This window comes from Cupressus sempervirens, chromosome 7, assembly GCF_028749045.1.
Source record: "Cupressus sempervirens isolate cs-2001-9-10 chromosome 7, ASM2874904v1, whole genome shotgun sequence".
In the NCBI taxonomy this organism is placed as follows: Eukaryota; Viridiplantae; Streptophyta; class Pinopsida; order Cupressales; family Cupressaceae; genus Cupressus; species Cupressus sempervirens.
This window is the reverse complement of record NC_143124.1, coordinates 525,441,729-525,513,817: the sequence shown is the minus strand read 5'-3', so window position 1 is coordinate 525,513,817 and position 72,089 is coordinate 525,441,729. Positions and strand designations below refer to the sequence as shown.

At 33.3% G+C, this 72,089-nt stretch overlaps 2 pseudogenes; both read right to left on the bottom strand.

Moving 5' to 3' along the window:
- Positions 1–13,125: 13,125 nt before the first annotated feature.
- On the bottom strand, positions 13,126–50,243 carry LOC149547835 (disease resistance protein UNI-like; annotated as a pseudogene).
- On the bottom strand, positions 50,148–51,816 carry LOC149547834 (protein ASPARTIC PROTEASE IN GUARD CELL 2 pseudogene; annotated as a pseudogene).
- Positions 51,817–72,089: the final 20,273 nt, after the last annotated feature.

The window sequence follows — 72,089 nt, the reverse complement described above, 5'->3', positions numbered from 1 at the left end:
TCCAACAACCGGATCATCCATGACCAAGTGCTCTGCAACATTCAAGTCACCACCAGCATCAACTAGATCATCCATGACCAAATGCTCTACAGTCTCCATGTCAGACTCAACCAATTGATCATGAAAACCAACCTCTGTCCCAACATCAACAACATTAGGAATATCTTCAGCAACAACCTCTAGTTGCTCTATAGGTTTTGCATCAGACTCCACAAACTGATCAGCAAAACCAACCTCTTCCACCTCAACCTTACGATGTCATCTTCTCACGAACCTCCTTAACTTGATTAGCCAATCTATCATCCAACCGAGAAATCATCTTAGAAAAATGCCTCTCCACTATATCATGGATTTTTGCAATCATCTTAGGGTCCAATCCTCTTGGAGCCATCTCCCAAGATCTTCGTAAACCCTCTACAAAAAATCCTTCCTACACTCCTTGTGACAATCTTGAATTGTTTGCAAGTCAGATCGCAACTTGCCACCTCACATGAACAATTAGGAACCACATCACAAGTCTAGGACAATGGATTTGCAATCCACTAGCTCTCCACGATCATGCCTCAACAAGTCCAGTCTTCCATCTCTGCATCCATCAATCCATCTGCATGTCCTCCCAAGGTCCTAGTGCAAGCTGCCTCAGCTTCGGCGATCTGTCTACACGCTCAGGAACTCCCACTCTAATAAACTTCAACCAACCAAGGTCCTAGTACAAATTGCCTCACACTTTGATGATCTGCTTGTACACTCAGGAACTCCTGCTTTGATAAACTTCACCCAACCAAGGTCCTGGTACAAACTGCCTCATACTTCGGTGATCTGCTTTTACACTCAGGAACTCCTGCTCTGATAAACTTCACCCAACCAAGGTCCTGGTACAAACTGCCTCATACTTCAGCGATCTGCTTGTACACTCAGGAACTCCTGCTCTGATACCACTTGATGAAGGTACGCTCTGATACCACTTGATAGAGGGCCACACCACCCTTACCCACTCACAATCAAGAAAGCAACAATATAGAGACCAAGAGAAATAAAAAAATGCTTCACAAGAAATTTTATTATACTTGAAAATCCAATTACAATAACATTTTTGCAAGATCTCTCAAGATCCAATCCAAACCCAAGCTAGTCCAAATCCACACTCTGGTAGAAACCTCTGAGATCTCAACTTGTGCTCGTAAGCCACCAAGCAATCTCCTTGTTTCTAAACCATAGTCACTAGCTCTTCTCACAAGCTCTATCCAAGATCCAAGTGTAAATTGCCTCACATTTGGCGCTCTGTCTACACTCACAACTCCACCACAATCTTGCTGTAAACTGCCTCACATTCGGCGCTCTGTCCACAGAGTCAGGAAAACTCACTCTTCACTTCCTCCTTCTCTTTCACACCTTGAAGCCTTCCAAGCTTCCCAAGCTTCACCTTCCACAACTTTCACCTTTCCAAGCTTTCCTTCCAAAGCTTCTACTTCCCAATCTTCTCCTTCTCAAGCTTCCACTTCTCAAGCTCCTTCTTGAGCTTCTCCTTGAGCTTGCACTCCTCGAGCTTCTTCTTGAGCTTCTACTCCTCAAGCTTCCCCTTGAGCTTGATTAGAAATGCTCATATGCCTTGCTTAAATACTTACCACCCCATGCATGACTTATCCGCAAGCTTCTAAAATTCTTCCACAACCTTCTACAACTTCCAAAACTTTCTACAATATTCATAACTTTCTAGAATTCTTCCCACACACCTCGATAAATGGAATGACAACCATTTATTTTTTATTTTTTCTATTATGCCACCTATGCACCTCAAAAATAAAAATCCTCTTTTCCTTTCTTTTCTCCTTTTTCCCCCTTTTTTATTTTTTTATTATTTCTCCTCTAATTTTTGTCACTTTCTCTCTCCTCCACAAAATTTTTTTTATTTTTTATTTTTTGAAAAATAATTTTTCCATGCAAGATGCTCCTGCATCATCTAATTTTTGTCACTTTCTCTCTCCAATTTTTTTTTTTTTTTTTTTAAATTTTAATTTTTCCATGCAAGATGCTCTTGCATCAGACTCCCCCGGTAGATAGAAAAGTGTGTCCCACACTTTGATGCCAAAAAGAAAGATCTACAACCAAACACTAGAATCTCAACCATCCAATCAACATGCTCACTCCCAAGAATAAATTGCACATAATGCTTCATTAGCAAACTCCCATTCACATGAACAACTAGTGAGTCCATACCAACAATAATAAACTCCATATCAACAGCCACATGTAGATCTCCATCAACACATGCCAAACTATCAACACTAGCAACCTCATTGCTCACAACAAGATGCTCTGCAAGATATAAGTCACCACCAACAACAACTGGATCATCCATGACTGAGTGCTCCACAATCTCCATGTCAGACTCAACCAACTGATCATGAAAAGCAATCTCCATCCCAACATCAATAAAGTTAGGAATATCCTTAGCAACAACCTCTATTTTCTCTACAGGTTCTGCATCAGGCTCCACAAATTGATTAGCAAAACCAACTTCTTCCACCTCAACCTTGCGATGCCATCTTCTCTCTCAAATATCCTTAACTTGATTAGCCAAGCTAGCTTCAAGCCAAGTAGACATCTTAAAAAAATTCCTCTCCACTATATCATCGAGTTTTGCAATCATCTTAGGGTCCAATTATCTTGGAGCCATCTTCCAAGATCTTCGTAAAGCCTCTGCAACAAATCATTCCCATGCTCCTTGTGACAACCTTGAATTGTTTGCAAGTCAGATTGCAACCTACCACCTCGCATGAACAATCAAGAACCATATCACAAGCTCAAGACCACAGATCTGTAATCCACATGCTCTCTACAATCATGCCTCAACAAGTCCAGTCTTCCATCTCTACATCCATCAACTCATCTGCAAGCCCTCGGATCTAGACCAACTCAGATCTACTTCTTTAACCCAAGTCCTAGTGCAAACTGCCTCGGCTTCAGCAATCTGTTTACATGCTCAAGAACTCCCACATGATAAACTTTTCCCAACCAAGGTCCCGATACAAACTGCCACACACTTTGGTGATTTTCTTGTACACTCAGGAACTTTCGCTTTGATAAACTTCACCCAACCAAGGTTCTAGTACAAACTGCCTCACACTTCGATGATCTACTTGTACACTTAAGAAATCCTACTCTGATAAAATTCACCCAACCAAAGTTTTGGTACAAACTACCTGACACTTTGGCGATCTGCTTGTACACTCAGGAACTCCTGCTTTGATACCACTTGATGAAGGGCCACACCACCCTTACCAACTCATAACCAAAAATGCAACAATATGGAGACAAGAGATGACAAAATGATTCCCAAGCAATTTTATTATACTTGAAAATCCAATAGCAATTACAATAACATTTCTACAAGATCTCTCAAGTTCCAATCCAAATCCAAGCTAGTCTAGATCCACACTCTAGTAGAAAACTCTGAGATCTCAACTTGTGCTCACAAGCCACCAAGCAACCTCCTTGTTTCTAAATTGCAGTCACTAGCTCTTCTCCAACTTTATCCAAGATCCAAGTGTAAAATACCTCACATTCGACGCTCTATCTACACACTCCCAACTCCATCACAATCTTGCTATAAACTGCCTCACATTCGGCGATCTCTCCATAGACTCAGGAAAACTCACTTCTCACTTCCTTCTTCTCTCCAAGCTTCTACCAAGAAGAGATCACCCTTGAAGCTTTACCTTCCCAAGCTTCACCTTCCACAGCTTTCACACTTTGAAGCTTTCACCTTCCAAAGCTTTCCTTCTAGCTTCTACTTCTCGAGCTTGATTAGAAATGCTCATATGCCTTTGCATGACTTATCCACAACCTTCTAGGATTTCACCTACACAATATTCATAACCTTCTACAACTTCCATAACCTTCTACAATATCCACAACTTTCTACAATATCCATAACTTTCTAGAATTCCACCAACACACCTTGATAAATGGAATGACAACCATTTTTTTTTAAAAAAATTACTTTTCTAGTTTATGCCACCTATGCACCTCGAAAATAAAAATTCCTCCTTTTTTTCTTTTTCTCCTTTTTCCCTTTTTTTAAAAATTTATTTATTTCCTCTAATTTTTGTCACTTTCTCTCTCCTCCAATTTTTTTTTTTTTAAATTTTCCTATGCGAGATACTCCTACATCAAAAAGCTTTGCAGATTATTGGACAAGCTCTAGATGACTCAATTCTTAGAAAAATTAAGCTGGCTATTACAACCAAACAAGCTTGGGACATTCTTGAGACTGTATATCAAGGTATAAGGAAGGTAAAGATTGTTCAATTACAAGCACTTAGAAGAGAATTTGAAAATTTATAAATGAAGGATTCAGATTTTGTAGACCAATTTTAAATTTGTGTTATGAATGTGGTTAATCAAGTAAGGATGAATGGTGATGAGCTTACTGATCAGGAAGTTGTAGAGAAGATTTTAAGAAGTTTGCATCCTAAATTTGATAATATTGTGGTTACAGTTGAAGAATCTAAGGATTTAATAGCATTATCCATAGATGAGGTGTTTGGAACTTTGCATAACCATGAAGATATGTTGAAGAAGTGTAGAGAATGCATCCAAAACACAAATGCCATTTGGTAGAGGTAGAGGAAGAGGAAGAGGCAAATATAATTTTCAAAAAGAAGAAAGAAAGAGTCCAAATCTAGGAGGAAGGAGAAATCAATACTTCAAATCAAGGGGTAGCTGAAAGAAGGGATGAATTTGATTAAGGTTATTAGTAAACCTTGTCACTGACATTTGTGATAGATGAGGTAAGAAGAAATCATTGGTAAAGGATTTAGCCAATTGTTGACAAGATGTTTGTAGAAAGTAAAGGCCATAGCCTTGGAAGACACATATGGATATGCATTTCATCTTGGGATAGGTGTTGTAGCCTGGACATCAAAGAAGCAACTTGTAGTAATTCTCTCATCAACTGAAGCTGAGTATGTAGCAAGAACAATAGCAGCATGTCAAGTAGTGTGGATACGAAAGATTTTGAAAGACTTGATGCAAGCTCAAGATGGACCTACTACAATCTATTGTGCCAAAAAATCTGCTATTACACTTTCGAAGAACCATGTGCTTCACAAGAGGGAAAAGCATATTGACACAAGGTATCACTTCATTAGAGAGGAGAAATTAATCTATGACATTGCAAATTAAAGGAGCAACTTATAGATATCTTCACCAAGGCTTTAAGGAACAATTTGAGATTGTGAGAGGACCATTGGGAACTATAAATATTAATGATGTAGATAGTAGAAATTAGGGGGGAGTGTTAGAAATATTAATTTCTACTTAGAATTAATTGTCTCTCATTAGATGTTTCTAGATTATTAGGTTTAGGTTGTGTTAGCTGAAGTATTTTCTAGAAGTTTGTGTTAGCTATAGTATTTTCTAGAAGTTTGTAGATATTTTGTCTTGTTGGCTAATGCTAGATTTCTCTAGAATATTATACACTTGCCTATGAAAAGGCACTATGTATTTATTTGATATCGTAGTGAATGGAATACAATATATTTTTATTGTGCTACAACACATTGTGTTTTTTATGTTTTGATTTTCTTATGCCTCTGCCCAACCAACACGATTGGCTTCAGGTTATATTTTAAATCTTTAAACAAGTCATATCACCAATGTCTCACTCTCTCAATTGTTTCTTGGCAAAATAATTTTGTTATGCTAGTTTTTATTATTATTTAATTTGTACTATATAATATTTGTATAGTATTTTATATTGACAAAGGTGGGCAGAGTCATTAAATGATATTTAATAATAAGATGCTAGTTTGAGAACTCCATAGGGAAAGAACTAGCAAGAAAACTCTATTTTATTGTTTAGTTACAATAGAAGCAATTGAGTACAAGGTCCAAGTATAGAGAATAAATCAGACCTTGTCAGGCTACCAAAATCACTCAAAGAATCATAAAGAATAGAGTGGAAGCACTCTAAATTCAAAGTGATACAAATCTTTGAGTTAAGCCAAACCATGGGAAGGATTATGAAGACAAGAATTTCCCAAAGCTGTCATAATGTCTCAACTAGGAAAAAAAACTAACAATACTTCTTGCTGCAAACATTCAACTAGCCAATTGAAGCCAAAGAGGCCCGAAAGTCAGCATCACCATATCAACAACTTACCAACACAGCCAAATGGATATATAGAAATATATGCAAAATCATCTATGTTTTTCTATATTTAGGTTGAAGGAGTAGATACTGACACAATCACACCAAATTTGAGAGATAATTTGGAAGTTTTTTGTATGCAATCCTAAAATTCAGCAATTTTTTGGCGATGCAAGCATTAATAATAAGAGAATCACCCTCAATAAGCACTTTTGTAAAACCACCCAGTTTTTCCAAAGTAACTCCTTCTACCAATGCTTGTGCTTCAACAACATTATTTGTATCTGATGGTAGTGGACAAGTTTTGACCACCAACAATCACCCATCATGATCACTAATGCAAATCTTGATCCCAGACTAACCTGGGTTATAACTTTACAAAAGCCACATTCAGGAGGAATCCATTTGATAGTTGCTCTATCAACTAACCTTGGTCATTAAGGATTAGGAACCGTATTAATTGGAATATCTAACCATTTCCATGATCTCAACATTTTTCCATCCCAAGGAAAAAAATATTGATTGCATCTATTGTTAAGCAAATTTGCATTCACTATCTCCACAATATTTACCTCAAGTTGACCTTGAACTTGGCTCAAAGAAGAAGTTTCGTGTCTGAAAATGCATCGGTTGCGCTCCCACCATAATGCCCATGTAACAACCACATGGGCACAATTCCAAATGCTATGAAACAAGGATTTTTGAAACAAAACAAGCTATGATTGAAAGAGAGTCCATAAGGTTTTAGGAAGTAGCATATAGTAGCTAAGTTTTGAAATAACAAATTGTGAACATTGTGAGGCAAAGGAATAGTTTAACAAGAGGTGATCAACTACAAAGAATACAATTGAAAGGTTGTGTTATTCTGAGCATGGCCAATTTATCATTCGTAAGAATACACTTCCTAAGTGCTAACCAAGCAAAACACCCAACTTTAGGTAGCACAACATTGTTCCAACACATGGAGAAAGCTCTAGACATTGTTCCAATTTGAAAACTCTTAGTATTGTTAGTTTTCCATTTATATATTATTTTATAATTGATTAACATCATTAATAACAATTTGAAATTTGAAATTTGACATTGTCAAATAAAAAATTAAAGTCTTTTATGCCTATAAGACAAGTTAGAAATCTTTAATACGTACCAAGATCTAAATATATCTCAGAGAAGAGACAATAAATCCCGTGCACAAGTCGATAAAGTCATTGGAAATTAGAGTATCTGTGTGCTTCATTGGCATTATGTATCAGGTCTACATTAGCTTATGGTTTTTCTAGATTGCTGACTTTTCTTCTTTTCTAAGAGCTCTTTTTAAACCATTATTCCTTCATGTATAACTTATTTTCTCAATATTTTTTTGAATTAAAAAATAAATTAAATATATTTAAATGTACAAAAGACTGAGAATTTTGTCTGGATCGTAAGTTTAGATCTACACTAAAAATCAAACCTTAAAATAGAGTTTCATAGAGGGGAATCTAAATTTTAAATGGGCAGTCTTAAACTATTAGGCTTTTATTTCCTAATAAATTTATTTTGTTCATAAGACCTCTTATTCCTTTAAAATAAAAGCTCCCAATAGAACTGCAGTTAGGGCGAGGCCTACTTTCTGGACCCTTTCTGAACTTAAACATTTTTAATTGATAATACTTAATAAATACCCGAGTTTAGAAAAGATTAGCTGCGAATGTGTAGTTTTCGAGTTCATTGCTGCGTTTTTCATAAAAGATCTATTGCGTTTTTCAAAGGTAAGAAAGAATCTGCACGCAAATGAAGAATTTAGTATCTTCTTTAGAAGATGTGTTGCCTCATTGGCTTGAAATAACACAGCTCCCGTGGTTTCAGTGGAGTTATGCAATCTGGCAAGTTGTGCGCAGCAACCCATTAACTCTTCTTATCTTATCATTTTTGCCTTTTCGCCTAATGCAGTTATACAAGAAAATATATGTGGTTGTTGTGGGTGATACTGGAGGATATAATATGGCAATTAATGATATGATGCCTTTTTATCTAAAGTAAAAAAATCTAGAGCTTATTGTAAAGATAGGATTTTGGCTCAAAGTAAGACACCGTAATTTTTATTACATAACACATCAAAATACTCTCACTAAGCTTGCAAAATGCCAGTAACTGTCTGGTAATGACAAAATCTTGTACCAATAATAGGGTCAGTCGCAGTTGGCAAGATGTTGTTACAAACAAAGGCGTATGAAAAGGTATTTTCAAAGAATTTCCATTGCAGCAAAGTCAGTGATTATGTATTCCCAACATGGTTTGACGATGTTGAGTTGAGCAGTAAGTTTTGGTTAGCTTTTAGTACCATTCCTTTGTTGCTTCAGGCTAACAATTATCAAAGGCTCTCAACCTTAGTCAGTCTCTTCATTATTGTATTAGATCTCAATAGGAAGTGGTTGTACGATCATTACGACCGCATTTTTGAGAAAATTGTCAAATATGTTAAGCTTCATGTCTTCAAGGAAAGATATGCCTTATACAACTTTTGTTCAGCATTTAGCGTTCGGTGGAAATACAGTGACACGAGTAAGAGACATGCTTATGTAGCAGAAGCAGGTGAGAAAATGACATTAAGGTGGTACAGTAAACTGGAATCAGAAAATGACATAGAGTTTACTAATTGGACGACGCACTAGGCAGATCCTGATGATGAACATGTATGCATGGAGATAGAGAACGACATGGCTCATTGCTTCCTAAAGAAATATCAAGATAACCTCGCGGAGGTCATTTTGAAAGGAGATATTTATGTACCTTAAAAACACCATACATAATCATGTCTAGATAAAGAAATGCTATTCTGCTGTGCTTTCTCTTTCTATTTTATATGCCTAAGTTTCAGATCAAAATAAGCACAAAGACCTAAGTGTGTTTAAAGCTTTGCCGATTTCTCCTCTTTGTAATGGTAATGAGTAATTTAGGTTTCTACCCTCTTCCAGTTTAATTGTGGTTGACCGTCTCATGTTTTCTGTCAACTGTTATAAATAAATAAAGGCTCGCTTTATATGAAGACTACTGTCAACATGGCAATGATGTAATTTAGGTTTCCATGTTTCTTGTAGTCGAAGTGGAATTGGAGGTCTCTTGTTCGCTGTAGATTTTTGAAAGTTAAGATTCACTTTTATATGAGACTAGCGTTAAATGGCAATCATGAAATTAAAAGTTCCCACGTCTCTTAAATAAGATTCGTCTATATATTCAGCTATCTGAAGAAGGTTTACCAAATTCGTTTCCATCTTGTTTCATGTTTTTTATTTCTAATTTTAAATAGCTTCGGTAGAAATTAAACACCAATTATGTCAATGTGTCATAAATCGCAGTTTTACTTTGTGTTGAGTGATACAAAGGAGTTATGTACTCCAATGACTTTATAATTAATATTCGTATCATTGAGAATTAATAATTATAAAATTGGTAGAAAGGATAAATTTGAGTTCTGTTTATATGTCATTTTGTAAGAATTTTTTTATAAATTTTTTAGTATGTATATAATATATATATTCACTTCAAAAAATGATATATAAACATTAAAGAGAGATAGAAATAGAAATTACATGCAAATATATCTAACATCAAAAAATAATAAAGCTAAAGTGCACAAAAGAGAAAAGAAGACACAAAGATTTAACCTTGTTCACCCAATCACTAGGACCTGAGGTACATCCACCAACAATGAGTCAAATATTCTTATTTTCTAGTGATTACAACATGATTACAATCTCCAATCCCTTACAACTACCACCACAAGAAGCTACTAACTCATTGTGCATATTATGAAACCTTTAACCCTAAAATAGTAGATAAAATAACACCAACGTAGGCAAGCATGTTGAGTGTATTGTACATTTTCTTGATCAATCACCACAAGCTAACATAAAATATTGTCTCTAATAAAAGTTTTATTTTCTCTGGATTTGTAATTGTTCAATAGTGAATTCTTTGGGGGGTAACAATGGATAAGAAATGATTATGGAAGTAATGAAAAATATTTGATTATAGAGAATAAACGCAAGAAAACATATAGAATGGATGTTATATTCATCATTATTTCTTTTGGAATTTATATTTTTTATGTTGCCAAAGTTTAGGAAAATACAAAACAAGAGGATATAGAGGGCATCTTTAGGAAACCTCAAATACCAAACACAAGAAGAGAGGAAAATGACAACACCTGATTGATTGTATGAAGGTGTTACCAAAAGATTTAGAGACTAACAAATATTCACTGTGTCTTTGGCAATAATTTTTAAAAACTCATTGATGATACATAATTGAAACCTCATAGGAGTGAAAAGTCCATTTGTTTATTCCTAGCTCATATTAACTGAGATAGTAGCTAAGTATAGCTGTAATGAGTAAAAAAAAATATAGTTGCGCTATGAAAATGATTGTCATTCAATTTGAGTTCCACTAGTCATAATGGAGAACATAAAAGAATTTAAAGAAAAGATTGATGGAAAATGTTGAAAGAGAAATTGTGAAGTAGGAAGTGACAAAATAGAAATACTTTTACTAGATATTGGAATATATGAAACAAAATAAGTCTATTATGCTCAAATCTATAACTTTATTACTTGAATTTTAAGTTTGATTTCATGTGTATGCCTTGATATAACAATCCCTACATCTCTTTAGTCAAATACTTTTGGCTCCAATTTTAGGTATTCTATTAGATTTAATACCCTTATATTAAGCATTAGGGTTACAATCTTCTCTATTCTTGAGAATACCCCATCTTTTCAAAATCCTTTCACTCCAACCACATTCTCATTAGATCTATGTACATCTATTTATATGTTCTTAACTAAATATGTGTGTAATGACCCCATCTTTAAGCCTTCATGTTCTCCAAAGTCTAAGTGGAGCATAAGAGGACATTAAATTAATTTCTTATAAAGTCATTAAATAAATTTAAATTAAAAATTAAAAGGTGACTTTATATTTAATTAATTATTGTATTGCAAGGGAGAAGCTAGAGTGTGTATTAATTATAGGAAAGGCGGAAGCCTCTAGTAATTTAATTTTCTAGAAGCACAATTAATTATTGTATTCCAAGGGAGGAGTTTTTAGAGAGTACATTAATTATTGGAAGGGGGAAGCTTCTAGCAGTTCCAATTAATTAATATTTTAGTTTCTTCTAGAAGGGTGAAGGGAAAGGATAAATAGGGGTGAAAGTTTCAATGTTGATCATCGGATTTTTGTGAATGACATTTGATAAGAGCTTGGATGTGTGAATCACATATCTTTCTTGGCAATAGAGGACGTTCATCCTCTCTTGTAACATTCTAGACGTCACTCCCTTGGGGTTTGGTGTTTGGAATATATTGCTTTGTACTTGATTTCATCATTTTGAGAATTAATTTAATTTCAGCATCGGTTCAATCTTTAGTTTGCATAAAAAAATTATTTCGACTATTGTTTCAATTTTTGGATATTCCAAGGTGCCCATTACAATGTGCAATGCATGGTTTAAAAAAATTCATTATCAACTCCATCAATTCATTGTTTAGCTTCTAGAATGTGTTTTTTTTGTTTTTTTTACCATGTAACTCTCTCATATAATCTTTAGGTGAATGTGCCACTGCTACAAATTTATTCCCCAAATAAATAATGTACTATCATTTGATTTTAGCATAAAGTAGGCAACTTTATGTTGTAAATGTTGAAAGCAGTGCTTGAGATAGAACAAAATGTGACTCGTGCATTCTTTTATATTTTGAATTTTGGGCAAACAAATGATGTGGGGTTTAATACAACATGTCCAATGCCCTGCCAGGAAAAATGGAGGTAGTTACTAGAATTGCGGAGTGAATTCAATCAATATAAAAGAGTTGTGCCATTTCAAATTAAAAATTTAGATAATTGATTATTGGTGTATTGGTAAAGTTGGGATCAAGTTTTCTTGGGTGTAAGACTCTCATGTCATAAAGGAGGTGGGTATTGTGTTCCTAACAAAACGCCCTTAGCTAAAGAGTTTTGTTTACAACAAGTTTACAAAGATTCTTTACAAGTTATAAGAAATCAAACTAGTGTGATTTTCTCAACATAATGAAAGAGCTCTGTATTAATTGCACTTTAGAGTGAGTTACAAATGAAAGAATGAGTCCTTATAAAAGGATGAATAAAACTCTATATGAAAATCTTGTCACAAGATTAAAGTAGCATGCACAAGTGTCACAATCATTTTGAATGGGATACCTTAAATTATTGTTGTTTAGATTAATAAAATAAAATAAAAAGTCACTTAATTATAATAAAAGTAAACAAACAAACTAATAAATTAATTAAATAATTAGATGTTATCTGAATTACTGAAATAGTATTAAATATTATTCTATATGAATAATAAAAATATATAGAGAAATGCATACTTAGAGAAATAAAATACAAAGTTATGAAATAACAATAAGAATAGAATATTAGGAAATAATCATAGATATTCATTCAACTTGATGTAACCAACTTTCAATCAATAATTCATACCATTTTAAAAAAAATTCTTAAACACGAAGCTAAGCATTATGAATATGAGATATGAGTGTAAGAGAAATCTCATATGATCTAAAGAGACGATGATGATGTAGGAGCATCCCCGTAATCTTATATAATCTAAATACATCTTAGTTTACTTTTCTCTTTTATTTGGATGATTTCAATTAACAGTTTCTCACATTCCTTCACAACTATAAATATATACGTTCTTCGTTAAGCTTAAATTTTTAAATTTATTAATATTACACTATTACAACTCATGCTGAGTTAGTTTCCAAACTAAGTATGCTTTTAAACCACCGAGTTTGCTTCCCATTGATAACAGTCCAGAAATGTTGCAATAGTACGAGAGTACGAAGCGATAATAAAATAAAATATAAGGCCATATATACGTACCGAGTAATTGGCTTCAGCAAAACTCATCTCGCATTCACAGAAGTCTCCTCCACTTTATGCAGAAATTAAATATGGAAATTCATCCACATTTCTTTCACGAATCTGTCCCACCGATATTTACCACCCATCCTCGTCCTTATCTCCGTTAAGCGTTTTTGACCGCCATACTCACTGATAATCTCCACGCCTTTAATACGGAGCTGTTCTGCAACCTCTCAATCTTGTCCTCCTTCTGCCATCCTTTGCGACACCTTGGTGGAACTGTAAAATTGTATCTGTTGCAGGTGTTGCAGGTTGAAGAAGCGTTGGTGCAACATGTCTACGCGGGGGCAAACTACAACACCCAACATTTTCAGCTTTGGCATTGCTCCCTCTGCCAACACGGGTAACCTCTCCAGCGCTTACATTTTCTCTATCGAAAATCTCTCCAGTTCAGGGAATGACTCCGCCTCCCCAAATTCGTGGGGTAAATCCTTCATTTCCTATGACCCACCAATATCTAACCTTCTCAATCTGGGAGGCTGGTGCCATGGACTACTCAAAAGTCGAAGCTTGTCGCATCCAGAGAGTATGAGACAACCTAGGTGTTCAAATTCAGAAAGCCCGGGCGGAGTTTCTACCAAATCTCTGCAACTTATGAAGAGGGTTTTCATCTTCCTCGTTGCAGTCATGTCATCCGGCAGCGCAGTCATTTTGGTGAGGGTGATCACAAGGGTTTTCATTTCTATCATTCTGCCCAACGTTCCGTGTTCGAGTCTCGCTCTGGCATCTTCTACTCCCAGCCATTTCAGTTGCGTTAGGGATTGGAGATCCTTAAAGCAATCCGCTTTTTTGTTGGTGATGTAGGGTTTCAGCTGTTCCTTTAATCTTCCCTGTCCTTACCTACTCCAACTACTTTATTTATTATTGTCTTTTCATCGAGAGTTTTAGATCTCTTATTTTAAACTATACTTCTAGATTATTAGGTTTAGGTTTAGGGTTTGTTTCAAAGATTGAGTCAGCTGTAATACTTTTCTAGAAGTCTTTAGATGTTTTGTCTTCTCGGCTAATAGTAGATTTCTCTAGAATATTGTATGCTTTCTTATAAAAAGCAATATGTACTCATTTGAGATTATGGGGGAATGAAATATAATATAGTTTATTGTGCAGTAGCACATCATGTTTTTCTGTGTGTTGTTATTTTTTTGTTCTCTGCCCATCCATCAAATTGGTATCAGAGCTGTAGAAAATCTGAGCATTGTTTTATGGGCAGATGTCATTGTGGGTGAAGGGCAAATGAAAGCAAAAAGATCTAAGGAGGAGATCATAGTTGCTATGTGAGGAAGGAAGAGAAAGGGTTTGTAGTTGTTACAAGTCAGAAAGTTTTACTGTTAAATCATGTCAAGAACTAATGGAAGTATTTCACAGCCACAAATTCCAACTTTTAATGAAAAAAATTATGATTATTGGAGCATCAAAATGAAAACATTTTTTCATTCTCAAGATGTTTGGGATTTAGTTGAAAGTGGGTTCCCTGAACCAGTAGACCAGCAGACATATCAAGCTCTTTCACAAGCTGAAAAAGATTTATTAAAGGAAAATAGGAAAAAGGATGCTAAGGCATTGTTCTTTATTCAGCAGGTAGTGGAGGAAGCAATATTTCCAAAGGTATCTGCTGCCACAAGCTCAAAGCAAGCATGAGACAACTTGTAATCAGAATACCAGGGCACAGGAAAGGTAAAAACTTCAAAGTTACAACATCTTAAAAGAGATTTTAAAAATTTACAAATGAAAGATTCAGATTCAATAGACTCATTCTTCACTCAAACAATGGGGATAGTAAATCAAATTAGATCATATGGAGAAACCCTTGGGGATCAACAAGTTGTAGAGAAAACACTTACAAGTCTACCAAATAAGTTTGATTCAAGAGTTGTAGTCATTCAAGAATCTAAGGATCTCTCCTTGCTATCAATAGATGAGTTAATGGGTTCTCTCTTATTACATGAACAAAGGTTGAATCATTCAGGAACGTCATCATTAGAGAATGCTTTCAAGACTCAATTTTCATTTGAAAGAACAAGAGGAAGATCAGATTATAGCAGAGGTAGAGGACGTTTTACACAAAGAGGAAGAAGAGAAAATCCACAGTTTGAGAGTAGAAGGCCAGCATCAAGCTCACAAACCAATTTCACATCAATAAGAGGAAGGGGGAGCAACCATCATCAAGGAGAAAGGTATGACAAATCTAACATTCAATGTCATTATTGTAATAAATTTGGACATTTTGCATCTGAGTGTAGAAAAAGACAATATGACATGAATAGGCAGAAGACACATTTTACAAATGAAAGTCAACCCAACACTAGTGAGAAAAACACCATCTTGATAACATGCAATGTTGCATAAGAAAGTTCTAAAGAAGTATGGTTCTTAAATAGTGGTTTAGTAACCATATGAGTGGGTCTAAGGAGATATTCTCAACAATAGATGAATCAGTAAAATCAAAGGTTAAGTTGGGGAATGATCATCAAATCTCAGTCATGGGAAAAGGGTCAATTAGCATAAGAACTAAGGAAGGTGAAGAAAAGGGAATTCCTGATGTATATTATGTTCTTGGATTGCAACACAATCTCATAAGCATTGGACAACTAGTACAAAAGGGATATAGAATACACTTTGAAAATGGTGAATGTGTGATTCTAGATAAAAGACTAAGCAATAAGCTGATTGCAAAAGTTGAAATGACACAAAATAGAATGTTCCCACTTAAAATTCAAAGTGAATTATTCTTAGAGCCAAATGAATTGCAAAAAGTAGCTGAATGTGCATTCAAATTTTTACACAAAAATGAATCTTGGCTATGGCATTTAAGGTTTGGTCATTTAAACTTTAAAGGATTACACCTATTATATAAGAAATGAATGGTCTATGGGTTTCCATCAATAGAGTCACTTAAGATAACATGTGAGAGTTGTTTTTTTGCAAAGCAACATAGAGAAAAAATTTCAATTGGAAAGTCTTATAGAACAAAACATCCACTTGAGATAGTCCATTTAGATTATTGTGGGCCAATGCAAACACCATCCTTAAGCAGAAAACTTTATTTCTTGACATTTATTGATGATTTTAGCAAAAAAATTTGAGTTTATTTTGTGAAGTATAAATTAGATGTATTTGCTATCCTTAAAGAATTCAAGGAAAAAGTTGAGAAAGAAAGTGGATACTCTATTAAAACATTAAGAATCGATCAAGATGGAGAATACATATCAAATGATTTTTAATTTTTTGCAAAGAAAATGGCATTGAAAACAATTTATAGCAAGGTACACTCCACAACAAAATTGAGTAGTAGAAAGAAAAAATAGAACAATTATGGAGATGACAAGGAGTATGTTAAAGGAGAAACATTTGCCAAATGAGTATTGGGTTGAAGCAGTTGCATGTTCAGCATACATACTAAATAGATGTCCAGAAAAAGCAGTAATAAATAAAACACTATAAGAAGCTTGGAGCAAAAGGAAGCACAATATGGCACGTTTGAGAATATTTGGTTGTGTGGCATACTCATTGGTACCTCAAGAAGTGAGACAAAAATTGGATGATAGAGGAGAGAAGTGCATATTTGTGGGATATAGTGAACAATCCAAGGCATATAGGCTATACAATCCTATCACAAAGAAGTTAATAATAAGTCACGATGTTGAGTTTGTAGAAGAAGAAGCATGGGATGGTAGCTTGGATAAGTCAACTACAGTTGCAGCTAGTATTCCACAAGAAAATGAAGAAAATGAAACTCAAGATGTGCATTGTACAACACAAATTTTTTTTCCTAAAACACCTACAAGAGTGCCTACCACTCAAAACATTACTACTCTAGCAAGAACTAACAATAGTGAATCATCTAATCCAACACTTGCATCATTAAGATCAAGGTCTATAAATACTTCAAGTAAGACACAAAGTCTTAGAGACATATATGATGAATTACAAGAGGCTGAAAATGATAATTTATGTATTAATTTTGCACTCTTAGCACATGTTGATCCAATTTATTTTGAAGAAGCTATTAAAGATGACAAATGGACTTCAGCCATGGATGAAAAAATTTAGTCAATAGAAAAGAATGATACTTGGGACTTAGTAGATTTTCCTAAAGGCAAGGATGCGATTGGAATTAAGTGGGTATACAAAGAAAAATATAATGTTGATGGAAAAGTAGAGAAACACAAGGTAAGACTAGTAGCCAAAGGCTTCACAAAACAACCGGGTATAGACTACAATGAGACATTTGCACCTGTGGCAAGATTAGACACTGTTAGAATGATTTTATCCATTGCAGCTCAAAATAATTGGAAGGTTTATCAAATGGATGTGAAATCAACATTCTTGAATGACATTTTAGAAGAAGAAGTATATATAAAACAACTACTAGGATATAAAATTTTGGGAAAAGAACATAAGGTATACAAGTTGAAGAAGGCACTATATGGCTTGAAGCAAGCTCCTAGAGCTTGATACAGTTGAATAGACTCTTATTTTGTGAATAATGGTTTTAGTAAGTGTGGCTATGAACCAAATTTTTTATGTCAAAGTGAACAATGAAGGAGAAATATTGATAGTTTTCTTATATGTAGATGATTTGATATTCACTAGTAATACGTCAATTAACAATTTCAAGGCAGCCATGAAAAATGAATTTGATATGACTGATTTGAGACTCATGAGATATTTTCTTGGTATACAAGTAAATCAAAATGATCAAGGAATTTTCATTTGTCAAAGTATGCTACTGATTTGTTGAAAAGATTTAAAATGACAAATGTGAATTCAGCCCCTACACCATTTGCATTAGGTATAAAACTTAGCAAGAATGATGAAAGTCCTAATGTAGACACAACTTTATTCAAAAGATTAGTTGGTAGCCTTTTATATTTGACAGCTACAAGACGAGATATCATGTATAGAGTTAGTCTCATTTCTAAATTCATGGACAAACCAAAAGAAACTCATTGAAAAGTTGGAAAGAGGATTTTGAGGTATATAGCTAGAACAAAGAACTTTGGGATCTTATATGCACATTCAAATCATTACAAGCTGATTGGTTATACAGATAGTGATTGGGCAGGTAGCTTTGATGATAAAAGAAGCACTTCAGGACATATCTTTCACCTAGGATTAAGAGCTATTTCTTGGGCATCAAAAAAGCAACCAATTGTGACATTATCATCAGCTGAAGCAGAATATGTTGCAGCAACATCAGTAGCCTGTCAAAGATTTGAAGCATCCACAAGAAGAACCTACAAGATTATATTGTGATAATAATTCTGTAATTTTTTAATCAAAAAATCATGTCTTTCATCAACGTAGTAAACATATAGATATAAGATATCATTATATTTGTGAATTAGTGAACAATGGTGACATATGTCTTAAGTTTTGTAGGTCCAAAGAACAACTAGCAGACATTTTCACAAAGCTTCTTGCAAAGAATGTCTTTGAACATCTTCGAAAAAGTATTGGTATTGTAGACATACATGGTAGTGAAGATTAAGGGGGAGTGTTGATGATGTAGGCTTTCAACTATCCTTTTAATCTTCCTTGCCCTTGCCTACTCCGACTACTTTATTTATTGTTGTCTTCTCATTGAGAGTTCTAAATCTCTCATTTTAAACTATACTTCTAGATTATTAGGTTTAGGTTTAGGGTTTGTTTCAAAGGTTGAGTCAGCTGTAATACTTTTCCAGAAGTCTGTAGATGTTTTGTCTTCTTGGCTAATAGTAGATTTCTCTAGAATATTATATGCTTTCTTATAAAAAGCAATATGTACTCATTTGAGATTATGGGAGAATGAAATATAATATAGTTTATTGTGCAACAGCACATCATGTTGTTCTGTGTGTTTGTTATTTTTTTGTCTTCTGCCCATCCATCATCTTTTAGGTGCTCTGAAGCAGAGCTTGGACTACATCTGAATCCCGTTTGGTTCCCAGGCTTGCCAACTTCCTTCGGTTTGCAAGTACTGTAGAGACGTAAGTTTTGAAATAGCAGAGGGAAGAGACTACAGATGCTGACAGTGGCTCAAGTCCAAGTACCTTAAACTGACAAGGTTGTCGATCCGAGAGGGCAAACATTCCAGTTGATTGCAGATGGAAAGATCCAGTATCTCAAGTTTCCTCAGCTTGGTGAAGCTTTCAGGCAATTTCTTAATCGGCAGTCGGGCTAACCACAAGCAAATGGGTCATTTCATGCATCCAAAGGTGGAAGGAAGCTCCTGGATTGATGTTCCTCCAAGGTCTAAAACTTGAACCCAGGTCATTGTGGCCATGGTGCGCGAAGGAAATTTCGTGATGTTCTTGTTCTCGCCTATCAGTATGAAAAGGACTTGCCCACCCTGGAATGAATCTAGAACAGACGAAAAATTGTTCTCTATCAATGAAATCCTACTGATCTGCCGGTGCCCCTTGCATTCATCTTCTGGAAAAAACTCCAGATTTCTCCCGACCCTTACAAATAATTCTCTTCTTTCTCCGCAATTTGCAGTGCTAAATCATGCAGCACATCGTGCATTGAACAGATCATGACCTACCCGTCAGCATCCATTAAGAGATCAATCTAAAAGCGCATTCACTTGACTCCACCCGAATTCCACGGGGTCGTAACCTTGTCGATTGGTAGCATTAACTAGTCCTTCCCCGATCCACAAAGTAATGAGATCCTCCACATACAAATCTTCATCTTCCTTAAATGCGCCTATGTAAAGAGAGCATAGTTGTGGATGAGGATCGTACCTGGCCAGAGCATCATAGCTCAACCTCAAGCGATTATAAAGCTTTTCTTGTACATCAGGGTTAAGCCTGTCCGCATTCTGTAGCATCACCTCCCATTTGATCGGATCCCTAACACTTGCCATGGTGGCCGCTATGACTTTAATGGCAAGCGGAAGCCCATCACATTCCCTGAAAACTGCCCTTGTCGTTTCTTCCACCGGCATCGCCGACACCTAGTTCTTGTTATATGTGAATGCATGAGTCAAAAATAGTGCCCAACTTTGATCCTCAGAAAGGCCACTCAAGCCGATTGTATTCTCAACATTTACTCCTAAATTTACCAGCACTTTTCTATCCCTGGCGCTTACCACCAGTTTGCAGCTTTCGACCGTTTCAACAGGCATGCCCAACTCCTCCAACAAACTATTGCTATTGTTTTCCCAAACATTATCCAGGAATAGTATAAACCTCCTGCTTTTTAGCTTTTCATAGATCCATAGCCGCCCATACTCACTCTGGCTACATCTTTCATCGAAGGGCTGATTAATTTGCACGCCAATTTGCCTTCCGAGACTATGGCCATGCGCTAGAAGAGAAGGGTTGTGTGAGACAGTGAGCCAAAGCACCAGATCCTACTTAAAGCTATCCTACACCTGTTCACTGTTGAGCACAGTTTTCAAAAGCAGAGTTTTGCCAGCTCCGCCCATGGCAACCACACCCAGGAAAGTTAACCCTTGCCCTTCATCTAGTGTTATTTTCATTTGCAGCTTAGAAAAAGTGTCATCTTGTCCCACAATAAGGTGCTCGTTCACTTGCTGTAGCCTCTGTATCATCAAGTCTTTGTTCAATACAGTGGATTCCCTAACTGAGCTCCTCATTGCTGGCGAGCGTGGTTGTTACGCCAATCAGCGCAGCCTGCTTCAGATGCTTCTCAATGTCTGCAATGACATGATGTATCTTCAAGCTCGTTCGATAGCGTGATATCACCTCATAAGTCGGCAATTCTATGCAACATTGCTTTGCAACCTCGATAGCCTATCTAACAAGCGAATCGAGCTTATTCAACCAGTCGTTCACAGGGGGAGGCCATAGTACTGTCTATGCTTCATGATTCACAATTTGGCTGAGCTTTAGATGCATCTGATATCTCTGGATGGCCGTGTTAAGAGGATCAACATCATTCAGATACTCTCAAAGCTTGTGAAGTTCTTTCTTGCAAAAAACAACAAGCTTCATGAGCTCAGTCAACTCTTTTAAAGCTACAGTTATCCCAACGCCTATCAAACCTGAGACGAATCCAAGGTCACTGATGCCGATCAGATTCTCTATTTCTCAGGGTTTAAAACATAATTGTAGTGAAATGAAGCCTCACCCTACTTTCAGGCCTTTTAATGTTATGGTATGCCTATCTATACAAGCGTAGCTTGTTGACAACCGAAACGGCTACGCAGCAACTAGTTTGCACTTTTTTGCATTAGAAAAAAAATTTAAATATTGTAAAAAAACTGTCCTCTAGTTCTCAAATTAATTCTAGAATGCAAACAATTGGTCACTTCAATTGCATTTTAGTTGCTGCGTAGACAGCGCCGTTGACAACATGGAGGGCTGATAGTCGTTCATCTTGTAACGAAGAACGAGGTAAAGAGACCTACAAAATAGTCGTCCATCTTGTGGGAAAAGGATGCTCCCATACCTAACAAAAGTACCACTTTATCATTTTGTACAAATTGAATGTCGAATGGATTTGAAATTTTTTGTGTTTGTTTCAAAATTGACAAAAAAAAGAATTAGAATACCAAACTTCAAGTTTTTCTTCAAAATTAGATTATCAAACTTCCCACTAGCAATTGGGAATTGAAAACGAAAACCTAGTTACACTTTTTGAGGAGTGTAAAAGAATTAGATTGGACTAATCTTTGGAGTTTGCCTGCAACTCCAAGCTTTGAATTATTGTACTATAACATTGTTTACCTAGATCTATGTTGGAGCAGAAATCACAAGCATGCCCTCCAGGATTTTAATTCATTAAGGTTTATAAAGGATGAGTAGTATTGCATTTACTTCTTTTTGTAAATTTCATGAGAGTGTCGATCTCGATTGACAATGTTTTTAAAAATTAATAAGTTTTTCCAGGTTTTTTCTATCAAATTGCCAAACTTTTATAATTTCATGATCTTGGATAGATATTATATTGCAACTAGACCCTTATTAAAATTTCTAAGGGTTTTGAGAGTCCTAGTAGCAGGGTGGGGAAGAATGTCTCATATCCTTTCATAAGTTTATCTAATTTAATTGCTTATTTTCAATGTGATTGCATGATCTACTAATGTGTGACCATATGCTCCACTATGATGCTAAAGATTGCTTTCATCATTGCCTGCAAAAAACCCTAGATGGATGCTACATGAATTTCTATTTTACCATTGCTAGATGTATTTCTTTTTTATCACACAATTAAACTTGTTATTTTCATTCTATTTATGTCTTTGATTCCAGATTTAAGCCCGTGAAATTAGAAATTGCTCAAAGCACATTATTAGGAATGAAGTAGACAAATCAGGAAGAAAAAGACCTGAAAATGACAAAGATGTGAATCTCTAAGAGATATACTATCCAATTCTAAATTTAAACTATTTCATGTAAATGATGTTAAAGATTTGATTCTACATTTAGGCCATTGCATCTAAATGATGTTATGGATCTTATTTTTTATTTTTTTTTCAAACCATTGCATGATTATGTGTTCAAACTATTGCCTGATTCTATGTTCAAATTATTGCATTATTCTGTGTTCTAATTCCAATTTTAATTAGAGGAGTTCCAAATGCATACAAATGTATCTTCCCACTCATCTTTTGAGTGAAACAAATGGTTCAAATAAAATCTCAAAAATAGGATGCAAATTTGCAAAACCTTGATTTGGTTAAGTCGAGAATCATAAAAATCTTGATTTTTATGATTCCACGAACCAAACAGACCCTTAGCTCTTTAAGCTCTTAATCCTAACTTCACCCTCCCCTTCTAAAATTTTATTTATCCAATAAAAAAAGGAAATGAATCTAACATCATTTTTTTTTTTGGGTTTCCAGGAAAGCAAAAAAAATGAAAGTCAAAAAAAGGGAAAAGTCAAAGCATCTAGGAAAAAATAATTTATCTCAATTAATAAACTGGATAAAAATACCAAGCATAAAGTAGCTAACACAGGCACTATGGAAAGATATGCTTTTATATCTTGCATTGTTCGCAAGTTCTCCTTCTCAAGAATGATAGATATATCATATGGTCAACTACACCTGTAGTTTATGACTATCTGTAAACAAATACTTGTATTTGGAAAAAAATCCTTTTTTTTTACAATATGATATGATAATAATAACTATGTAATAGTAAGTAATCAAGTACTGTCAATAAATAGACATCTTCTACATTATATCTTATGTATATATAGTCTATTCACGTGCAAAGGTAGATAAATGTGGAAAACAAAACTCAATATTTTTAATATAAAATATTGAATAAAAAATACTCATGATTAAAAGGGATGTAGCACAACTTGGTAGCGCGTTTGCTTTGGGTACAAAATGTTGCAGGTTCAAATCCTGTCATCCCTACCCTTTTCTTAATCCTAAATCTTCCATAAAAAAGTAAAAAGTCAAGTGATAGTTATTTAATTCAATGAAACACCAAAATAATCTTTTCTTTCAAGAAAAAATAAATAAGAAAAAACACTCTTAGTTTAGTTTGGTAGAACATAGGTCTCCAAAACTTGATGTCATAGGTTCAAATCCTACAGAGTGTGATCCTATTTTTTTTTTCTTTCTTTTGATCGATCTTCTTGTCACTTTGACTGAAAAGGCTAATGGAATATGATCCCTTAGAATCAGTAGGAGACCCATTCATAATATGGTTCTAAATCAAATATCCAATTTATCACCATGTTGGTACTGTAAATATGTAGTTACAAATAATCTAGCCAAAGCTATAGGAATTAGACCTAACACAATTTCGAATAACAAAACTTCAATCATATTTTTTTATTATGAAAAAGAATAGGTAAGTGTTAGTAGCTAATCTACATAGTACCTCAAATTGACTTGGAATCTCAATTCCTATTGAGGTTATTTTCTATTTCAAATAAGTTCTATATTGCTTAACACAATGAATAAGGCTGAGGTGAAAATAAAAAAAAAACTAATAAAAAACCAAAATAACTAATTATAGTAAGCATGGAAGGATTCAATAAAAAAAGACATTGATTGATAAATATTTTTGTCAGGCAATTACCTCAATTCATTCTTTAGGAGTGGAAAAAATAGTTTGAATAAATAGATACAAAGTTAGCATTGAATATCTAATAATGATGTTATCAACAAACATAGAGGGAATATACAATAAAAAGATATTCTATTATAAAAAAAGTAAAAATGAAATCCTCACTTGTAAATAAAATAAATACTAATTGTGTAGTAATTTAATTAATGATCCTACTCCTTTTATATATTAAGTAAAATTATATTGCTATGTTAGAAGCAGGCTAGCTATACTTAGTATACTTCAAATATACCCTTGGTGTCATATTGACAATCAAGCAAGGATTGTAGAAAATATCAGCTGTTTTCCATTTCTTGATCTCATTCTTTCATGGGATCAATTTACCTTTGATTTTAGAATAATATAGGGAGCTTAGCATATCTGGGAATACGAGAGAATGCACTTTTGCTGACATTATTACTAGTATTCGATATTGGGTTATCCATAGCATTACTATACCTTCTTTATTCATTACAGGTTGGTTATTTGTTAGTACGGGTTTAGCTTATGATGTATTCAGGAGTCCTCGGCCAAAGGAGTATTTCACAAAAAATTGACAAGAGGTTCCATTAGTAATTGACTGTTTCGATTCATTAGAGAAACTTGATGAATTTACTAGATCTCGATCTTTTTAGGAGGTATTAGTGACTATAGATAGAAGCTATCCAATTTCACCATATAAAATTAGCAAAATATGACTTATAATTTATAAGTTCTATATACACAAAGTTACCCTGGGTAGCTACTCAACTTTTCCCTATGTATGCCAATTCACAATGGCGAACATCATATTTCAACTAACTTTAGGAAGTGCCAAATTATTTCACATGGTTGAACTACTTAGCCAGAGTCATTGGAGCCTATTAGGGCCAACTTAACTACAAAATGGGTCTATATGGATTATGAGGTCAACACATTATCACATCTTGAGATGGTGAATAATGGAAGAAGTGAATTTTTTAAATGATGGATTTTAAACTTGAAAACAAGTGTGTTAGTACGGTTAATAGATGAAATTAAATGTCCAAAGATATTGATCATGAGACCAACTTACGAGTTCATAAAAATAATAACTCATCACACTTATTCTAGGTTTTATTGAGCTTGATTTTGAAGTTTATTGTCCAATGCCTTGAAGCCTAGTGGTCACCCATGTTGATTGCACTCTCTATCACATGATATAAAACATAATGTAGTCAAAGGAAGGATTGTTACTTGAAGGCCATAAAATTTGGGCAGTGGCTATCCACCTATGAAATTTGTCCTGATTAGAAGCTCATGCTTTTTATGCCCCATGCTCTCCATACATCACATTTTGTACTTGTGATTAGACCATTGGTGTACATAATAGAAAGTAGGGTAAAATTACAAAGTTGTGTCACCTTTTAGGCTGACTTTTCAGAGTGACTTAATTTGAGCATTTCTATCTAAAATCATTATTTTCAAATATCTGATCTAGGCAAATTCATTCTAAATAAGTTATATACGTTCTCACACTTTTCCAATTGGAAATGTCTATTAAATGCATGTTTTATACTAGTTTGTGCCCAATTACTAAAGAAACAAGGACAAATAGCATCTAGTTCCCACCAATATAGAAATTGAGTTAAACTTGTAGTCAAAAGTGTCACCTATTGTGATTGCATGTATACTATAGTTGCATATTTCATTTTTTAAAATTTTGAGTAAAAAGTGTTTGAATTTTATTTGCATTCACAATAATTATTATTATGCATTTTTTTATTGTATATTGTATAAATTTAAATTTTTTTGCCAATAAATTAATTGTCATATGTTAAATTTATAAATCTAAAATTTGCATAAATCATTACTACTATTGGTATAATAAAAATGATGATACATGAATGTGTATTACTTTTTCCATAGTAAATGTAGGTATAATAAAAGTAGATAGTGAAAGAACATACTTGAATAAATGTCAATTTAATTGAACAACAATGTTGTAAACATACTATTGTAGTGTCGATTGTCTTATTTACTTTAGCTAACAACCATCATTTAATATGATTAGATGGTTCCAGGAAACTACATTTAAGTTTGAGCATTAGTAAAGGGAATAGAAAGTTCTTAGCTAAGTTAAATAGAACAATTCTAAGGAGTTCTATACATTTAATTGAAAATCAATTTGTGTACAAGATATTAATAAAGTGTCAAATTATTTGGTATTTATTGATTGCAATATTATCACTTGTCATTTGCATAGCAGTAGAATACTTCAAAAGTATTTTTTGTTTCTTTTGAATTAAAAATTAAAGCTCACACACTACTATAGAAAACATTGGCCAATAAGATTTAGGAGAAATAATTTATTTTGAACTATGAAAAAATCAATATATATCAAAACTATATACTTTCAAAAATTGTTGTAAAATAAATTGATTTGATTGGACAATCAAACTAAAAAGTTGCATTATATGAATGCTATAGTATCATGCCTGTAGCAGGAACTAATAAAATTATTTCAGAAAAATGGTATTTCAATAACACTTACTATTTTTAATGATATTATTTTAATAACATATAAACACCATTATATAGATCTCTAAGTTAAGAATATTTTGATATATAGTTTATAAGTGTTCTATTTAGATATACTATATTTTAATTAAAAAATAGCACAAGTGCATATTTTAACACTCGAGAAGATGTTGATTTTGAGAAAGACAAAAATAAAAAATCTTACAATTTTTTTTAAAAAAAGAATATGATGTTCTAGAGGTGATAGTCCTCTTCCAAAAAATAGAATTTTTCTTTTGGTTGGAATAGATTTGTTTTGAAAAATGTGGTGGGAGAGGAAAACTATTAGCTGTAGGTGAGTTGAACTTTGAATTGTTACAAAGGAGAAAATATTAGTCAAAGGTCAATTTTTGTTTTTGATTGATCTAGCTATATATGTCATCTATAACATAGTATGAGATCAAAGGGAAACAATTTTTTTTCCATATAGTTTTGTGATGGGAACTAAACCCCTCATTTTTAGCATTTTTCAACAACTAAAAAATCCTTCTTAAAAAATAGAAAAATATATCAATTCTTATTCCAAATAGTCTTTGAAAATAATAATCCTAAACTTCGTCCATTTCTACATATTTCATTCATTTACATCATTTTCAAATTCTAAATAACAACAATAGTTTTATGTCATTAAAGTTGAATAGTTATACTTTTGTTAGCCTTTTCCTTTATAAAAGGGTGACACATGTTTGTGCTTTTACCCAACACAGTCAATCATTTTTCTGAGGTACTTTTCCTTTTCAAATTAGAGGAGGTTGATCTTTTTAATATTTTCAAATTAATGATTTAATGTTGCCTTACACTTCATTTATCCATTTTATACGACATCAACTTTGATTTTTTTCAAGTGTATGGCTTACTTAAAAAATATTTCAATAGAAATATTTGGAAAAATAATAATTTACCTTATGTTTTTTCATTTAAAAAATTTTACAAGTTGTCATGCTTGGATGGTACATGCTTATTTGATGGTTCTTCTCAACTTTTATCAATCTATGTACATATGGATAGTAGATTACGAAAAATATAAGACAATGACATATGCTCTAAAAGATGGGAAACATGGTAAAAAATGTGATTTAGTCATTGAAAATATTCCAGTGTATGACTTCTTAAAAAAAGTTCATGAAAATATTATTTACAAGTATCCAAGGGATACACATAGAGCTTGATGCTTGGATTTTCAATTCAAGTTGTGCAAGGATACATTTCCATTGGATACCATTATTAAGATAGTGAGCAAGGATACACATGCGAGGCATACACATAGAGGTTGTTGTCTAGATTTTAACATGCAATTGGAAATCAAATAGTAGATTACGAAAAATATAAGATAGTGACATATGCTCTAAAAGATGGGAAACATGGTAAGAGATGTGATTTAGTCATTGAAAAGATTCCAGTGCATGAGTTCATGAAGATTTTTCATGAAAATATTATTTACAAATATGCAAGGCATACACATAGAGCTTGATGCCTGGATTTGCAATTCAAGTTGTGCAAAGATACATTTCCATTGGATACCATTATTTTGGTTGTAGACTTCATAGAAAACTACACACTACAACCACAAAATGAGGTGCAAGAAAAGTATTATACTTTTCAATAGGTTTCTATAGTTTTTCACATAATATTCATGAGTTCACCTACAAGTATAGAGGATGACAAGAAGATATTGAGGGAGTACCATTTTTACATCAGTAATGATCAATCACATTTTACAGAGTTTGCGCATGGTTGTTTTCAACTATTTTATGGTGATTTGGATAACAATGACATACCATATCGCTAGCATGTTATTTGGTGAGACAATTGTGCATCTTAGTTCAAGAATGCATAGAAGTTCTATTGGTTGAGTAGGATGCATAGGTTGTCTAGCATTCAATATATGCGAAATTTCATAGAGGTTAGTTATGGAAAGGGAGAGCATGATGGTGCAAGCGCATGCATCAAAAGAGCCTTAGCTCGTGAAGAATTAAAGTAAAAAGATGGAGCAACATTGACAGATGCAAAATCCATCATCCAGTAGTGTAACGCTACAATAGGTTTAGGTAAGGAAGGTGATTCTATGGTTTGTAAATTTTTTTGGTTGATAGATAATTCTAACATTGCATCATATGAGGATTTTTGCACACTAATAGGATCAAGTTAATTCGACTCTTTTAGAAGCTTTGATGTAGGTTCATGGAGTACCCACACACAAAAAATGGCATTCTTTTATCCATCATGTGCAAAGGAAAATTGGGATGAGTGTGAGTCGACTGAATGGGTGGACAAATGGGATATACAAGTTTTGGACCCAATTGACACCTATCATCCCCCACAAGCACTAGAAATGGTAGAGATGGATTCATCCATTGACTTTGACCATTTGTCTGATCTAGTGCAACCTGGTAATATATAAATATGTGTGTGTGTAACTTTATAAATTTTACCTAAGTATTTGTTGAATTAATGAGTGTGCATTATGTACATTTATTAGTGCAGTCCATGTTTTTGTTGTTATTGTACCTAAAGACAATGAAGAAGGGATAGATTATTATTTGTGTCATTGTATCCATGCCAAAAAAATTGCATCACTTAGTTAGAGATGGTAAGCATTCATAATACCATATAGCTATGGTGGTTGTAACCAGTACATGGCTTAGACAATATTCTATGAAGAACCCTAACTTGTGGTTATTTGAGGATTGGAAAATAGAGAGGAAAATTCTTCATTATTTGAACCTTTTTTTTGCATCAAGTATCCACTTGATCAAATATGGAGAAAATCTTCATAATAATCTACTCTTTGGAAGGTTTGTGAGTTAGACCATGAGGCAATACTTGAGACATTAAAATGTAGAATCGATCCAGCTAGTTCATTAGATTGAATATAATTGCAAAAACATTTGATGTAACATTCATATTTCACATATTTATTTGGGCAAGACTACAAGTTTTCTTTCTTATCTCTTTCCTACCAGTGCCTTTTAGAGCTAAGTTGTACTTAAAAATTAATATCATTAAGATAAAGATACGAATATTACTGTCTACTTGAAAAATTTGTTGACTTATCTTAAATTAGATCCATTATTGTTTGGTTGAAAAATTTATTGAGTTTTCTTAGATTAGATCCAATCTTGCAATAATTTGTTTTAGATTATTTGGTCTTTGATTTATATTTCATTTTTTACTATGCATTTCTTCTCTACATTACTTCCTTGTCTTGTTTCATTGACTTCTCAAATGCTCTCGGGCACACCAGACGGAATTGACCTTGAGAGTTACTAAATTTCATAAGGTAATGATCTTTGATAGGGCATATCTCAGAGCTCATGTAAGGTATGGATGCAATGTTTGGTGCTATAGGATCTTGTTTTTGAAACCTCTAATAACTTCTCTCTCTTTTTGGAGATTTGACTCCATTTTGATTTTGTGGCCCCATCTCGGGTGATGTTGAAACTTGTAGTGTTAACTAGTACAAAGTTGCCAACTAGTGAATCTCTTTACCGTTCATCATGGATTAAATTGTCTTCTCTATTAGCTTTAAGTAGCCAAGTAAAACCTAGTCCCAAGCTCATTCTATCCCATTGACCACTCAAACGTTCTCATGAATGTTGAGAAAAATTGACCCTAAGTCACTAAATGTCATAGGGTAGTGACCTTTGATAGGGCGTAGCTAAGAGCTCATGTGACGTATTGATGCAATGTCAAGTGCTAAAGAATAATGTTTTCAATACCTACAATAATATCTCTCTTTTTAGAGGCTTGATTTCATTTTGATTTTACAACCCCATCTCAGGTGATATTGATTCTTGTAGTGTTGGCCAGTACAAAGTTGTTAACTAGTGAATATCTCTAGCCATTCATCATGGGATCAAAATATCCTCTCCATTAGCTCTGGGTGGTTGGGTAAACCCTAATCCCAATCTTATTTCATCCCATTGACCACTTGAATGTTCTTGGGCATGTTGAAAAAAATTGACCTTAAGAGTAACTAAATGTCATTGGGAAGCGATCTTTGATGGGGTATATCTCGAAGCTTGTGTGAGGTATAGATACAATGTTGGATTCTACAAGATTGTGTTTTCAGACCTCTCTCACTTTTTGGAGATTTGATTCTATTTTGATTTTGTGTCCCCATCTCAAGTGATGTTGAAACCTGTAGTGTTGACTAGTACAAAGTCACCAACTGGTGAATCTGTTTAACTATTAATTGTGGGGTCAAAATCTCTACCCTATTAGCTCAAAGTGGGTAGGTAAACACTAATCAAAAACTCATTTCATCTCGTTGACCACTTAAACATCATTGGGAACTCTAAATGAAATCAATCCTACGAGTCATTAAAAGCCACAGGGAAACAATCTTTGATGGGGAATATCTCAAAGCTCGTGTGCGATATGGATGCAATGTTGAACTCTATAAGATTTTTTTGTAAACACATACAATAAGCTCTCTCTATTTTGGATATTTGATTCCATTTTGATTTTGTCACCCCATCTCAAGTGATGTTGAAACTTGTAGTGTTGGCTAGTACAAAGTCACCAACTTGTGAATCTCTCTAACTATTCATCCTGGGATCAAATTGTGTACTTTGTTAGCTCTGAGTGGTTGTGTAAATCCTAGTGCCAATCTTGTTCCATCCTATTGACCACTCAAACTTTCTCAGGCATGCTAAACAGAATTGACCTTGAGAGTCATTAAATACCATAGGGTAGAAATCTTTGATGATTCATATCTTGGAGCTCATACAAGGTATGGATGCAATGTCAGGTTCTATAGGATCTTATTGTCAAAACCTACAATAACCTCTCTTAGTTTTTGGAGATTCGATTCCATTTTGATTTTACAGCCCCATCTCGGGTGATGTTGGAACTTGTAGTGTTGGCCAATACAAAGTCACCAACTAGTGAATCTCTTTAACCATTTATCATGGGATCAAATTATCTACTCTATTAGCTCTAAGTGGCCACTTAAACCCTATTCCCAAGTTGGTTCCATCCTCTTGACTGTTCGAACATTCTTGGGCATGCTAAATGGAATTGACCTTGATAGTCACTAAATGCCATGGGCAACGATCTTTGACAGGGTATATCTCAGAGCTCGTGTGATGTATGCATTCAATGTAAGGTCCTAAAAGATTATGTTTTTGAAACCTAGAATAACCTCTCTCTATTTTTGGATATTCGATTATGTTTTTATTTTGTAGCCCCATCTTGGGTAATGCTGAAACTTGTAGTGTTGGCCAGTACAAAGTCACCAACTAGTGAATTTCTTTAACCATTCATCATGGGATAAAAATATCTACTTTGTTAGCTCTGAGTAGCCAAGTAAATCCTAGTCCCAAGCTTATTCTATCCCTTTGACCACTCAAACATTCTCGAGGACACTAAATAGAATTAACCCTGAGAGTCACTAAATGCCATAGGGGAATAGTATTTGATAGGGTATATCTCAAATCTCGTACAAGGTATGGATACGATGATAGATTCTCTAGGATTGTGTTATTGAAACCTACAACAACCTCTCCCACATTTTGGATATTCAATTATATTTGATTTTGTGGCCCCATCTCGGGTGATGCTAAAACTTGTAGTGTTGGCCCTAATACAAAGTTGCCAACTAGCGAATCTCTCTTTAACCATTCACTATGGGATTAAACTACTTTCTGCATTAACTCTGAGTGTCTGGATAAACCCTAATCCCAAGATTGTTCCAGCCCATTGAACAATGAATGTTCTCGGGCACACTAAACAAAATTGACCCTGAGAATCACTAAATGTCATAGGGCAATGATCTTTGACAAGGAATATCTCAGAGCTTGGGCAAGGTATAGATGCAATGTTGGGTTCTATAGAATCTTGTTTTTGACACCTACAATAACCTCTCTCTCTTTTTGGATATTCGATTTCGTTTTGATTTTTCAGCCCCATCTCAAGTGATGTTGAAACTTGTAGAGTTGGCTAGTACAAGGTTCCCAACTAGTGAATTTCTCTAACCATTCGTTGTGGGATCTAACTGTCTACTCTGTTAGCTCCAAGTGGCTAGGTAAACTCTAGTCCCAAGCTCATTCTTTCTCATTATCCTCTCAAATGTTCTTAGGCACATTGAAGGAATTGACCCTAATAGTCAACTAAATGCCATTGGGAAGTGATCCTTGATGGGGCATTTCTTCAAGCTCGTACGAGGTATGGATGTAGTGTTAGGTGCTATAGAATCATGTTGTCAACACCTACAACAACCTCTTTCTATTTTTGGAGATTTTATTCCATTTCAAATTTTTTGGCCCTACCTTGGGTGATTTTGAAGCTTGTAGTCTTGGCCAGTACAAAGTAGCCAATTGGTGAATCTCTCTAACCATTCATCATAGGATCGAACTATCTACTCTATTATCTCCGAGTGGCCATGTAAACCCTAGTTCCAATCTCGTTCCACCGCATTGATCAATTTTCTATATGGACCTCCTTCACATCTCTTTGTCATTATATTGGATCATCCAATCTTCTTTTGGAAGTTTCAAGATCATAATTCTCTTTTCTCCTAGTCAAATTATGGTAGAAATTGCCTTAGGAAAAAGCATAATAATAGAAGGTTAAAAAAATTGACCTCCAAAGCTAGGAGAATACTACACATTGATCCTACTATCAGACCACTAATGGTCATGACAATCCCACAGTGATGTTTCAATGTAGGCCCATTTTGTTTAAGAAATTCCTTGTCAGTCCAATATATTGTACTCAAGAGTTTAAATTTTTGTTAGTATAAAAATCTATACAAGATTCAACACCAAAGTGCTCAAATCAAGAACATGGCCTAATATAACTCTATATTTGGAAATATTTGGATTTTAAATCCATCAAACTCAATTTTCTTAAGTTGAAATCACACTACAATACACTTGACAAAAAATTGTCACCCCTTTACTATTGTTTGAACTTTAAAATACCATCTAACCTATTTACAATGACAAGGAAAACTTTAAATCTATTATTAGATCATGTGGAAATTGTCTTCCCATACCAATAACTGAGTTTGGGTGAGATGAACATTCTTGCAAAATGTTATTATGAATCGTTGCAAAGTTGCAAAGGTTGTCATGACAAAATGTTTGCAACTTGAGAAAATTTTCATTTCCCTTTACAACCTTATCAACTACTAATGAATAATGATGTAAAATCACCCCTTAGACATGTATACAACCCAAACACATCTTTTTGTACTTCCCAAACAACCTTATAAAATATTTGCACTTCCACTCCATTCTTCATCTTATGCCCAGTTGGCTTACTTGACAACTTTTGGCCAATACATTGACAAGCTTGTGCCCAACTTTGGCAGTGCCACACAAATACATTCAAACCTTCCTAAAATACACCTATTGGACTCTTGGATATTTATTATCCAGTCCATGATACTGATAGGATCTTTCATAGCAAAATTTAAGGGATAAAACCTTGTAACCTCTAGGCACTCTACATCATTCCCCTCCAATTAATAGAAAATAAGTCAAGTCACATCAGATGATAAAAATGTAAGATCAATACCAAACTTCTTGAAATCACTTTGTAAGACCCATGTAGCTTCAAATTTAGGTAGATTTTTCCACATCATCGGGTGCTCTATGTAAGTGCCATACCTTGTCTCTTTTTCAACCCTTGAATTGCGTAAATTCTCTACTTGTGGCTTGGTTTGGGGAGGCAAGGTCAAATCAATGAGTAGATCTCCAACACTTGGAACTCCCTTACCTTTTTCTATATTAGTACCCTTATAATACACCAAGTCTACTACATTTAACATAAGAGAAAGAGTTATATCCTTTGGTAGATATACCTTATAGACATTATTTACATACTTGACTAGTATTTTACAAGGACGTATTACTCTGATTTGTAATTTACTAAGCATTCCATTTTGAGGTCATTTTGTGTTCAAATGTATCATGTGTAAGTCGGTCCAACCTCATACTACATAGAATTCTTCCTTATATCACCTTTATCTTTAATCTCTTTAGTGTTCTTAGTCAAAGTTTGTTTGACTTGATCATGCACTTCTTTCATGGATTATCAAAAATCCTCAACATGTCAACTCCTTCATTCCATGCTTCTAAGGTTTCTAAGCTGAAGTATACCTCTGGGATGTATTCAATAAATAATCTCAGATGAGCTTGTACCCTACTCACATATTCAAAAACAAAATCATCAAAAAATTTAAGAGTACAAAATTCCTAGGGTTCTATACCCCTAGTTTAAATAAAGCCTAGCTCATCATCAAGCATGTCCACATGATAAAACATCATAAAATCACAAAAATATAATAAACTTTATTTTACAAAATCCATAAGCCTTTGATGAAAAATAAATAAAAATTTTGAAATCCAAATTAATCATTTAGGAGGGAAAACAGGTTTACGACACATTTCTAGGGTCTCATACCGCTAGGTCAATCTACTAAACCATAAAACAACCATGTTTCAAACACTTTGTAAACATGAATAGAATGAGTAGCATATCCCAAGATAGTTTAATACATTAGGTGCAGATGGTAAGTCACAAATGTACAAGGATATGTTGAATTTTTGGTTCTTGAAATCTTATTAAGTTTGAAATTTCTTTAAAAACTTCCAAAATCTAAAATCTTCATTTTAGCACCTACATGGTTGAAATATATCTCAAAAGGTATAGGATGTATAACATAAAATGTAACTTAAAGTATAAGAAAGGTAAACTATGCCACTTATAATTAAATGTTTATTTTATGTTTTAACTTGGTACTCAAATAAGGCTCTCTAGGTCAAATTTTGCTTAATTGGATAAGTTATACATATCTCCCTTACTCAAGAAAATTTAGTGACACAATATTCAAGTTTCTAGAATTTCATATGAGAGGTCAAGGGTTCTATTCAATGTCCTTTTCTATGTCCCTATTTACAACTAGGTCTTCTAATCCTACGTCATGATACACTTTTCTATATTTAATTCCCAGTGATGTTGAATATATAGTTGAATTTACTCAAGGCGTTATTAAAAGGAGGTAGGTAATGAGTTCAATTATCCAAGTAATTTTCTAGGTTATTGATTATTTATTTCTTTCTATATTATTTATATTTTATTGTCTCATCTTTTATTAATTAATTTATAGTACTTTTACAAAACTAAGCACATAATAACATAAGACCACCACTCATAACTTAATATATCAAACTAAAACAACACACATATAACTACCATATATTTATTTATTATCAAAAATATACAATTAAAAAAGACTCATAATGCATCTAAATTAAAGCCAGACATGCAACTAATATGAAATATATATTTATATAGGTATATATGTGTGCACCCATATATACTCAAATAAATATATTTGATTAATCCACATATAAATCATGAAATAAAGATCAAAATAATTTTGTTAAAAAGTACAAAAGTAACATCTCAAGATCACAATAATGCATAAAACTGCCAATATAGAAAATGAAATGTTGCAATACCAAATCAGAGGTAAAATCCCCAAAAGAATCTGAATCACTAATTAACTCTCTAGTCAAGAATTCTAAGCTTAGGGTTCCTATATGGATTATGGTTTCATCTCCTTTTTAACAGAAAATGGTTTGAATATTTTGAAGCATGTTCAAAATTGTGTAGCCAAGTGAGTCAATGTCTAATACTTCCACACACATGCATCACCAATCGAAAAGGTACAATACACACACACACGTGTGTGTGTGTGTGTGTGTGTGTGTGTGTGTGTGTGTGTGTGTGTACATATATAAATACATGAATATACATATACATATACACACATATATATAAATCTACATACACACACAGAGAGATATATGTGTATATATGTATATATACATATCTATAGATATGTATATATATACATACATATAGATATGTATATATATACATACATATAGATATGTATACATATAGATATATATATATATATATATATATATATATATATATATATATATATATATATATATATATATATATATATATAATTTATGTGTGTGTGTGTGTACATATATGTGTATGTATGTGGGTAGAAGCAAGAAGTTGGGTCTTAATTCTGCAGAAGTTCACAAATTGAGATCTTGCTCTTTTAGAAGTGGGCACCCAGTACCCGTATTAGGTTTAGATGCCCAATCCAAAATTCAAAAATAGGCACCTACTTTTAAAAAAATTGAGTACTCATTTTTGAAAAAAAAAATTTGAATTTTTTAGAAAAGGGTACCCATTTTTAAAAAGTAAAAAATGGGTATAAGTTTTTAACAATCCAATTTTATTTTTTTATTTTTTTGGTGGGGGTGGGATTTTGAATTTGTTTTAAATGTCGATTTTACTTTTTCAAAATGGGAACCCATTTTTTGAATTTCAAATAACGGGTGCCTGTTTCTTACAACAAGGGGCGGGATTTTTTTTCTCGTGCCTCAAATTTTGGTTCGGGATAGGTTTGGTGAGACCAAGCCTATGTGTTGACTTCTCATGATTTGGCTAAGGCATTGAATTAACAAATTCATGCCTTGCCATAATTTTTAGAGGGTCTTCCTGATCAAATTTTTTAACAAAATAAAAATCCATTCAAGTTCTCACTATCCTAATTTTAGAAATATAAATTTTATAGTGTTAAGATTTTATTTACTATTTTTACATTATTTTTTAATCAAAGTTGGTACCTAAATGTAAAATAGCGAGGTTCACTAAAACTTTAATAATTGTTAATCTGTATACAATTATTTTGAAGTTAAAAAATAATAATTTTTAAAAAAGTGGAAATTTGATCAAATTATGGTGTTTGTAAATGAGAGGTTTTAAAATTTACCTTTATAGCCAAATAATTAATACTATCTTCCTATAATTTTGGTGTCAAATTTTAGTCATCTATAATTTTTTTAATTCATTCCAATAATTTTTTTCAGCCTAGTTATAAGTTGTAGACCATGTATCCTTTGTTGTAAAAAACTAATTATGACACAACTAGCTCCTTGAAAATTTTTAGCTTAAAATTTGAGCCTTATTATTAGAAAATATGTGAACTCAATTGATAATAAAAACTCATAAATATTTTGCAAAGAACCTATTAAGTTATTTATGGAGGTCCCCTTCAGGGGACCATAATCTAAAGTGTTTCATATAGCCTAAGTTGGGCACGCCCAAGATATCACCTTGCTCTAAAGTCCATACCTTATAATACCACCAACTTTTTTTGACTTCTCTTTGAAATTAATTAATTAATTTGTTTTGATTTTCATATTGATTTATTCTTTATTTATATATTTATTATTTAATGCATAGTCAAGTTGTAGTTATTAGTTTAGGATTTGTAAAGATATCTCTCAATCTACACTACATAAATATTTAAAATATAGGCATGCTAGTTATGTTTGATTTGAAAATTCAAAAATTACTTCACTTATAACATAGTTAAAAACATAGCTAGTGTTTTTATTTTATTTGAATATACATTATTCCTATATTTTTATGGAAATAATTATGTACCACATTTCCATAAATAAATAGAATATTCATTGGTCCCCTATTCTACAAAATCAAGATTGCCAGGATAGAAAACTATATTTAGGTGCAGGCCTTGGGATTTCATAGGAAAGGATGTACAATATATGCTAGATTCATTTTGTAAAACTTATTTGAATGTCATGTGCAAAATGAAACTATGAATGCAAAAATACTAATATTAAATATCTACATTCCAATCAAGACCTTTAAGTGTTTTACATAGTCATTTGGGGGATTCTATTTGATATCATTTACAAAATGTAATTCACTCTTGGAAACCTTGTTGGAGAGATTGGAAGTGGGACCAAATTGCCAATTTGTAATAATTATAAGCCCTTACATGGTTATTTTTTTCATTCTAGATTGATCCACCATTGTATAATCTTTAAAATAGTGTTTCCATTTGTAGTGATCAATATTTATGTGGCAATGTTAATTTCACACAATTGAACTCATTTTGGTTGGAGTATTCTTTTGGAAGGCCTCGTTGTAGATTCCAAAATTTCTCATTTAGGTTGTCATGATCATTGTTTCTATTATACTAGATGAAAAAAATGTTTTTAACATATCCTTTATTTTTGTGCTAGAGGTTTTTTTTTTGGGGATTTGGAATCATGGGTTTTGCAAAACATTCTATCAAAAGCCTTTCTCCTAACATGTGGTTTTTCTTAGGGATTATACTTGTATACAAAAATAAAACAATATTTGGTATGATTTTAGGATGGAGATTCTATTTAGCCTTTTCAAAGATATGATTTTGCAATTTTGGATGATTACATTATTGATCAACATATCTAATAGTTTCTAAAGAAATTATTTTGTCTAATGTTTTACTACAATTATAGGTCCAATCCAGTAAATTTACACTAGAATTTTCTTATTTTCATTTTCATCTTGAACATTAGGATCCAATGCCCCATCTTTCAAATTACAAGAGCATCCATGTGTCTCTCTTTCTTTGAGGATTGTTTGTTCACTCATCAACATTGACAAAGATACTCTTCTTGCTTCCAAAAATAGTGCAACTCAATCACACTCTTCTTATTTACTTGGTAGAGGAGATAAAATAAAACAAAAATGGTCATTACATTCTCATCAATCATTTTCCCTTGCATCTCCTAGGGCAAACATTTTTGATGTTTGAAGGAGTTTCTAGGTACTTTGTAATTCTATAATATTTCCTAGATTCCATTCTTTCCATTTTCCCAACTCATGAAGAAAAAGGTAAAGATATTGATGACATTATGTTGGACCCTCCACTAAATATTGTAAACTTTGTTGACATATGATGGATTGACTTATCACAACCCTCCTCCCACAATCTTACTATTATTTTCATTTAATATCTTTTTTTTATAATTTGAATGTAGTCCTCATATAGACTTTAAAAAATGCGGTTTTATACCCACCTTTATTATGTGCATGTTCATATAAATAATAATACAATTACTAATTATAAATATAGATGAAAATGATAAAATGGTACACTTAAATAAGTGGTAAATAGAAACATTAATAAACTAAAAAGGATGTCATTCAATGAATATGATGATCATAGGCCATGTGATGGAACAAATGTAGAAGTGAGAAATGAGCTAGAACAACCTAAAAATCTATTTTATTCAAGACTGATGGAAATTTCTAGTAGGCTCCCACATTCTCCTAACAAGCAGTATAAAAATGAGTGTCTTGACTAAAAAGGCCATTAATGGTCCACATGGAAACCACAACTAGGTCATTAAATAAGACTAGTCAATATCAAATTTTCTAGACCCAACAATTTCTATTTTTGAAACCCTTCTATGCATGTAGCTACCCCTCTAATAAGTTCTATGCATACCAATAAAATCCAAAAACTTTGACGTTGAGGTAATCAAATATATTTAGAAATATCAAATTTATTAAATAATAAATATCTAATATGCATATGAGACATCTTAAATAATTATTACATTAATAATTAATAATAATAAATTATTTTTAAATATGAATATAAAATATATACATATTTCAAAGAATAATTAGATGATATGAATTAAGATTTTTACTAGTAATTATCTTAGTTAAAATTCATGTTAAAAATAATAGTTTAATAAAAATTAGTAATATCTATTATTATTTTAATAACATTACACTGAACAGTAATCAGCTCTACAACATGGCTTTGACCTACGTTCATGGTGGAATCTTTTCTAGAACACCCAACCCCCTCAGATCTAAAAATTTGTTTGAACCTCTAGCTTTTCATCACTAATGGGGTCCCTCTTGAAACTAGAGCCACATTAGATATTGATATAATGTTGACTTTTGTGGTTGATATAGGGATACTAGATGACTTGGCTTTTCTAGATAGTTTTGGTCCCAAAGCTAGCCTTGAGAATGTACGAAATACAACGATCCTAAAATAGGACTTGAAAGGAACATTGGTTAGATAGTCTGATTATGTATCTCCAACTAGTGATCTCCCAACTATATCTCATGGGGAAACAAGTCCAAAGATCCTTCTCCTAGATTTGGTAATTATTAATATCTCTCATGATTTTTCCTTGAGTTTGGTGAGTAGGTTTTTATCTTATAGGCCCACTATTGAAATGGTTAGGAGATGGGTTTCTACTAGGTGGGAAATTAAGGGATCGATGGAGGTAGTGGAAATGGATGGTACCCTCTTCCTATTAAAATTTTCTATTGAGCAAGATTGGAATAGGGTATTGGCAAGAACTTAGAGATATAGTAGGTGTCTCTTAACACTAACCAAATGGAAACTAGGTGTTGATTGCATTGTTGATCTACAAAGAATGGCCCCAGATTGGTTTAGACTTTCGAGACTACCCTTGGAGTTTTGGGATGAAAATATATTCTAATGGATTGGGGATTCCTTTGGGAATTTTATCAAGGTCGATGTTGTAGTTCCAAACACAAGTCTTCATTTGGGTTTGCGTGATTTCAAGTGTTAATGGCACGGGCATAAATCCCTGCTTAGTAGAATAGATTTGAAATAAAAATGGGGGACCTAGAAGTAGACAAACTATGAGAATGTTGATTTATACTACCAAAAATGTAGGAAATATGGCCATGGGTTCAGTGATTGCAAAACCCATATGAAATATGGAGAGTCAACAAAACGGAAATATATTATTTTGGAAGGAAGTGGTCCTAGTAAAGAAAAAAGGTGATCTTTAGGAATGGCTCAAGGTCACTCTCTATCCTCTATAGAGGAAAAGGAGAAGCAGAATGAACAATAGGAAGAGAAAATGTCTATAGAAAAATAAATGGAGGATGTCCTCAAGGGAAGGCCAAAGGAAAGAGAGACAATAATGGATTTTGAGAAATAAATGGAAGACTGAAGAGATTGGCTAGAGGAAGAGGAGATAATGATGGAGATTGAGAATGAGGAGGAGGTTCAGGCTCTTGCTAAGGTGGAATTTAATTCTCTAATGGGTGAAGTTGTTTCCCTACCAAAAATAAGTGGCGATCATGAGGTTGGGGCGCTCTCTCCAACCCCATAAGTGGAAGCAGTGAACATGATGGGATGATCACTTAACTCACAAAAGTGGGTGGATTACCCTTCTCCAAAGAGAGAACTTATGGTCTCACTTCCCTATGGAGATGAATCTCTATTTTATTCAGCCCTTGTGACACTAGTTGTGGATAGGGGGCTTGGTAGGAACCCAAAAATAAAAATCATGGACAACCAAAAGCGGATGTGGTTTCTCAGATGAGAACTGAAGACCACCAACTAGGGTGGCAAGAACTAAGCCAACTTCTAGAGATATTTCTCATGGGAAGTAGAGGACCTTGAAGGACATCCAACAAGGTAGGAAATTAAGTTCATTTCATGGAAGATTAGCAGCTGAAACAACCCAAGAAAATAATTTTCTCAAAAAAATATGATTTATGATAATATGGTAAATCTTGTTCTCATTCAAGAGGTTAAAATGAATAATCACAATTTTGATAAAGTAGTAGATTTTATATGGAAATGGGATGAATTTTCCTATAGCAAAGTTGTTGGTGCTTCAGGGGGAATTGTGACTATTTAAAGCCCTAATAATCTCAAATAGGATTGAGCTTCACTATTGCCCTCATTTTTTGGTTGTGTCTTTTAGAGACGCAATTAGTAATTGGGTCCTTTTGTATTGTTATGCTCTTGATACAATTGGGGGGGGGGGGGGGGGGGTGATTGCAAGTTTTTGAGGATGCTTCAACTTATATTGAAAATTGTAAGGGTATCAAAATGATATGTGCAAGGGATTTTAATACCCCTCTATACCCCTTTAAAGAGTTGGAAGGTCTTGAGGATTTTTCTAAGAGTATGCAAGACTTGGATGGCTTCTGCAGAAGGAATGATCTCATTGATATGGAGCTTAATGTAGTCTTCTTTTACTGGTCCAATAATAGGCTAGGACATAATTTCATTCCTGTGTTAGATTTGGTAGGGTGCTCTTGGCTTATTGGGTATTGCATTACACCTCTCTCAAAGGATTCCCTAGGATTATCTTAGATTACTCAATGCTTCTATACAATTGGTGGAGCAAGCATCCTAAGAAAAGGAAACCTTTTATGTATGAGATAATTTGGCATTCTCAACCTCATCTCAAAGAATGTATTGAAAGGTGGTGGAATCTTAGGGTCCAGGGTACGATTATGTTTTGAATAGCTAGGAAACTTGAAGATATTAAAAGGGAAGATATGGCTTGGCACAAATCTTCCAATGAAAGAAGGAAATAGAAGGAAAAATCAATGTGTTTTAGGAGAGGATGGATTAGAGAGATCTTTCACTTTCTACACACGAGGAGGAGTAAAGATGTAGGAGGAAATGAAACACATGGTCAAAAGGGGAGAAGTTTTCTAGAAATAGATATATTAAATGAACAATGTCTTATTAAAGGGGATAGGAACACAATGTTCTTTCTTAGATTGGCTTCAAAACATAAGAAGATGAATACTATTAGTTCAAACTAATTGATAATAATAATATTGATTTGAAAGATTTTCCACACATGAGGAGGAGTAAAGATGTAGGAGGAAATGAAACACATGGTCAAAAGGGGAGAAATTTTTTGGAAATAAAGATATTAAATGAACAATGGCTTATTAAAGGGGATAGGAACATAATGTTCTTTCTTAGATTGGCTTCAAAACATAAGAAGAAGAATACTATTAGTTCAAACTAATTGATAATAATAATATTGAGTTGAAAGATGAGGATGAGATCAGGTGATGGACCACCAGTTACTTCCATGAAATTTATAATCACCCCAACTATAGGTTGACCTAGGAATGATGTAGAATGAATTACTAGATATTATTAAACCTATGGTTGATGAGAGGAAAAATCAAGATTGGATAAGAAAATTTTATGAAGAACAAGTTAAAGAAACAATTTTTTCTATGGGAGCTTTCAAGACCCGTAGACTAGATGAGCCCCCCCCTAGTTTTCTTCCAAGAATTATGGGAGATAATTAAATATGATCTTGTTCATGCAGGTAGGAACTTCATTAGAATGGGTAGACTACTAAAAGAGTTGAATGAGACCTTTTATTGTTTTGGTGCCCAAGGTTGCTGATGCTACGTGTATGGAAGAATTTAGATCTATAAGTTTGTGCAATACTATCTATAATATTCTTTTCAAGATTGTGGTGAATCGCATGAATCCTATTCATAACAAGATAATTATCTCCACTTAGAATGGCTTTTTCCTTGGTTACCAAATTCTAGATCTGATTATAACCTCTCATGTGGTTCTCCATTCAATGGAAAGGAGTGGGAACCCATGTATGGAAATGAAACTTGATATTTCAAAGGCCTATGATAAGGCGAGGAGAGAATTTCTATTCAAAATTATAAGAAATTTGTTTCCAAAAACAAGTTCCCATTATTAATAGGAAATGTGATTAATATAGTCCAATTCTCAATCTTAACCAATGGTAATCTATGGAAATTCTTCTTGGATGAGAGGGATCTCCTTCAAGGAGACCCTTATCACCTCGTGTTTTTATTATGGTGGCTGAATTTTTGGAAAGAAATATTTTGGCTATGGTTTCTTGGATAGATTTAATGAGTATCAAACTGACTATGACTTTCCCATTTGTGGTCTTGTAATAATTCGTGGACGATACTTTTTTGTATGTAATATCCTCATTTAAAGAAGCTAAGGGCTAGATTTTTATTTATTTTTAAATAGGTATGATCAAGTCTCAAGACAACATATTAATTACCAAAAGAGTAAGCTCTATTTCACTACTATTGATTTGGTTCTACAACAAAGAATTACTAGGGAGATGAACTACCAGGTTGCAAGTCTCCCTAACACTTATCTAAGTCTCCCCCTTATGCTAAAGGAAGTCACCCCTCAATTCTAGAGAATAGTAATAGAACAAATGTAGGAAAAACTAGTCAAGTGGAAAGGGAAGGTCCTCAATGATACTAGGAAATTACAACATATAACTGCCTCTTTCCAAGGAGTTCCCATCTTTTTTCTATCTTTATTGAAACTATTTAGCCATTTTAGACCATCCTTGAAAAAAATCAATGAATTTCTTTATGCTCATGCATGGAGAAGGAGAAGAAATTAAGTCTTGTTAGCTGGTGGAAAGTTTGTTGACCTAAATCTCAACGAGGTGTGAATTTGAGGAAAATAGGGGATCTGAATAAGGCCCTCATAAAAAATATGGGTTGGAGGCTAGCTTATGGCTCAACAACTTGATGTTGAATTGTTAGAGCTAAATGCCTTGGTGAGAGGCCTTTTAATCAGGCTCTTTATAGTTAAGGTCTTCTAGCTAGATCAAGAATGTGGACCAATAAATAGCTTAATGGAGGGCATTAGGTGGAACATTGGTGATGGTAAGTCGGTTAGAATTTTGGAAGATAGATGAATAGGTGATTCCCCCTAATTTACATAAAGTTTATTGGGCTCAGGGAGCAAGGGGTGAATAACTTTGGTTCCAAGGTGACTAATTATGTTAAGAATAAAGAGTGGAAGGTTTTTAACATTGGTAATCTTAATATTGTAAGAAAAGATCTATATGCAGAGTAGGGATCCCTTTTGAAAGATGCATGTATTCTGTCCTTCCTAGATAGTGATATAAACTTATATGGGACAAAAAACCAAGTGGAGAATTTAGTGTCAAATTAGTGTACAATTGTACTATCAAAGAGGTTAAGGCCTTGGAATGGAGGACTGTTTGGAAATCTCGCTTTCTCCTCAAGATCAATTTCTTTTGGTGGTCTATTATGCATAATAGGATACTCACAATTGATAACCTTAAAAGGTTCAACTTTCAAATGGGGAATATATGTGTTTTGTATAATAGGGAGGAAGAGACTATTTCCCACCTTCTAATACATTACTCTTATTCTTCTTAGATCTAGTACCAACTATTTTATCAGCTGGGGATATCTTGAGTTCTTAATAGGGATTCTCATCAATTTATACTTGGCTAGAGATGTCCCTCCCATCATCCCCTTATCAAATTGATATGGAAAACCATCCACCCTATGTTTACTGGAACATATGGAAAGAGAGAAACAACCACTTTTTCAGGGAGAAATTTCCATGTCTTGATGTTGTTTCCATAATAATGATGAGCCTAATTAAAGAATGTAATCATATATGGAAGTGGAAATTGCCTCTTCAACACCCCACCCCTTGTTCCACACAATTTTATAGGTGATGGAAAAAAATATGGGACATCTCACATTTAGTGGAGAAGGTTGATAGTTCAAAGGCCTAGAAAAGATTGGGAACCAAATGGATGTCACCCACCCAAATTGGTGGAAACTAAATTTTGATGGGTGAAAAAGAGTGAAGGGGATGTTTTTGGGGGTCTTATTTAGGATGACCAAGGAGTGCACATTAAGGGATATGTAGGGAAATGTGGGAAAGTATCAAGAAATGAGGTGGAAGTGATGGGTCTTCTATGGGGTATGGAGATAGATGGGAGTTTGAGAATTCAAAATTTGATAATAGAGGGAGATCAATTATTTGTTATTGAAGCCATTAAAGGTGTGAATCAAATGATTTGGCATGCTATGTCCATCATAAGGGATACATAGACACTTCTAAGTATATTTAAGGAATTAAAAATACATGTGTACAGAGAAGGGAATCAGGTGGAAGATAGCCTAGTGGGATACGAACATGAGTTCAGAAATCTCCATGTCTTGGAATGGGAGGATGACCTATTGGTGATAATAAAAATGTTTGTTCAAAAAGAAAAATAATCAATTAATGATGAGTATATTAATTTAAAAATATATAGCTTGCCTTGCCATTATTGTGATGTATCTTGGGAAAGATTTAGCAAGGTTAATAAATGTTATGATGGCTTTCAATATAAGAAAGCTAAATTTGGTAAAAGATTTCGTGATGATAAATTTAATTGGGGTCACTACTTTATTAAAGATACTAATCATGGCTTTTTATGGGAAGCAAAGGTTCATGACCCAATGCAAGATTTGCAATGATTTTTTATAGTTCCAAAGGATGGGACTTTCCAAAAACCAATGGTTTCTTTTGTGGGAAAATGATAGAAGGGTGATGACTTGGTAGTGAAGGAATAAAATTAATTCCAACTTAATTTATGATAATCCCAAGTGTTTGCAAAGAGGTATGGGATTTTGTTTTATTTTTAAGCGAGAAAGGGTATAGGCCTTTGTTTTTGCTATCACATGAGAAAAGACTTGGCTCTAGTTTCTCTATGTAGATTGTTGAGACTTGTGGGTGGTATGGATCTAGAGATGAAAGAGGGGGAGGATAATGTGGTTGTCAAGATTGGTGAAGAAGAAGCCATGACAAATGCAAATGCTCAAATTGAGCCACCTAGAATTGAAGAGGTTATTAACAAAGATAAGGCGATATGCACATATTTAAAGGAAGGTCAAATAATTTTGTTAATTGAGAGTATTGAAGGACATGATAAGAAGGGGACCTGACAATTTGTGGATTCCTAGAAGAACCTCTGGGTGAATATTAATGGTGTTTCATTTGGTATTATGGAGGAGCTGATCGCTAATGCCACTGGCCTGAACATGGAGAAAAAAATCTAGAGCAAGCAACCAAGGGTTGCAGATGGGATAAACCTATAGATTTTTTTTTTGACCTCATGAAGCTCCTATTCATTTTCATGGGGGATTTACTCATAGAAATTTACCTGAACCATGGGACATCGTCTACTATGTTATTAGGAGATACATAACTATGGAAAATAGATTCAAGATGTGGTATTATTACCATTTCCCCATATTTAACCACTTTAGGAAATGAGAATGTATCTCCTTTCCTTATTTGATATTACATTCTATAGAAAAATGTGTATAGAATATTTGTAACAAGAGAGAGGAGGGTAAAACCTATATTGTCTACTACCAAGCTCCTTAATTTATCAGCTATAAATTTTTTACAAAGGTCTTCATCCATAGATCCTAAGCCTAGGCCCTTCCCTGCTCAATATCACTCATTTTATAGCCCAAATGTTGATCCCCTCAACCAAAACCTGGGTTTATAGGGAGCCTTATGCTACAACTAGATAGATAAAATTGGAAAAAATTGAGGTCTTGGATGTGGAAAATATTGGAAGTACTACTAGGAAGGGTACTAATAGGATGAGAATGACACCCAAAGAAAAGAAAACCTTCACCATCCTTGGTAAGGAAAAACCTAATGATTTTGAGTCTAGTGATAATTCAGGAAAGAAAGTTGGTCCTAGATCTAAAAGGAAAGCCACTAGGAGGAACTATGGGAAGCAAGAGGAGGATGAGACTAATAGTCAAGGGAAGGATGATAAAGTCATAGAAGAGGAACAAGATAGCCTTATGCCCTCTTGAGTGTTAGATATTTTAAAACTTAAGTCAATACTCTAGATTCTAGGAAAGAAGGGCTAATGGGTGAGTAGGGTGATGTTAATTCACTAGTTAGAGTGGTGAATTTGGGTAGCCAAAATCAAGGGTAGCTTGGGGGGGAGGGGGGACGGAGGGGGATGGAAGTGATGAATAGAAAGGTGGGAACACTGTGGAAGGTGATATTCAGAAGGAGGGGAGCACCATGGTAAAATTGATAAAGCACTGAGTAGCCTAGACATTGCTAAGCCAAAGGAATCCATTGCTAATGTCATCAAGAAGAATGTGGATATGGAGGATAAATTTTGACAAGGTTGCTAACTTTTTTGTCTAGGTGATGCATTCAGCTACACCTACCCTTCACCTATTGCAGGTAGGCAAGAAGGATACAAATGATAAGGATATAGAGATGACCTGATCGCAATATGGATTCCTAGCAGATGATTTGTTAATTATGATAGCTTGGACAACTGTTTGTTCACACGCCAGAATTTAGTAAATTATTATTTCCAAATTGTGTAGAGGAAACACAATTATTTGGTAATTCAATTGCTAGTAAATAATAATTTCTAAATTGGTTAGAGGAAAGACAATTTTATTTAGTAATTACTTAACTCCATTCAGAAACAACTAAATTGTGAGGTTGTTTTAAATCTCAGTCATTGGTTTTCCAGCATGAGTAGTATAAAAAGGGGTCAGTGGGCATTTGGAGAATAAAATTTTGAGAAGTATTTGGAGTGATAGAAAATAATCTTATAGTGCGAGAAAGGGCATATTGATAGCATTGTGGATAGTAACGGGGGTAGAATGGCAAGAGAAATTGGGAGATTGTAGGAACTCTACTAGTAAAAGACAAGCAATTTATGTATCTCTTGATTCTTTGAAGTTTAATATGTTTTCCTTCTATAGAATTGGTTTTCCCTTATGAGTTTTTCTAGGTACATTTTGTCCAAAACTATTATGCTCATTGTATTGCATATTTCTTCCATATTTATTTTTATTGGTGAAGTTGCAATCATGTGATTTTTCAATATTAACAGTGAATTAAGTTTTGGCAATTATACCATCTTTTAAAAATAGGAGATTAATAATCAGTGACTGCAAAAGTAATTTTCACACAATTGGTTGTGCTTTCTTTTGGAGAACCCAATGGAATCAGAGAAAGGAGAGTTAGCTCTAGCTCTTGTCGTTTCTCTTTTTCTTTTTTCTCTGATCTAGTTAGTTTTAAGTTTAGGTCAGGGATCTCTTTATGTTGATATTTACTGGACTTGACTTATGCCCACTGAGATTTACTTAGCTAGTTATATGTATAATGATGACAACTTCATAGTTATTAGTAGTAATAAGTATAAAAATATCTTAACTTGGGGGGTTTTTGATATTAATAAAAGGGGTTGATTAATCATATGGCTATGACTTTTTCTTGATTTTCATTTTTTTTTTACTTTTCTATTTTGGGTCAGCCCCATTTTGACTTCTCTTGAACTTTAAAAATATAACAACTAACCATCATATGGATGTATGTATATGCATATATGTATATGTTTATGTATATGCATGCATGTATAACATGAAAAAAATACCAAGAAAAAATATAAGAATAACAAATAAACTAAAATATTTATAAAAATTCAAAACTGAAATAATTTAAAAAGCTAAAAACTAAACTATTCAAAATATAATTTTAAATAATTTTAAAAATCTAAAGATTAAATAAAAAATAAATCAAAATCAAATTTAGATTTTCTAGAAAACAAAGTTACTATTTCTAAAATCATATGTTCTAAACAAAGAGTGAGAAAGTAAGAGAAAATAACTAAACTGAGTTGTATGAAAATAAACTTTCAAGGAACAATTTTGTCTTGGTAGACCCACATAAAACCTAACATCTAAAATATATGAAAATACAGAGGAAAAAAGACAAATGGAAAAGATCAAGAAGTCGATTGAATTTGTTATGTATCATTACCTACCAATCATGTGTGTGTGTGAGATTGCCTCCTCAATTTATACTTCTAACGTACCTATTAAACTTAAAATACGATTACTAGTTATTAATACTTTCATAACATATATTCATAAGTATTATCATAAGCGACGATATAAATTAAGTAGCACAAACCAGAGAACTTTGAACACGATTCCGGAACACAGTAACGTGGACGAGTATCATTACAGTCTACCACGTTCCCTTGACAAGCAGACTGGGTTTCAATGAAGCATAAGAGAGTGTACATAGAACGTCTTATGATGACAACTACAATTTAGTTTTGCACGGTCCAAAACATCTGATACACATCTAAGTCCTAGTGGTTAATGCATCTGAGGTAGAGACCCCAATTAGCACTGGTTGACAGCAAAACCAACGAGAGAGTTAGCAGAATCGATAGACACCCGAACCCCTTGCTGCTGAACATTGCCTATGATAGACAGACCGTCTACTGTGGGTGCAAAAGCCAAACAGAAAGTCCCCATGATATCCACAGGAATCAGATAATTTTCAGGCGGAAGAGTCAGAATGGCCCCGTTGAGAAAATGAAAACTCACAGTAGGAACGCTGACAGTCTTGAGGCCAGCGAAGTCATAGCAAGTGTCGAACATGGACATCCCTTTGGCACGGAGAAGATGTTGGGTGCTCTCGACGAAGGCGTCACGCACGGCGTCGTAAGCGTCACTCCGTAGCCGCGTGATGGCCGTGCCGGAGTCCACTATCACGCCTCCCCGACCTCTGTCGTCGAACTCAAAGACCGACTGCGGAAAAGAAACCAGCAACCCGCCAATGCTGATGGCCGTCAGTGGAACGTAATAGAAAGTTCCGAGTCGTGGGTTTCGGAGAAGCGGAACGAAGACGGACCCAACCGGAGAAACCGAGTCGGGACCGAAGTCGACTACACCGGACGACTCGGATGAGCGGTCGACGAGGCAGTATGAATACTTTGTTCCGTATGACCCCAGCTGCGAGGGGAACGACACACCGCCGGCCCCGAGACCAATCAACCCGGCAGCGCCCACGAACAAGCCCCGGTTTTCATGGCCACACCCGACTGCAACGTTTTGAACTCTCGTGTTGCCAAATGTGAGCGTCTCCGTAGCAAAGCTCCCGACGGAGTGAGACCCGTCTGCATAATCTACCCGATACGCGCACCCGCGGCTGTTACACCCGGACTCCTCCAACTCATTGCACACCGCCGAATTGCACGAAATGGAGGCGAAGGAGGCCGAGGTGGAGGGGTCGAAGATCGGATCGACCTGGTCGTAGCAATCTTTGCATGGTTGGCACTGCACCCACACCACGTCGCTGCCCGTGTCCAGCACCATGTACTGTTCTGTAGCAGGTGTTCCTACTCCTATGCGGGTAAAGTACTCCCCGCTGCCCACTATCATACCGGACATGACATCGCCTCTGAAATCTTCAATCATGCTTTTATGGTCTACTCTTCTTTCTTTCTCCTTCTCATTCACCTTTCTCTCTACCCGCAATTTGAGCGCCCTCACCCGTCGGGAATCCCTTTCAAGTCTCTCTTTGAATCTCTGATCGTAGCTCACGTTTCCTCTCACTAGACTATCTCTGTGGAAAACTTGCAGCCTCCACGGACTTTTACCCACTTCTTCCTCTTCTTCATTGTAGGTCTTATATAGTTCTAGTGGGGTTGAGCTCACTTCCCTAAGCCTTGCTGTGATATTAAGTTCATGATGATGAAACCCACCCCGTTTCTCTGCCCAAGAGATGTGAATAAAGTAGAGGAAACTATAGAGGGTGATGATTATAGCCCACACTGAAAGAGAAACAAGAAATCTAGAAAGACTCATTTTGGAGTTGATAACTCACACTTCTCCCTTATTGGTGGAGAAATCCTAGGTCTCGTCTTGATACCTCAAATTTTTACTTTTTATTTCTTTCTATCGCTTTAAAAAAACTTAATTACTTTTGATTAGAAAATTAAACATTAGTGTCTAATTTTGTTTTAATCGCAGACTAAACACTAGATTAAGAGAGACACAAGCCAAAGTAACTCTATAACTTCACTCTCTAGACAGATTGATTTTTCCTCCTTGAGTTACTAAATTGCTGCATCACTTCTCAATTTATTCTTGCCTCGACTTCTGAATTTATACTTGCCTTCGAATATTGTAGTGTGCCTCGTCCCGGGACTAGACAACAATGGTCACGTATCTTACCAACTATATTGACTGAGTTGTGTAAGTGCTGCATCAATCCTCAATTTATACTTGCGTTGGATTGTGACGCTCTTCATGTGACGACTAGACTGGATTGATTTAAATATCATGATATTGCTGGTGTTGGTCACCTATCGTGCCAACTATGTCGCATCTCCCGCATTGAGGGGTCTCCACTAGGAATTCTTTCCACCAGCACTACCTGACGTGAAATCTCTGGACAAACTTCCACGCCATTGAAATCGACCCAACATGGATATCTCCTCTTGTACGAAACATTTTCTCATGCGTTCCATGAATAATAGACAAACGACCCTTCCAGGCGCATTTAAAATGCAGAACAAAGCTCGTTTTTCCTGCCTTGTGCGTTCATTACGTTCCGCATCATCTTAATTGGCAACTTATAAATATTGCCCACTTTAATAACGAGAAATTTACCCAATCAGAGTTGGACAGTTACTCATTATTTTATTGAAAATCTTATCAAATACGAGTTGGAAAATCATTTGTTATTTAGGGAATAATAATTGCACTTTTATTTCTATTTTGTTAAGATTAATTGTCAAATTGTTATCTTGCTTTTTGACTATTAAAGGCATGATGTTTAAGTAAAATATTTTTAATAGGTATAAATTTAATGTTTATATAGTATTTGGCTTTATGTTCTTTCCATGCAAAATCTTTATTATTCGATTTGAAATTTAATTTTTATTATTATTGTCTTATATAACAATATCTTTAATCAAACAATTATGACTTTAAACAAATATTATTTTTAGAAACATTTAACTTTTAGTTATTGTTTTTAGGTATGTTATCAATATCACCACAACAAGAAAAAGGTAAAACTTAGGTGATAGTTTATAGTATATAGAAATTCAAGTTCGATTTTTATTTCTATTTCTATCATTTGTTCGATTGTTTAAATAAAAAAATAGAATGCATTATTGCATTTCATTTGGATAATATCTATTTTTTTGTGATTTTGACAACTAGACTCAAAAAATGCAAACATATATAGATGAGAGAAGACTAAGACTTGTCAATAATTTTGTTGTGCTAATTTACGATTAATACCAGTAGTGAATTGACAATCCTATAAATCATGTAAAAACTCACATTTTAAGAGGTATATATCTCAATTTTTAAGACATTCTTAGTGTTATAAATGTAAGAATTATATTTATGTGCACTATCGAATGTATTTTTGGCTAATGCTAATATTATTCAAGGAAGTTTAAAATATCTGTATTGAATCATTTATGATATTCTTTAAGATCATCTCAAATATTTTTTCATTTATTTCATTTCAAAAATATTATTGCTTTTAAATTATTCTAATATAATAAATTAATTTAATCAAAAAGAAAATTTAGAAGTTGTGGACCATTAAAACAAAAAAGCTAGTGCATTGTTTTCTAAAATCTAGACAAACTTCTTATAGATTAAAAATTATACATGTATAATGTTATATAAAGAAACCATCAACTTGTGAAATAAAATTTAAAATATACTAAAATATAATGCTTTTATTCTACTATTAATATAAATCTTTAATAGCATTCTAAAAGTTAAAAAATAGAATTCAGTAAAAAAATTATTTATATGGTAATACAAACCCACATCAAAGAAATACAATGAAACTAAATACCTAGCTATAATTATTACAACACATAAAGGAGCTTTATAAAATTAGATATAGATAAGGAGGTGATATAATAGTTGAAAGTTCTCAAGGAATCTTTGTTAATACAACTAGAGATTCTCTTAAGTCTTTCTCAACATAAAATCATTCACATGCACATGTGCACACATATACACACATTGAATTTTGATTTTTAAGAAAATTATTATGTTATAACCCAAATCAATAGAGTTATCTAAAATATAATCCTCAAAGATCTATAGTGAGAAAATCCAAGTCTTTTTGATGGTGTGGATAATTGGGGACTTAAAATCAAGTTCTCCTTACATGAAGAATAATATTTTGGATTAAGTACAGAAAAAATTAATGGGTTTTGACCTAAAGTACAAATTAGACCTCCAGACACCAGTAATAGAACATTACTAGTGTCTAGTAATGAAAGATGTCATAAGATCAGATCTTCCGCTATAAAATAGAAAGGTCCACAAGTGGCTGACCCACCAACCATGGCCAGTGCTATCATAGAAAGTATTGGGATAGGTCCCCACAATAGTTGTAGCCTGAAACCAAAAACAACAACAAATGACCAGAGTGTGGCCTTTAGAATTGCCAACAATCACTTGATCACAAGGAAAAGAAAAAAAGAAACACCATCAATATAACAAGGGAATAAATTCAGATCATTCACACCTATTAGAGCCCTAAAAAAAATATGAGACCAAAAAAGACTATACCTCCAGCCTTGGCAAACATAGTACATATCTTCCAACTATTGGTCTAGGCAAAGCGTAACCTCAAACTTTGGAAAATGAAGTCAAATTTTTTCCACCCCACCAAAAAAAGATCCCACATCACCATAATAGCAATGAGAGGATCAAGGAGGAGGAATACCAAACCCTAGAGGTAAGAGTTTCCCCCCCTTCTTCTACTAATCAAGCTACTAAAAGTAGTGCAAGTGCACAACATCTTGATAAGAGTCTCCTCTCTTCTTATCACCCAAATAATATTTTTTTCCTCAATAGGAGATTGCTCCACCTCCATAGGATCTATGAATGTAGAAGCAAAGAGGAAGACCCATGCCACCTTCAAAAGAAGTAACACCCATCTTTGCACCAAAGCATTTATCTATGGAGTCATACCTTCTTCACCACATGAAGTATATTATTCAAACACACTCTATCCATCCCCATTTCTTGCAAAATGAAAGGGATGTTTTCCAACAATAGCAGGAGGGTACCCACTGAACCCATTCACCACCACTTTCCCCTAGAAACTAGTTGACACCATAATATTTCCCCCCACCTCAGTGGGGTTCTCCACCTCAATAGGATGTAATATAGTGAAGGAGAAGAACATAGGACACCTTCACCAAAGACTAAGGGTTTTATTGGGGAGGAGAGATTCAATCCATCTATTGAAGGTAGAAAACTCCATCCTACAACACTACTCCAAACAGGGAAGTTCCTTAAAGGAATCCATAAACCACCACAACTCCCACATAGTAGAGTTATGGGTAGGTATAATTCCCACATAGAATAATCTAGCAAAAGAAGAGAAATCAGGGCCAATAAGAACCAATCTATAGCACTGAAGACCACCAATAAATATTGGGAAAGAAAAGATAGCGGAGAATAAAATCCCAATCTATTGCACTAGAGATCACAAATGAATCTTGGGAAAGTATAAGTAGTTAGGATAATAACCCCCAGTATATTGCAACAAAGATCACCAATGCATCTAGAGAAAGAAGAGATAATAGTGAAAACAACCCCTAATCTGTTACTCTAGATAGCACCCACCCAAAAGTGATGACACCACCAAGATCCATATGGGTCGTCATCTTCATCAAAATATAACTACAAAAAACCACATCCACTCTAAATCCTAGTACGAGTTTTCCTAGCACAACCCAATTCTAGAATTCCATCACAGATCTGCATAGTCTAGATCTATCTAGCACAACCACAATCCAAGTTCCTAATGCTACCCAAAACCAAACTATCCAAATCATCCTAAGTTACAAAAAGAGAGATGTAGGCATTCCCCATCATCATCATCTTCACTATCCATCCTTTGGCCACTATCACTTCTCGTTGAAACCCTAGCACTGCTCGCTTTCATTCACTCGGGTTCAAAGATTTAATGATCATGTTAATCACATTTACATGAAGAATAATGTTATAGTTATTCTAATAAAAAACTTAGGCAATAATAATTTGAAAATTATTTCTATTTTTTAGGATTGAGTGTAAAATTGTTATATCAATTTTTGACTATTAAAGCCATTTATTTTAATATATTTATATTTTATTTTTAGAAACATTTGATTGTTACAGTAAAAAATTGTCCAAATATGTTATCAATATTAGTACAAGAAAAAAAGGTGAAATTAGGTTATAATATAGTGATACAAATTTTATTGTCATTTCTATTTGTTATCATCTTCTCAATTCATAGATCATTTAAATAAAAAATAGCATACATTATTGCTTTTCATTTGGTGTGTGTGTGTGTGTGTGTGTGTGTGTGTGTGTGTGTGTGTGTGTGTGTGTGTGTGTGTGTGTGTGTGTGTGTGTGTGTGTGTGTGTGTGTGTGTGTGTGTGTGTGTGTGTGTGTGTGTGTGTGTGTGTGTATGTATGGATATAATTCTTATTTACAATCAATACCAATAGTGAATTGACAATCCTATTAATCATGTAAAAACTCATAACTCAAGAGGTATATATCTTAAATATATCTTAAACTCATAACTCAAGAGGTAAAAATTCATCTTAAATATTTTGTGATAATTTAAATAATATTTTAACTATTATAATCTAATAAGTTTTTGATAAAGGGTTGAAACGAGTTTTTAAAGGGGAATTGATACCTCAAAAGTATTTACAAAATAAGAGTTAAAGTTTAACATAAGAACAATGTTAAAATGATAATAGCATCCCTAGACAACCATTAGTGAAAAGAACCAGTTGTAAGATAGGGACAAGAACTAGCATAAACAATGAAATGTCTCAGTATGCTAGTAAACGCTAAAATGACAAAAAACCAAAGGATAGACAATCAAACCAGCATTATTTTGACTCCAATGCCATCTCCACCTTTTTTTCCTTAATATTTTCAGTAGCTATTTTGACATCCTCTTTAATCTATTCCTTAGTCTTGTCCTTAATCTTCTTGGTAGAAAATCAAGTTCTCTTCTTACCTAGAGTCTCTTCCATGCCCTTAGCCTTGTCCAGTTACATAACCCTAAGAAAAATTCACTCATTTTTACACATGCGTGATTATTTTATTTTCTACCTTCTCTAGAATGTGTGCTAGATGAGGGGAGGCATATTTAGTCACTTTTTTAAGATATCTACATTATGTCTCACTACCAATCCTTAATTAATATTGTACTCCTATATATTTACATGTAGTCTTGTCATTGCAATGTAGGTTTGTAGGAATCACACATCAACTCCCATAAATTAAAAGAATTAAGTGAGCCTTTACTTGATGGAATTTTTATTGATATGGAGATAACATAATATCCCAAACAATTTTGACCCAACTCATCCAATATTCTTCTTGACTTACTAGTTTTATGTTTCAGGAATACATCACTAAAGATCCCTATTCTTCTAGATGTGTATTCTTGATATACGAGTACAATTGTTATCCTTGTATACATATGGTTTTCTTTTAATATTTCATTTTTTTTAATTGCAGTAATTTTATTGCTTAGTTTAATTTTTTGTGTTGTTGTTTGTCTTGATGTCACATTGATTCAATTTTTTAGTTAGTGCTAGTATTCACAATTTTACAATATTTAGTTGTCTTATGATAATTTTTTTTGTAATATATTTATATCCAAGATTTACTTCAAGAAGTAGAATAATTTTTAAGAAGGATATAGTAGCCCTCCAAATCAATCCATTTACTTTTATTCCTTTTTTTATCTTAATAGGCTTTGTAATTTATTGGATTGGGTCTAATTGAACTATATGAAATATTGTGTATTGAATCGATTAATACTATAATTGATAACTGAATACTATAGAATGATTATGTAATCAATAATAATAATTTTTAAGTATTATTCTTATCAAAGGACAAGTTCTAATACATATCTATGATTGTGGTTTTGCACATGTAAGAATTTGTGTCCTTTATATGAAATAATTGATGCTAGAAAGGATTATAATTAATTATTAACTAAAATGTATGAAGCATTTATATAAATTAAACGTATGTTAGAATATGATTAATGTTTATTATTAAAAGAAAAATAGTTTTAAAGGACCCTAAAACTTGATTACAAAGAGGGATTAAAATGAAGGTACTTACACCCCAAGCATAAAGATATACAATACACTTGATAAAGAGAATGGAACATAGAAAAATAAGACAAAGACAAAGAAAGGGTGTACCAAACAACTCACAACCCTCGCCAACACAATATGGTGATCGAAGAAAGAATAAATAGACCACCCTAGAAAAATAAAATGAAAAAAAAAAGATTTCCCCTTAGTTCTCAGCTTATGGGAGCTAAGGGTCATGTCAAAAGAATGGGAGGAATATTTCTTTCAATGCTTTCCTCTCATAGTGATCCATCCTTCTTAGATCTTGGCTCCCATAGAATGATAAGATAATGAGTCAATGTATATGTTGGAATCAACACGGATAAGGATAACATACTCACCCAGAGAGGAAAATCCAACACTAACAATGATTGGGTAAGATGGCGAATCAAGGGGAGAAGAGTTAGAACTAGTAGTTAGGGTAGAAGCCTCCTTATAGGAAGGAGGATTTTTAGTGATAGCAATCCTAGAAGAGTTAAGTAAATCACCAATATAAAAACTAGAAGTTCCCCCATTTGTATCACCATTAGTTAGAACATCAACACTTTCCAAAGTGGTAACACTGTTATTGGAATTAGACATGGTATCATTGGCCTTCCCATCTAAATGGGTGGGTAGCCTTAAACATTATGTAATTATCATAACAAAAACCTTTCCACCATGAAGATTTTATTTATTTATTTAGACTTTCCTAACCCACAACCTCTTGCAACATATCTCATCTTAAAACACTTTTTACATTTGAAAGGGATGCCTTCATACTCATAACCAATCATTAGAAGTCCCCAAGAGTATGATCAACTTCTTCTAGAATAGGATCAACCCAAAGCTAACTAGGGAGGTAGGGTAGCTAAACCTAAATATGTACCTTGCTAAAGGTTTCTATAGAAGGGTTGAAACCCTCATGTCATGGCTTTATTATCAAAGGATAGTGATTCTCCTAGTTAACAAAATGATTACCAAGGCAATCTACCTATTAGAGGCCTTCTCAAACTTAGCTTAAAAAATCCTTTCTTAAAGGGAAGATGTAAACTATATCTAAACTAAGAGGCTCCCAATGGCTAGTGATCCACTAATGAAGACGAGGAAGAGAAGGCTAAGATTCCTTTAATCTATAGATGATAGCTAATGTTGAAAGTTAAGAAGCCATAGAACTAGTCTCTTCCATAGACTCCTTGTTCATTGAGAGAGAAACAAGGTTGGTAATAGGGAATGATTCAACCATTATCCTACCTTCACTAGTCCTTATAACCATAGCTTAAGAGAACCCATTAGCAGGATCGTCAGGATTGAAAATGCTCTTAGCAAATAGAGCCCCAATAAAAGAAACATTTTATTCTACAAAACTAGAGCCCTGGTCACTAAAGAAGGGTTATTATACAATGCAAAGATGCCCAAAATCTTGCCCCCTTTGGTAGAAGCGGTAGGCATAGAATGAGAGCCTCCCCCACAGATATTGGACGAGGGCAATGAACTAGAAGCACTCATTGAGGGATAAATAGTAGGTGTCATATTATCCTACAAGCATGCAAGAATACCAGCTTTTAAAATTGGTAATTGGGTGGGAGAGGAAAAGTGTCCAAATGCTATAAGATGTTTTTTTAGAATATTATTAAAGTTATTGATATCATTTTCTTTATTTATGATCCCCATAATGATAAAATTAGAATCAATATTATTGTAATCTAACATTAACTAATATTCTAAGTGACATTTAATTGATATTTTAATTTTTCTACACTAATTAAAAACATAATACATATTTTATAGATCTTCTTTCAAAAAAAATTACTAAATAAATATATCACATCAAATGTCATTTGTATTAGCTCACATAAAATATTAATAATAATTATTAGATTTTTCTCCATACAAGAAGTTTTTTCTATTATTTTTCCATTTGAACCGTTAGTCACATACATGTTATAATTTTATAATCATTATGGAAAGTAAAGGTTCTAGTTTTAGCACTTTTTGTTAATATTCCTAGAGCTTTGGTTGTTAGTCTAATGATCCATGGGATTAGATTGATTAGATTTTCATATCACCTATGTTATAGAAAGAGGCTTGTAGAAGGGTGTTACATTTTGTATATAAAGAAGATGGAGTTTTGCAACAAGGAAGGAAGGAAATTAAGATGCACTGGGGGGACGGTGATAATTTTTATGGGACAAAAGGTACCTTATTGGTACTCTACTATCTAGGCTAAGTTTCTACTTACTAAATCCAAGCACCATGAAATAAAGAGGGGCCAAATAGTAGAGGGCAATAGGATCCAAGAAACACAGGGGAAGTAATTAAATATAGACATAAAGAGCATGTTACGTATAAGAATGAGCCACAATTTCATTAGAGTCAAGGGAAAATCAAGGGTGAAAGTGACCAATGCGCACTTTTTTGCAAGGGACATCAAGTTGTAATTATTGAAAGCAACTATATAATTGGGTTAAATTAGTTGACCAACACACTCAAAGGTTGGAACTGTGCCTTGGGTTACCACATGAAAGACCATCTTTTCTAGTTAAAATATCTCAATAAAAGATTAAGTAAGACATATTTTGTAACATTGTACACATTGCAACATGAAACTCTAAATTTTTAACCCAAATTTTTATTAGTCAACATTGTCATACAAAATATTTTGATTTCATTATAACCATTGCATGAAGATTTAATGAAACCAATTTATTAATAACTAATATGCTTTTTCTAATAATATTAGAGGTAATAATTTAAATAAAAATATGTTATGAATGTCATGTTATACATATCACCTTTTTTCATTATAAACAAGTGCTTGTGACTAGTACGTAACGTTTGAGTAGTTCTAAAGTAGTTTTAAATTGTATTATATAAAAAAAATATTGGAAATGATAAGATAATATTAGATGTAACATATATTACAATATGTATTTAATTATATTTTAAAATATTAAATTATATTGTGTATTTAATATAACATGATTATATTATAATTAAATTGTACTACTTATTTATATTTATAAAATGTGTATATTATAATTATAATTTAATGAATATTTTACCAATTGATAATTTTAATTATATTATACAAAAATGTATTGCAAATGATGAAGTTATATAGAAAATGTAAAATATATTTTAATATATATTTAATTCCATTTTAAAATATTAAGTAATATTACATATACAATATAGTATATATAATATATCAATATATTCTAAATTATAATACATGTATATATTATAATTTTGATATAATAATATTTTAGCAAATGTAATTGTGAAATGTTATAATAATATTCAAATCTATTATATATAAATATGATAAAATTAGTACATGAATTATCAATAGATTTATTTGTATAATTACATATGATAAAAATAGTATATGAATTATCAATAGATTTATTTATATAATTAGATATTTTTATTGATTATAATCATATTATATCATTATAATTATTATATAATAATATAATTAGATTAGATTAGAATTAAGAATATAATTAAATTACTATTAAGGATTCATATGAATACTTAGAGGAATATGGAATATGGAGAAACCACCGAGAAAATGACTCCTATCACATAATCAATTCAACTGATAGTAGTTGAGAAAAATGAATATTATAATATAAAAATTTAATAAATAAGTATTAAAGCTTTAGACATATTCAATTCATGAAAAAATATGTACTACTCACTAGTACAAAAGAATATAGCAATTAAGTTATTATGGAAAAGTGAATGCAATAGTACATTGGCTACAAAAAATACAATAATAATAGTAATAGCAAGAGTCACATCATGTCCTATTTTGAATTGTAACACCATGTCCCCATGCTACCACTTAAATTAATTTTCACCTTAAATTTAAGTAGTAATATGTTCCCATGCAAAATAAAAATTGTAGGAAAAGGAAAATTTAGAATCATTTCCTACTTTTGTGGAGTGATTATTTTTTAGCAAATGAAAATAAGCTATGGGAAAAGAGGGGGGCTAGAAATAAGCAAGTGATTTCTTATTGAAAAAAGTGACACATATCTTCACCACATTTTTTCATCCCCTTTTTGTTTGCCTATATTTTAGTTTTCAGAATTATTTGTGAGAGAAGTGATTAAAATTTGATTAAAAAATAATTTTTAGAACACTAAAAATTATGCAACAAATATTTTGATCTATAGGACCACAAGCTCCACAAATTGTGCTACAAAACAATTAGCTACTTTTGCTAGCAAAAACAAGCTAAGAAGTTGCATGAGGACATGCTCTAATAGTACAAATTTTATATTTGGATATAAAGTAACAACAATTATTATATTGACTATTGACATGGTTACCAACTTAGTTAAAATTGACTATGGTTAAAAGATAACTATATCTATAGATGTAGAAGTTTAATCTTCTGAATCCCTTTAAATTGAAATTAGTTCAAAATAAACAAATAAATACAATCTTATAATCAAATAAAAACTGATTATAAAAAAATATTTTGCTTATGTAAATATAGTATGTTATTTAATACTACTTATGTAATAACGACAATTATTATTGTGGCACATGAACTTGGTTTAATTTGGAGGAGTCATCCCTCTCTAACAAAACAATGCACCTGTCAAGTGCTATAAATCACGTCAATTGAGATCTTACTGCAAACTCAAAGAAATCTCTCTAATCCCTTCAATTTCAGCTGACATTTTTGGTAACAAATAACATTCCCACCATGGAATACAATCATGATATGTTAGTTTTGGTAGCTTGGATAGGTGTTCGTCCATTTTCTATTATTTAGTATATAATTGTTTTTGCTAAAAAATTGGTTAGAGTAAGGATAATTATTTATTAAATAGTTGACTTCTTTTAGAAGAAACTAGAAACCAATTTTGTTAGGTTTGGTGAGTTGTTTTATATCTCAGCCATCGATTGTAAATCAATCTTCCCTGTTGGTTTACCAACGAGAGTTGTATAATAGGGGGTGTAGGGGGCATTTGGAAAATAAGAAGTTTGGAGAAACATTTGCAGTGCTAGCAAATGAGTTTGTAAGTTTGCAGTGTTAGCAAATAATCTTGTAGTGTTAGCAAGGTCATAATGTTAGTGTAAGAATAATAGTGGGGAATATCAGCGAGATAAATTAGGAGGTTGTCAGAGTTCTGCCATTGAGAGGCAAGGAATTTTGTATCTCTTAATTTGTTGAAGTTTAATATAATTCCTCATCTTTAGAATTGGTTTTCCCTCAGGGATTTTTCTAAGGACAATTTTTCTGAAAATATTATGTTCATTGTGTCGTGCATTTCTTTTCATATTTTATAACTGAAGTTGTTGTTGTGTTATTTTTTCATATTAGTTGATAATTTTTTTTTTGGTAGTTTGATTATTGTTTTCTATAGGAGATTTATATCATTGACTACAATAGTTGATTTTCACATGGTATTAGAGCATTGTTAAGGGTGGAAGAGTTTTTCCCTAAGAAAGAAATTTTGATCTCTTTAGATTTATTATTGCTTTAATCCCTTGATATGGCTTCAGCTCATTTGAGATATCAGGATAGATTGGATGGTGCCTTGAATTTCAGTGTCTGGAAGGCCAAAATTTCTTTACTGTTGGAAGAGAATGGTATCAATAATTATGCTACCAGTGATGTACCTGTACCATTGGATGCAATATAGCTTGTAGCATAAAAGAAGGATGATGCCAAGGTGAGGAGGATTATCCTTGACAGTGTCAAGGATCATATTGTTCCACATATCACAAAGCTAAATATGGCGAAGAAGATATGGGATGCCATTCTAAATCTATACCAAAATGCTACCACCAATAGGAAGTTGATTCTCAGAGAGAAGCTAAAGAATACCCAGATGAACTAGGGAGAAAATGTCACAAGTTACCTCGCTAGGCTCAAACTTGTCAAGGATGAGTTAGCAACTATTGGAGATAGCCCTAGTGATGACAAGCTAGTGAGAATAGCCCTAAATGGGTTTACTAAACAATGGAGTGTCTTTGTTCAAGTTGTTAGTGGATGAGATACTTTACCAAGTTGGGATCGATTATGGACTGATTTCACTCAAGATGAGTTTAGACTAAATCTTGTCAATGGGGACAATAAGAGTTAGAAAAATGAGGTGGAATAAGAGAATGTTACCTTAGCAGGTAAAGGGAAAGCAAAGAAAAGATCTAGCAAAGGATTGAATTCATAAAGCTTTGGATGTCACGAGTTTGGCCACTATGTCAGTGATTTCCCAAAGAGGAAGAAGGGTAAGAAGCAGGTGGCAGCTTTAGCAAGTGCGGAAGAACTCTCCAATATAATGGAAGATGAATTTGCACTCATAGCTTGTATGATTAGCTCAACCTCATAGTGTGTTTGGTATATAGATAGTGGGGTGCCATTTTATATGACAAGAGTTAGAGAGTACTTCTCTAGTTACAAGGAGGAGGACACCAACATCCAAATTTCTATGGGAAACTTGTCCAAACTCAACCCAATTGGGAAAGGGACTATTCAGTTTCAGAGGGAGAATGGAAAGATAATTCCACTTCATGATGTGTTGTATGTGTCATGCTTAGGCATGAATTTGATTCTTGTATCTATTCTTCAGGATAGGGGTATAATGAACTCTTTAGAGGGAAAAATGTTTTGATTAAGCACAAGGATAGGAAATCACCCATAATTATTGGAGTTAGGAGTGGTCACCTTTATGGATTGCAGTTTGATACTCCTAAGGCACTCATGAGCAACAATAATCCTAGAGATCTCAGGGAGCTATGGCATAGAAGGATGGGTCATATTCATCATGGAGCACTTAGATTGCTTCGTGAGACAGTGATAGGTGTTCTAGAGGTGAGCACAGAGCATGATGATGTATGCAAGGGTGCAGTGTTAGCGTGGGAATAGCAGTGGAGAATATCAGTGGGAGAAATTAGAAGATTAATAATCAGTGACTATAATAGTTGATTTTTCACATGATAAATGTGTGGAATTCCCATGCCACTATTGCAAAAGAGATGTGAATCTACCACACGGATGCAAGTGCGACGAAAGCAAGAGCATTGGCACAACACAATTGGAGACCTTAAAACACAACTTATTAGGTGAAGAAGGATCCTTCAATAAAAAATTCAGCGGATTCTTATTCATTCAAGTCCACACATATATGATACAAATCAGAGTTCCCAACAAAGGAAATATACATTAGAGGCGTTCGACACACATTGATGAGATTTATGAAGTGTATGCGAGGGACAACATAAACGCTCTAGTTAAGAAAATCTTCTATGAAAGAGACCGCATCATAAAGATATACCTCAACTTACTCTTTCCCTTTGACACACATGTAACTAAGTGGATTGGTAACAACGCAAACTCAATTGTTAATGAAGAAGATGGGAGTGAGAGAAGAAAGGAGATTATTCCTCCGAGTCTATCATTGGCTTCTTCTTATACCATGGGCTTTTATGTAGTGATAAATATTTCAGGCCTACGTTTTTACTGGGAAGAAATACTGCAGTCATTGGAAAGTGGGAGAACAAGATTACAATGGCATTGTTCATATATTCAACGTAATCTGCATACCATTGCATACAAAAGTGAGGATGTCAATCACAGTGGTCGGATTTATAGTTGCATGATGACGACTGATCAAGAATTACAAAGAAATTATCGTGACATGTTCCTGGCTCGTAGAGCTCATGATCGTATGAGAGCTCCTGATGATGAGAATGAGAGTGTTGCTCCTAGTGCTCCTGCAAAGAAGTCTACCATGGAGAAGTTGGTGAGTGTTGAGATCAATTGCAAAGAAGATGATTGCGTTGATGTGGGTATTTGTGTTATTTTCCAGGAGCATATGATGGAAGGTAATTTAGCAAAGAAGATGGAGTGTGGTCATCTCTACCATGGGAAATCGATATGCGATTTGTTGACATTACTCTAATTTTTGTCCCCTCTATAAATATGTGTTGCCACCTACCCAAAATCACACCAATGTCTAAGTTCTAGAATAAAAGTGTTAAATAGTCAAAGTTAATTTTCTATTAGTTTGTAATGATTAAGAATGATCCCAAATATTCTTGTGATAATCTAACCTCACCTCTGTTGAAGCTTAAATAATGACAGATTTCATGTGTTTATTAATGATTATATATTTCTTCCTAATGGTGTTTGATTCCTCATATTTTTTTTAATAAAGAAGATGATGTGATATATATGAATACCTGTGGTTTTAGTTAAAACTTGGGTCTTTACTACTATTGATGTGAATTGGTTTGTAGATAAGAGATATGTAACCTCATTTTGAAGGGGTGAAGGAAATTCTTTAATGATGGAACAAACCATTTTCAATTGATTTGGAGAGATAATGAGATGATTCAAAATATGGTAGAAAGTTATTAATCAAATTATGTATATTAGATTAAATCTTGAAATAAAAGAATGAGGTGTGCATTTAAACCATAGGATGGTTCGATTTCAATAAAAGATCCAAATATGAAATATTTAACTATGATTAAATATTAATTTTGTATCTTACCAAAGGCAAGGACACAATGAACAAGAAACAAAATGACGATGATAGATACAACTCAAATTAAAATATAATCATGGATGTTATGTATTTTTTGGTATCATATATTCAATGTTCTATGGATAGATACACAAAGAATCGGTCATTGCAATGAAAAGATAGAAACTTATACTCGATATTTTAGCGTAAGTCAATGAAATATTATTGATAATAATTAAATATTATGTTGTGATGACTTTAGATAATATTAGTCCATTTTGATCATCCTCAACAAATCCCAATGATTTATAGTTAAAAAATTATACATTAGTGTTATGCTAAGTAGATTGATTTTTTCCTATATAAGCCTAGTTTTGACAATGGCACTTATATGTTTGTGTGGTCAGGTATCGTACCAGCTATATTGACTGAGTTGTGTAAGCGCTGCATCATTCCTCAATTTATACTTGCGTTGGATTGTGACGCTCTTCATGTGAGGACTAGACTGGAATTGATTTGATGATGATTTGTTGGTATTGGTCACGTACATATCGTGCCAACTACGTCGCATCTCCACCAGCACTACTTGACGTGAAATCTGTGGACAAACTCCCATGCCATGGAAATCGACTCTTCTACGAAAACATTGTCTCATGCGTTCGATGAACAATAGATAACACTCCCTTCTAGAGGCATTTAAAATGTCGAACAATGCTCGCTTTTTTAATGCATTGTGCGTCCGTTAAGTTCGGCATCATCTTAATTGGCTACTATTAAATATTACCCACTTTAATAATGGTACTTTACCCAATCAGAGTTGGACAGTGATTTATTATTTTATTGAAAATCTTAGCCAATAAGAGTTGGAAAATCATTTGTTATTATATAAAAAATAATTAGGCAATAATAATTGCACAATTATTTCTATTTTTTTAATACGAAGTGCAAATTGTTATCTCACTTTTTGACTTATAAAGCCATGATGTTTAAGAAAAATAAATTTAATGAGTATAACTTTAATGTTTATATAGTATTTGGCTTTATGTTCTTTCCATGTAAAATCTTTATTATTTCATTTAATGTTTAATTTTCTTTTATTATTGTTTCATATAACAATAACATTAATCAAACAATTATGACTTTTAACAAATATTATTTAGCAAATATTATTTTTACAAACACTTAATTGTTATTCATAGTTTTTAGGTATGTTATCAATATCACTACGGCAAGGAAAAGGTAAAACTGAGGTCATAGTTTATACTATATAGTAATACTAATTCAATTTTGATTCATATTTTTATCATCTACTCAATTCATACATCATTTAAATTAAAAAATAGAATGCATTATTGCATTTCATTTGATTAGTATCTATTTTTTCTTGCTTTTGACAACTAGACTCAAAAAATGCAAACATATATAGATGAGAAAAGACTAAGACTTGTCAAACAAATTGTTGTGCTCATTTACAATTAATACCAATAGTGAATTGACAATCCTATAAATCATGTAAAAACACACATTTTAAGAGGTATATATCTCAATTTTTGAGATATTCTTAGTGTTATAAATGTAAGAATTATAATTATGTGCACTATTGAATGTATTTTTGGCTAATGCTAATTTTTTTGAGGTTTAAAATATCTGTATTGAATCTTTTATGATATTCTTAAAGTTCATCTCAAATATTTTTTTCATTCCAAAAATATTATTATTTTTAAATTATTCTGATATAATAAATTAATTTAATCAAAAAGAAAAGTTAGAAATTGTAGATCATTAAACAATAAACTAGTGCATTATTTTCTAAAATCTAGACAAGCTTCCCATAGATTAAAAATTATACATGTATAATGTTATATAAAATAAATATCAACCTGTGAAGTAAAATAAAAAATACACTAAAAATTATTGCTTGTATTCTACTATGAATGTAAATCTTAACTAGCATTCTAAAATTTAAGAAATAGAATTCAATAAAAAAATGATTTATATGGCAACACAAAGCCACATCAAAGAAATAAAATGAAACTAAATACTTAGTTATAAATATTAAGACACAATAAGGAGCAATATAAAATTAGATATAAATGAGGAGGTGATAGAATGGTTGAAAGTTCTCAAGGAATATTTTCTAATACAATTAGATATTCTCTTAAGTCTTTCTCACCATAAAATCATTCACATGCACATGCGTGCACATATAAACACATTGAATTTTGATTGTTAAGAAAATTATGATGATATAACCCAAATCAATCGAGTTATCTAAAATATAATCCTCAAAGATCTATAGTGAGAAAATCCAAGTCCTCTTAGGGTGTGCATATTTGGGGACTTAAAATCAAGTTCTCCTTACATGAAGAATAATGCTTTTTAGTAAGAAAAACAACAATTAATGGGTGATGACCTAAAGTAGAATTAGACCTCTAGACACCAGTAATAAAACATTACCAATGCTTAGTAATGAAAGATGTCATACGATCGGATCTTTATCTATAAAAGAAAAAGATTCAAAAGTGACTGACCCACCAACCGTGGCCAGTACTATCAGATAAAATCTTGGGACAAGCCCCCACAATAGTTGTAGACTAAAACCAAAAATAGCAACAAAGGCCTAGAGTGTGCCCTTTAAAATTGCTAGCAATCACTTGATCACGTGGAAAAGAAAAAATAAACATAATAATAATAACAAGGGAATAAACAAAGGCCATTCAAACCCTTTAGAGCCCTAAAAAATAAGACCAAACAAGAGTATACCTCTAGCCTTGGAAAACATGATACATAACTTTTAACCATGGGTCTAGGCAAAGCTCAACCTCTAGCTTTGAAAAGTGTAGTCAAAGTTCTTCCAGCCCCCCTCCCCCCCAACAGAAAAAAAAAAAAACTCCCACATCACCATAATAGAAATGAGAGGATCAGGAAGGAGGAAGACAAAACCCCAGAGGTAAGAGTTTCTCCCCCTTCTTCTACTAACCAAGCTACTAAAAGTAGCACAATTACACAACGTCTTGGTAAGACTCTCCTCTCTTCCCATCACCCAAATAAGATTTTTGCCTCAATAGGAGATTGCTCCACCTCCATAAGAACTATGAATGTAGAAGTAAAGATAAAGATCCATGCCACCCTCAAAAGAAGTAACAACCATCTCTACACCAAAGTGTTTATCTATGGAGTCATACCTTATTCACCACATGAAGTATATTGTTCAAACACACTCTATCCATCTTGATCTCTTAAAAAGTGAAGGGGATGCTTTCCAACAGCAGAAGGAGGGTACCCACTAAAACCATTCACCACAACTTCCCCCAACAACTAATTACCTCCATAATATTTACCCCCACCTCAATAGGATGTAGGAAAGTCAATGAGAATAATAGAGGAAACCTTCACCAATGTATAGGGTTTTACTAGGGAGGAGATATCCAACCAATCTATTGAAGGTAGAAAACCCCTCCATCTTACAACATTGCTCCAAACAAGGAAGGTAGTTAAAGGCCTTGACAAACCTCCACAATCCCCACATAATATAGTTATAGGTAGGGATAACCCCAACATAGAATGGTCTAGAGAAATAAGACACATTAGGGCCAACAAACACCAATCTATAGAACTAGAGACCACCAACAAATCCTTGGAAAGAAAATATTAGCAAGGAAAAAAAATTCAATCTATTGCACCAAAGATCACTAATGCATCTTGAAAAAGTAGAGGCAATTGGGAAAATAACCCCCAATTTGTTGCAACAAAGATCACCAATGCATCTAGAGAAAGAAGAGACAATAGGGAAAACAACCCCCAATCTATTACTCTAGATACCACCCACCTAAAAGTGAAGACACCAATAAGATCCATCTAGGTCTTCATCATCATCAAAGATTGCCTACCAAAAAAACTATAGTCACTACAAACCACAGCATGACTCTACCTAGCATAATCACAATCCAAGTCTAGGACTCCATCATAGATCTACACAGTCCTGATCTATCCAACATAGCCACAATCCAAGCTCCTAATGCAGATCTACCCAAATCCAAATAGATGTAAGCATTCCCCATCATCATTGTCTTCACTATCCTCCCCTTGGCCACCATCACTTCCCATTGAAACCCTAGCATCACTTGCTTCCATTCACTCTAGCTCGTAGATTAATGATCATGTTCATCACATTTACATGAAGAAAAATGTTATAGTTATTCTAATAAAAAAAATAGGCAATAATGATTTGATAGTTATTTCTATTCTATAAGATGAAATGAAAAAAAATTATATAAATTTTTGACTTTTAAAGCCATTTATTTTAATATATTTATATTTTATTTTTAGAAACATTTAATTGCTAGAGTCACATTTTTTCCAAATATGTTATCAATATCAGTACAAGAGAAAAGATAAAATTAGGTTATAGTATAGAGATACAAATTTTATTGTCATTTCTATTTTTTATAATCTCCGCAATTCATAGATCATTTAAATAAAAAAATAGCATACATTATAGCTTGTCATTTGGTATAACATTTTTAAATTTTTTTTTTTTTACAACTAGAGTCTAGACTCAAAAAAATTAAATGTATACAGGTGAGAAAAAACTCATAGTTTTCAAAATTTCAAATTGTTCCTATTTACAATCAATACCAATAGTGAATTGACAATCCTATTAATCGTGTAAAAACTCACAAGTCAAGAGGTATATATCTTAAATTTTGAGATCTTTTAGTCTTACAAATGCAGGCATCATATTTATAGGCACTTTTGAATATATTTTTGGCTAACAGACAACATTAAAATATATAAGTTTAATATATCCATATTGAACCTTTTTATGATATACTTAAAATTCATCTTAGATCTTTTATGATTTTTTAAACATTAGAATGTAAATAATTTTTTTATTAAGGGTTGAAATATTTTTTTTTAAAGGGGACTTGAAACGTCAAAGGTCTTTATAAAATAATAGTTAATGTTTAACATAAGAAAAATGTTCGAATGGTAACTAGCATCCCTCGACAAAAATCAGTAACAAGAACTAGTTGAAAGATAGAGACAAGAACTAGCATAAAAAATGAAATGTATATGTATGCTACTAAACACTAAAATGACAAAAAAACCAAAGGATAGACAATCAAACTAGCATTATGCTAGATCCAACACCATTTCCACCTTCTTTTCCTTAATCTTCTTAGTAGCTATTTTGATATCCTCTTTAATCTTTTCCTTAGTCTTGGCCTCCATCTTCCCGGTAGAAAATCAAGTTCTGCTCTTACCTAGAGTCTCTTGCATGCCCTTAGCCTTGTCCAAGTGGATAACCCTACCAACAATTTACTCAACTTCATACATGTGTGATTATTTACTTTTCTACCTTGTCTAGAATGTTTTCTAGATGAGGGTGGGCATTTTTAGTCACTTATTTGAGAGATCTACATGATGTCTAACTACCCCTCCTTA